Source organism: Barbus barbus, assembly GCF_936440315.1.
Source record: "Barbus barbus genome assembly, chromosome: 21".
Classification (NCBI taxonomy): domain Eukaryota; kingdom Metazoa; phylum Chordata; class Actinopteri; order Cypriniformes; family Cyprinidae; genus Barbus; species Barbus barbus.
In genome coordinates, this window is record NC_136749.1 from 21,737,149 (window position 1) to 21,804,282 (window position 67,134).

A 67,134-nucleotide genomic window follows, 5' to 3' on the forward strand; every position below is an offset into this window, starting at 1 on the left:
TGGCGTTTTGAGGGCCTGAAAACACAAACAAAACAAAAAAAAGCATGTTTTTGAAAATATGATTATTAACTGCATCCCAAATGACGCACTATACACTTATACACTATATGTACTATGTACTCAACCATGTAGTGTATGAATTTTATAAGGTTATTTTGTCATTAATAATCAGATTCTGATAGCCCCTTTCCCTTCGCGATGTAATTAAAGTTGCTGTTGAGTGCATGAAGTGTCCAGCATTCCACACTTCTTTTTTTCGGTTATTTAAGTGCATCATCTGGGTATTTAAAGTGCACTTTTTCTTTTTGGAATTTTCAGTGTGAATATACTACTCGCACTATTTATACTACAAAAGTCATAGAATAAGTACAAAAATACAAAAAGTACAAAATTTGGGGTGCACCAATTCTCAGTGTAAACAATAATGTCATGTGCATGCTTATTATGTGTTCAGTATATACACATGTGTGAGTTTCTTTACAAAGTGACTGCCAAATTCTGGCCTGGCTTGCATAATACATACATAATACTTTTCAAAAACGTTTTTCTGTTTGTAGCACATTGTTGCCATGTAAACACACCCTGAATCTACCCCTTTCTTATAAATGGCTGCAAGCTTTGTAAAAAACTATATTTTTTGACCAGCCCAACATAGCAACAGTGGCTCAACCAATGGTGTGAGCTTGGGACAGTGCTATCGGTTTCGTCTGACCAATGATGGATGGGGAGTGTTCAGAAAACCTGTTTGAAAACAGTCCTTTATTTTGTAATTCTGTTACAGGGCCCTAACGGCAAAGAAATAACACCATTTTACCTTTAAACATTGATCTGTTCCAAAACGTTGTAAGGTGCATTTCACAGAATCCTAGATGGGAAAGCCAACTTTGCTGATTCCCAAGATATCTTGGATGGATCCTACACAGAGAATGCAATCCTAGAAGGTAGTACAAATCCAATATGGCGGACAAGGTGAGAGAAATGTTGATTAGAGTAATCATTCAGTATTAGAATATTTAGTTTAGCTACATGCTAGTATCAAAGTGTATTGAATGGTGTGTCATGAACATGGAAGATATTAATGACATGAGAAATCAGTTTTGAGAAGTAACACTGTAAAATATTTCATCTAGGGTGTATTTGCTTACAGTTTAACTCCATTTCTCTATAATATCTTAATTTTATACAAAACCTTGATGACATCTAGATAGCACAGCCTGAGCAAAACCACTGGGTTTTTTGGAAAGATACATAACACTCCAGCACATTTAATAAAGTACACAGACTTGCAGATCTGATGTAAATAGATTCAGTCTGACTAAATTCTGGACTGGTTGTAATCATGCAGAGAGCACACTGAAACTCCAAAATGTTTCTATAACATGTTGGTTCAGCTAGTATGATGAGAGGGGTTTTCCACACTACAAACTACAGAGGGATTTGTAAGTCACATGACTATGTTATTCTCACTGTATTTGTGTACCGTAGTGTGCACACATACTGAAGGATTTGGTCAACGTATTGCACCCTGTAAGATGCCTTCCTGTTTTTTGAGAATGTGGTAAGATTTACAGTATGTGACATCCCCTCAACTCGGCTCTATATGTCTACTCGTGTCAGTCAGTGAAAACCTCAACATGTGAACTTTCACTATGGCTGTGGTACTCAGAAACAAGGTAATTCTTGACAACTGTTGCATTCATTTTGATTTGCTAGTTTATATTTTCTAGTTTTTTTACTACAAAAATTTCCTGACCAAATATAACTTTAATATGGTTCAAACGAAACATGCCATTTTATCTTAAATATCTTCAAGACTATAAAGGACATATAGTATTTTTATAAAGTTCTGGTCTATGTGCTTTTCAGCCAGCAAGCTTAAAAATAATAGAGCAAAATAAACCAATAATGGTTGTGCTGTCCCCATGTGGTTGATAAAAGTAGTGAACCAGCACTTTACAAAAATAGTAGAAATCAGCTCAAAGTCTTAATGTTTTTGTTCTTTTTGAACAAATAGACAGTGGGGGGCATTTAAAATTCAGAGAGTGTAAAGTAAAAGTTGAGATCTAATTAAAACCCTAATTTGTGAAATTTTACAGGAATAAAGTTTAAGGTATAAATCAATTTTTGTAATAAAATAAAATACAGTACGCTTTCTATCAAACCAGACAACATTAAACTAAAGTCTGAGGGAAAGTCGTGAAGAAAAAAAAACAACTAAGAGAAGAAAAGCTCCATATTTTTAATTGAAGCTTAGAGTGTAACGCTGTCAACGTATGCACTCTACAATATTGTATAAAAGTACAAACAACAAAGACAATGTAAACATCGACACAATACATAAAATACAGGCAGAGTGTATAATAGCAGTACATAGCAGTAGGTGCGGTCATACTAGACTTCCTGTCATATGCATTTGAACACATGAAGAAGTCTTGTGCTTTGCTTTGAACTGCTAATTGGTATGACAAAAAGACATCTGACCAACGGAGGATCTAAATGTCACACATTGACCTTTTGGACCAATGCAATGCAAAGAATAATAACTTTTAACACTGTATTGTCTGCGGTATTGCTGTAAAGTGGAGCAGATAATATAATATTACGAATGCAATGTTATTTGTCAGTTACAATAGATTCAAACAGATGGTAGAGAGTGACATCATATCCTGTTGACCATATTTGTTCTCTAAGTCTAGTGTGACTGCATCTTAATTCCTAAATGTGTTGTGTATAAAGTATGGATGATGAGTAATGGTCTCTGTGGTGTCAGGCCAGAGTGATTTCCAGCATAATGTGGGAGGTCTAGTGTTTATCTGCAGTTAATTGAAGAAAATCAGTCTTGTATAAAAAAGCCATACAAAACACCCTTATTGATGTAGGGTGACAAATATACAATTAAATGTAAGTCGTACAAATCAAGGCCCAAAAACGGCCTTTATACTGTCCACTTCACTGCTTCAGTCAAGTCCGAACATGTGAAATGTTCTGATACGGTACTAAACACAACCGCGAGTGTAATGTGAGAACAACCGCAAGGATATCAGTCATAAAAACTGATTATAACAGTGCTATAATTAATAACAGAATGCATTAAAACCTGGAGGAACAGACTATCGAACAAAATTAAAGGTAAAAGAGATGGGCGGAGCTTGAAAGCTTGCCGACACCTGCTACAGTACTGGGGGACACAAAAATCCCAGCATGCCGTGTATCTTGAAATGTGCTTGGAAGGGGTACAGGTCGAAACCCATTGAAGTGCCATGAAGGTCAACGACCCTGTTTCAGTCTGTCAATGTGGAAGGTGAGTTTAAGGGCAGGACCCAACTTCAGCCCCATGTATTTCATCATAACGTCACTGCGGAGCAGGAGGAGAGCTTTGCCGTCAATTTCCTGCAAAAGAAGAGCATCACCCCGACAAGGCAATGTTTAGTATTTTATTGCACAAACAATAAGACAGAGCATCTTTCATGTGTATAAAGATACTGGACACAAAATCTACATGCCCCCAAATGTTTTCTCGTGACTGTTGGAACTTTGTCAGAGGCTAAGATTCATCTTTAAATTAATGAATCGATCATTGATGCTATGTTATCATGCTATGTCAAACAAAACAAGAGTTCATTCAACAGATTAAATCTTTTACGATCCCTGAAAAGGCTTGGATGGTAAAATAACTATAAAAAATTGCAGTGTGCTTCAAGCTCAAGCCCCCAGCTGTCTTTTTAGGGCATCCTCCAATGTGAAGGGCTTCTGAAAACACTAGAGACAATAATAATAATTCAGTTTCACAATAATTCAATCTCAGAGTTTAGACTTGCACAAATTAAATTAATACCCTATGTTCCTAAAGAATAAAACAACCAAAAAAAAAAAAAAAAAGAACAAAAACCAAAAAAACCGAACTAAAAATAAATCACAGAATAAATTATGTATTTCTGATTCATTTACTTAGCTAAACTGACTGGGGCACACATTCAACTAGGACTTATTACTGCTTGTCAGCAAAACAATAACATACTAGGCATGTTTTAATCAATATTATTAGAGGTCAAGCAATAATGGATTTCAATCATACAATAATCTGTTTAAAGAAAGGCAATAAACAGATTATAATGCTGATACTATCACAATCTATATAATGAATGTGCTAATGTTCTTAGCCTTTTTCACGAAAACCAACAATAAAAACCAGAAAAAATGTATGCATAATGTTGGACATTTGATAATAAACATGCAACATTTTACAAATTAAAAAGCATAAAGTAAACACTGACAATTCATTAGCAGTATCTCATAAGTAATTGCTTGGCGTAAATGCATTGTATTTATTGACTGCTACATTTTCTGGAAACACAATCTAGCAGAAAGCATTGCATTTGACTTTGAACATGCAGTGCTCATATTAACTTAAATGATCACCTTTTTAAGTTGGCTGTATAGCAATTGTTGTTTTTCTGTCCCCTGACTTTTTATGACTTTAAATTTGGTCAAACTTTTATGAAAATGTAAGTGTCCAACATAATTACTGATTTTTTTTATGGACCCTGTATTCCTCACTTACATGTTTGCGGAAGAGGTCTGCGTGGGGTCCAAGCTGAGGGTCAATGTCTCTGATGAACTGCATAACATCCTCCACCGTCCACAGGTTTGGGTCTTGGCCACTGGGTCGAGGGCTTTCCCTTGAGCTCAGAAAACGCTCTGAACCTAGGCGGCAATCAAGACATATCAGTAAAAAATGTTTGTGAGGTTCGTAAATTGTTCATATAAGTGTGTTCATGATTTATATTGAGATTTACAGTGGGGTCGAAAAAACTAAAACGCAAATGAAACATTTCACATATATTATTACAAATAATTTCTTCATTAAAAATGATATTAACAGCATCACAACGTTGAATGAAATTGTCAATGTCACAAATCTGCTTAGGTTTGAGTAGTAACCTGGAAATAATCTTACAAATTTTCAAGGTTTTGTGGATATGACAACTGATCTTCAACGATGGGGTAGTTTGCGTACCTGTTGATCCCAGACGATGTAGTTTCCCTGGTGAGCTGCTACTTTGAGAAAGGGAACGCATTGCCAAGCCATGTCCAGGGGACAAGTGTGTTTTCTCCAACACCTCTGAGCTGCCAATCCCATTCTCCATCAGGAAGGGCTCTGATCAAACACAACGATATAAAAACCCTTACAAAGAGGGCCAAAAGACAGAGGAGTTCACTAATTAAATGCTGTTTTAAAAGTGGAACAGTGTGAAATACCTTCTGAGGAGAGACGGTGGTTTTTAGCTATTTTGTGCGGTACAGAGTTGCTGTTGTAGGCGTCATGTTGGAGGAATCTCTTAGTGGCCCGACTGGGTCCAGAATTCAGACTTTCTGTTAAGTTTCTCCTTTCTACAACACACACGAGGCTCTCTTTTAATTTCTATACAACAGTAAGATCAAAGAATGCAACGGTATACAACGATAAGATCAAAGAAAATATAGCGATGAGCCACAGCAGATGTGTTTGCACGCGTGAGCGCTGACCCGTGTACATCCGGCTGTCATAGTGAAGTCCTCCCACAGGGACGGGCTGACTGCCGAACAATGGGTCGCAGTGCAGGTTATGACAGAGTTTCTCCAGGAAGCGCAGCACATACGTCACACTGTTCACTGCCGGCAGTGTTAGAGTGTGGTGCTGCTGCTCAAAATAGGCTGTAAAAGTCAAATGGGCAAAGTTCAGTGGTCACTGTTAATCTATTATCATTAAACTAAGGGCTGCAAGATTAATTGAAATGATACTGAATTTGCAATATGGCTTAGTGTGATTATCAAATTATAAAGCCTGCAACTGAATTAAATATATATAAGTGCTGTGTGTTTCAGAGTGAATCACGGCACTGTTCCCATAAATAATAGTACTGTAAAATTATTTTATTTTATCTTAAATGGCACATTTTTTACAGTGAAATACTACAATAGGGAAGTTTTATTTTGTAATAATTATTAATTAATTAATAATGAATCACAAAATTGTTGGCCAAACTGTGCAAACCTATAAACAAGCACAGCAAATCAGCATTTCAAAAAATCTATTTGTAATTGCAGGAAAAATGCAATTAGATATTTTCCCCAAATCCCCTAACAAGAAGTCCAGAAGCCTGTGAGGCTCTTACTTAATTTCTTTTAGCTTTGTGGGTCTGTGCATTCTGACCTGATATGAGCTCTCCTCCATGGCCTGGTTTGAGGCAGGAAAAGACTGAGCTCTGGTTATGTGCACAGTCAACACAGGCTTGAACACACTGCTGCAGCACAGAGGAAGCTCTGCCTGGCCCAAAGTGATCTGGCAGTGACTGGATACGGCGTGCATCCAGATGGGGACCCGCTTTCCCGTACTTATTCAGGTACACACATACTGACACACAAACAATTGCAGGGATGTTATAAGCAAAGAGGATACATGACAAGGAATGAAATATTTATTTATTTAGGAATAGATCTGAGACACTTGCAGTACCTGTAGGGGCCTGTAAGGCAGCGCTGGGAATGGTGGCATTGTCCAGCGGAACTGAGCTGGTGTCTGGTTCTGGAGTGCTACTGCTTGGGGAGGTGGGCATAGGGTTGGGTCCCAATCGGGGTTTTCTCTATATACAAATAAACATGGTCATGAGGAATCTGCTTAAATAATGATGCTGCCATATAATTATCACTTTGATTTCTGCTAAAGAGTTGCACCTTGCTGCCAGGTTTGGGGCCTCTCTTTTTTGGGATCTTAATGGGATCTGTTGCGTTCTGCTGCACTTTTGGGGGCCAGTTGGCTGGCAGTTTGCCTCTGGGTTTGCTGATAGGTCTACCAGGACCTCCGATTGTTCCTTCAAGCCACGCTGTCCTCTTGGCCCAGCTTAGCTAGAAGACAACATAAATATGCAAAACAAATTCAAACTCCCATTTAAAGTATTTTGGTAGCAATACCGTACATTAAAAATAGTTCTGTCAATCGATTAAAACAATCAAAACTAATTAATCACATATTTTTTTCTGATATTAATCGCAATTAAATACAACATTAAAGTTTTTATATACTTTTATATTGCAATAATTTTACATTCAATCTTCAAATTATTTTTAAGATTTGTTTAATGGCATCTTTTTTATGACTGAAGGCAAATGCTACTGTTGTCTCTATGAAATAGTTTTTTTTTTTTATATATATATATAATTTATTATTTATATTTTAATATTTAACCATTGACTATGGCCATTCAGCATTACTTTATAATTAAGAGCTATCAGTTTTAATAATTTTTAGACTTTTAAAAATGATTTCTAATTTAAGTGAACTTAAAACAATCTTCACATATACCCATTATGACAAATGCTCTTATTTACCTGTGCCCTTCAGCAAGAAGGAAATATACAGAAATTGAATAAAGTTATCAAACACTAAATTCTAAATTAAACATAGATGAATCCATAGAGCTACAAAAGTTATTGATTTCCTCGTTTTTCCTTTGTTCTTTGATTAACAGACAGTGGCTGGGTTATTAGGTTATTTGGCTGCTATTACTTTAAGAGCTGCCGTTGTTGGACGTGATGTTTGTAGTTTCATTCACGCTTTAATATGAAATGGTACAGGCTGCAGCGCACGCCGCTGTATTTGTGCGTGCAAGTGAAGTGCACGTGCTATGAGCACAGTATAATGGCTGACAGGACAGGAAAATTTGTTTTTACTGACATAAGGCCTGACAACATCTCATCTGACCGCACGCAGTTCACTGATGTTCTGCTGAAGCTCCCTCGTCACCTGTACTGCTTCCACGCTCGTTTTGTCGCTGGGAAGAAGTTGAGTGCGCGTCTGAAAAGTCTCCTGTTTGATGTGGTCGTAAAGATGTTCTTATAATTGCGTTTAAATACATGCAATTCTTGACAAGAAAAAAAAAAAAGAGACAGAAGCAGCAGCTGTGAATGGGGTGGCCAACCTTAACTCCGCCCCTGCTTTAAATATTTTAACAGCATTAAACTGAAAAAATTAATCGCCTGCATTAATGCGCTTATTTTGACAGCACTAATTTAAAAAAATTACCTTACTGTTGAGCCCGCAAAACAGATAAAAACTAATGGATAGGTTACCGTCAACAACCTCCTAAACTTGCATGAAACATTGTGTTTACCCAGCATGCTGTTACTGGTGGATAAGCTAGCCAAGCTAGCCAAGATGAAGTTGATTTATGTCTTTAATTTTAAATATAAACACCATAATGGGTTTTTGTTAGGGGTGGGCAATATGGCCAAAATCACGTTATGAGTATTTTATTTCACAGTAACAATATAGATCATGATATAGTTATTTTTGCTTTAAATAAGGTCCTAATGATATCAATTTTTTTTATCAAGACAAGTAAACAGTCAGCAATTAAATATGAATAAGAAACTTATTCCAAGCAACACAAAAAAACTACAGTAGAACAAATAAATAAGAAATGTTAGAAACAGTATTTTATGAAGTAATCAAATATGTAAAAACATATTCTTCACTGTGAAAATTAAATATACATTTCTCTTAATAAAATTACAAAAGTGATGTAGCTAAGAGCAGTGAGATTTTCTATCTTTTGTTGTTTGACTAACATGAATGACAAACAGCGAGAGTTTTAGACTGCTGTCACTTTAAGAGCCGGTGTATCTAATATAGTGTAACATGCTTTCTTTCTCAGCTTTATGCCTTCACTTAAGACCTAAATTACTGTTTTTACGAGGATACTTGCAAAGATGGGCATTTTCAATACTGTTGCATGCCTTCACATAATGCAAAATGAGTTCTCTTTCGCTTATGATTGTGTTTCAACAGCTTAAAATCACTTGTTCACAGCAATGTTTAGATAGGACAAAAAAAACAAAACGTCTAATGAAATCCTTTTTTTTCCCTTACATCTTCAATGCTGGGTTTTTAGAACGAATGTCAACCGTGAGATGTGAGCGCAATGGTCAAAAGCATCCGTGTAGTGCATGTTTACTTTAAAAAAAAAACAGCAATGGAAAAGCAGTGGAATGCAAAAACGCGTTTTGTTTGAACTTTGCATGACGGAAACCCAGGTATCAAATCCCTAGGAAAGGGCACAATAGAACATCCCTGATGTAACCTAGCCAGAAAATGATTTCTGAGCAATTCAGAGGATTATCAGCCATAATTTAAAAAAAGAATTTTAATGATTGAGCTGATCATATACAATGTATAGAACCGCATGTTCAAGAGGTCAGTATATTTTATTAAAGGGGTAATCGGATGCCCATTTTACGCAAGTTTATATGATTCTTTAGGGTCTTAATGAAAGGTCTGTAACATACTGTGGTTAAAATTTCTCAATGGTAGTGTAAAAAACACCACCTTTACCCTGTCAAAATCAGCTGTCTTCAGCACGCTGTTCTAGTCCATGCTTCTTTAAATCCTAGTGAGCTCTGATGACTCCTCCCCTCTCTTCCGTGGAGTGACGAGCAGACCATAGATATGTGTAGATTCCCTACTCGACCGCTCCAGATACGTTGACACGTCAGCCATCTCACATTCACCATAATAATCAATGAATATTCAAAGATATATAAGCGTATAACACAGTCAATGCGCTCAAAGATTCGCAGACTGTTCCAAAAATGGCGGATGGCTTACGCATCGCGGCCCATAGAAACAGTCGATAATGAGGCATCTAGGTATATATATGGAGCATACTACTAAACGTCAGCCGTGAAACTGGCTAACTAGCAAAGAACTAGCACATTATTAGGAACGGCCGATTTGCAAAGATTCATAAAAACCCTTATACTCACTTCTTCTGTAGATAGAATCACGAATGATTCGCGTGAACATAGGGAAAGGGAAAGTGGAAAGGGAAGTGGTGTGTGGCCAAATATGGTGGGTGACCCATACTCGGAATTTGTTCTCTGCATTTAACGCATCCAAGTGTACACACATTAATGAACATACACCCGGAGCAGTGGGCAGCCAATGCTGAGGCACCCGGGGAGCAGTTAGGGGTTCGGTGCCTTGCTCAAGGGTCTCATCTCAATCGTGCTATTGAGGGAGGAGAGAGTGTTGGTTATTCACTCGACTCGAACCCACGACCTTCGGGTTACAAGTCCAACTCTCTATCCATTGGGCCTTGACCGCCCCCTACATAGACGCATTTATGTAGATCGGGGATCGGTGATTCACTTCAAAGCGAAAGTAACCTTAATCTTCTGTGTCTTAGATGTCAGGAGTAACTGACGACGACTGCTATATTCATTATTACAGCCAACAACTAAACACTTCAATTGCTTAATCTGAGACATCTTGTCTTCCCCTGCACCGGAGGCGGACAGCTCTCAGCTCTCAGCTCACTCAGGGCGGGTCTAAGGTAAGACGGTCTTGTCAAGCAACTCTCGTGGGAGCAGCCTGTAAAGAACTACGTCATTCTGACAGGAACCTCAGAACAGCCTGATTTGAGAAAGGGGATTTTAAAAAAAGGATAAAAAAAAAAAACACAGGGTGGATTTTTATCATTATACGATGGATGTGTACACACACGTTTCTGTTCAAACAACTTGTGAAGTAAATTTAGCATCCGATGACCCCTTTAAGGATTTCTCAGTAAAATTAAGAACCTAATGGCTCCCATGCTATTGATTGTGATGACTCTAAATACAGTTATACCTTGCTCCCTGGTTTGGGGCCTCGTTTCTTCGGGATTTTAATAGATTCCAGTTCCTTTCCAGGCTGGCTTGTCTGGGAACCAAGTATTCCTTTCTGACCCCAGGGCCCAGACAGTTTGGTTTTCTTACGGCCAGGCTTACGTTTCTTCTGGGGTGGGGGTCTGCCTGGTGTAGGTGGCATGCCTGTCCCCTCTATGCCACCCTCTGGTAGGGCACCAAGTGCACCTAGTGCTTTTGGTAACCCGACTGCAAAAAAATTAAAATAAATAAATAAAAATTAGGGAAAGAAAATACAGCTTACACAGGGCAAAAAACCACAACGTGCAGCGACAAACATAGAAGCAGACGACGAGAAAGGCAGGCTTTGTGTGCAGAGCTGACCCATTTTTCTTTGAGCCATCTCAACAAAGAAATGAGATGTGTTACACATTTTTGGTGCTAGTGGCCTACAGAGATGAAAAGAAAATGCGAGAGAGAGAGAGAGAGAGAAAGAGCACAAGAAAAGAGGAAGAGAAGAGAGAGAAGAAAGACAGAGCGAGAAAGAGATCCACAAATGTGAATTAAACTGATTCTCGAGAACAAAAGCTAGAAACAATGAAAAGTCTGTCAACTTTGTACATTTGAATGCACTGAACATTTATACACAATTCCTTGTCAACAACAACAAAAAAATCCTAGAGTGAGCCAAGAAGACCAGAAGAATCAAATTATCAATTTAAAGCAAAAAAACAACAAAAAAAACAGCAAACACAAACAAACACTTCAGAGCTTTACGAACCTGTTAGTGAGGCCATGATTGCAGTTTGTACTCATCCAACTCAGAGAAATGAAGACTGTACGATCTCACTGAACGAGGGTCTGCTCTTGATCTTGCAGTGCGTGTCAATTTGTGGCATCTTACTCTCTCAGTCAATTCACTTCCTTCCTGCCCCTTAGTTTCGATCTGCACTCTAAAGTCTCTGGATAGTGACACAACGACCGTCTTTCTAGTACAGTTAACCCTGAGAGTCTTTCAAGCACAAACACAGTGGAGTTTGCTTTGGCTCTTTCCCTGACTGATACATTCACACATTTTCCCAGTTTCCTTAAAACAAAGACTCACAAATAAAACACCATAACAACTTTCTTACCCTGACTAGCTGTGAAGTTAGGTGTGTTTAAAGGGCCTGACAAGGCTTGCCTTCCTCTGCCAAATGCCTTGCGTTGTCTCTTTAACCCTCTTTTCTCATCCCACTCAAACAGTCACACCAGCTCTTTAATGCGAGGCCTGCTATTGGGCACAGGGTTTGCAGCAGTGCCAGCTGGGTGGATTCCAACTCCTTGTAAACCAAAACTCCAATGTTCTCTCTGATCAAATGCCTTTATTGCTTAAAGGAACAGTTCACCCAAAAACATCATTTACTCACCTTTGTGTCATTCTAAAACTTTTTAGATGATTATTCCTTTTTATTTGTGTTATTACCTCTACATTTTACATTTCTCTACCTAGGCTATTTTTGTCTCTTCATTGTTTTGTTTATTCATTCTCTACTTCTGTCGTTTCACATTTGCATTGTTAAAGTAACATCTTCTATTTCCCAATGAATTAAAGATACCTGGCTAATGTAAGGTTTGATAGATACTCAGTTGCTCTGGTATAAAAAGATCCACTATGAACATACATGTACATAAATTTAAATTGCATAAAGTGCTTTTCCATTATGTCCCAGAGTCAACTTAATAACACACCTCTCATTTACAATTAGTAAAACTCTCTAACTCAAAAGTTTGGGGTAAAAATAAAAAATAAAAAATCCCCTAAGCTGCATTTGTTTGATCAAACAGTAAAAACAGTAACTTTATGAAATATTATTAACAAAAAAACTGTGTTCTATTAAACCTAAATTTATTTACTCAAGCATTACTCAAGTCTTTGATCCTCAGTGTCACATACTCCTTTATAAATCATTCTATGATGCTGATTTACTGCTCAAAATTTGTATTTATTATTATCAATGTTGAAAACAGTTGTGCTGTATTTTTATGTGATTTTGATCTTTCATGAACTTACTGACCCCAAACATTTGAACAGGCCTCTTTATTTCATGTCTTCCATTCTTGTACAGCTTAGCTCCATCATTCCCTGTGCATGAATGCCAATGTAAACTTGTCAGAATGAGAGAATCTGAATTCATACGGAGTAATCCACACCTTTAGTGCCTGGTGGCTGCAGGTTGTCTCCTGTGAGCGAGCACCAGCCGACTGGGAAGATGTCTCTGGAATCGTAGCGGCAGTAGTAATCAAAAGCACCCCGCCAGCCATCGAAGGTGATCAGAACCTCCACACCCCGCAGCGCGCCCACTGTGGCAGGACAGATGAAGTGTGGATTCTTCCTGTCCACTGCCTCCAGCTTCATCCCCACCTGAAAACCGTTTTGCTCCGGGGCAGGTGGTTCTTGCTGTAGGTCCAAAGAGATGAAGGCAAAAGTAAATGAAACATATCAGGCAAAAAGTAAAGAGATGAAAGGCAAACTTATACACTTTGCTTATTTTAGCATCAAATGTCCAGAATATGCTAATTACATTGAACTCGACTTTTAATTATTGTTTGTTTGTGATAGATACCTTGTGAAAGATTCGGGCTGGGGCCATTTCTGCTCCGTTGAGTGTTTTTAATAAGAACATGGGCCATGATGATGCATTCAGACGAAACCCTAGAGAAGAACACAGAACATTCACAGTCAATTATCATTTCAATTTTATCAAAGCACATTTTTACAATAGCAAAGATGTTGCTGATTACCCATGTTGAAAGATGAGACAGTGATTTTACAAAAATATTGTTTTTGTATTATTTTCTCTTTTGTATCATTAAAAGTATGTAAAGTAATATACTATAGCTAAATTTAGGAGATCGCATCATGAAAACACTGTACGCACACAAGCTGTTGAGGTAAAAGTTAAAAAAATATGTTTCATTGTGAATAGAAACCAGTTTTTGAATTTTGAGATTCTAAGATCTGGAATGCAAAACATTTTAAAAAAAAGCAAGACAAACTAATGGTCTATTTTACAACAAAGTTGAGTAATGGGTAGTCTTTCTCACCAAGCGGCGGCTGCAGCATGCCTCCGTTCTTCTCGCAATTCCCAATGGGCTGGATTTCTGAGGAGTCCACCAGACGCCAGAAATCATTCTTGTTGTCGCTACCGTCCAGCCGCAGGCGGAGGCGGGAGCCCGTCAGGCCCACCACAGTAGCGATGCAGGTAGATGTAGTGTTTCTGGGATCCTGAGCCTCCAACTTCATGCCAGCCTTAAACTCATTCACCGGAGGGGTTGTGCTCTGAGAATAAGAATTTGCCATTAGTTAAGGCATTAATAAACAGTTCATAATAATGACATGTTCCACATTTGTATGTGTGCTTGAAAAGACTCACCTGTCTGAAGCAGTGAGAAGGAGCAGCGACTGCTCCTGTCTCTTTTAGGTACTTCTCCCAACTGAAATGCCCTTAAAAATAAAGGCAAACATGTCAGCATCAAATTACTTTTAGGATTCTGTCTTCATCTCAAATTAGCAAGCCCGTGTAATAAGATAATGGTTAACAATGAGATATAATGTACACCTGAGTAGTTATCAAAAATGACTACTGAAACTTATAGGAGATAACTATTTCTTCCCTAACGACTTTCAGATGTACATTACTACAATGCTGAAGGTAACCCTGTTGAGGTATCTGACTCAAAGTAGCTATTTAAGTGTAGTGCGTTTGATACCTTGGTACTGTGATGGGACACGAGAGGGGCGACCACTGCGAGCGTGCTTGATCCGTTTGCCATCTTTCCACTCAATAGCTGCTGGGAGAGGAAAAGATTTCAATATTACTACATTTATTATTAAACCTGAATCATAAGTCAGAATACATCTCGAGAACAGTTAAAACCTAATTTCATTATTAAAATTATGCCGAAATTGGTGAATATCCTCCTAAACGGTTGGTTATGCCTAAAGTGAACATAAATTGTCAGAAGAAAATCAGATGTGATTTTATATCAATATATTAAATCAGTGCATTAGGGTAGCATAATATACCTACTACTGTCTGTGTGCTTGATGTTAAAAGAAAATAAAAACTCACTACTCTTGACTAAATATTACTAATTTATATTAAAATAAATAAGATATTGCATTTATTGCTATTGGTTGTCATTTGTTTATTTTACTGTTTACTTGTTTTTAAAAATATTTCTACTTTATATTACTTAGGCTAGCATATTTTCTGTGGTATTGGAATTCGCATTGTGAAATTTCACTGGTATCTAAAATGTTGGTGTAATAACCATATTTAATATAATACAATACATGTGTCAATAACCCCAAAACAATAACGTTTTTTAATAGAAAGATTTAATTATAGATTAATAGACTTTATATTAATTATAGATTTATAAATTATATTAATGTGTCAGAGAAAATCTCATAATCATAGTAACAATGTGACAGATTTAATATTTACATCTGTTTGGAAAAAAAACACTTTTTAAACTTATTTTAATGTAATACACAAATAAGACTCACCTTTCTGGGGTACAGGTTTCTTCATGATCCAGCTTATTCCAACCTCTCTACAAAAGACAAACACAAAACTGAGATTTTAAAGCCGTTTCTTCCATCAGTGTCTGTTTTAGGTGGTTGTCCTGCTCAGCTGTCACGGGTCTCTCATTCTTTACATGCTGAACCGTTAACCACGACCCCCTGCCAGCTGTATTCCCCAAAGGTCAATAACATGGACATCGATAAGAAAAGGTAATTCTTCTTGCACAAATGTAATACTTCACCATTTTCCTAACTAGAATGACTCAGGGGTCGTTGGGTCAGACGCTTAACAAGCAGCAATGAACCAAAAAGGTCAACAACAAGCGACAGTCGGAACCCATCATATTTAACTGAAGAACATAATTGTAAGAAAACAATAATACCAACACAGACATCCCGCACCGTTTTCCAGCAGTCAATAAAATCTGAACACAAGTTATTCTTCTCGCGAGCATGTGATCGTTTCATACAGCCCTCGTTTATGTCAAAACGCGGAATTAAAGAATAAAACTAACTGTATGTGTAGAGATACCTCAAAAGATGGCTCCCTGTCTCCCAGTTTTCCAGGTCTCTGTTCAAAAGCAGAGCGCCTTTGAGCGCCAAACACAGTCCCTCCCTCTCCATAAATGACAGCGCAGCAGTGGCGGGGATTTGATTCATCCCAGTGATTCGAATCTTTTGAATCAGTTCATTAACAAAAGATTCATTCGAGCGACAGGAAAGCAGCTACGCGCTTGAATATGAGTCAGGTACTACGAGTCGATTCACTGAAACGGACTTAAAAGATTCATTCACAAGCCAAACACCACTACAGCCTCATTTCACTGGGACGCTACAGTCTTCCGACTCGACAACTCTAACAAAAGCGTATTATTTTGTACATTTAAAATCATGTCAAACTCTCCAGGGACGATTTATGTACATATAAATCAATAAACTTTTAAGGACAGAAAGCACCACACTCTCAAATCCACATCAAATATACTGCTATGCTACGTAGCATCATGCCATGTTTCGTATCGCGTTTCGCAACTTCATATTTCTTTACGCTATACTGACTTTAATCATAAGAAACAGACAGCAAAATATACTTATTTGGGTTTCTGCTATTTATAAAGCAACACTTCACCTCCAATGCTTATACAACAAACACTAGCTAAAGGCTAACCTCTAGCAACTCTCTGAGTCACTTTTTATGTTTTTTCCTCTACATTTAACAAAACTAAAGTTATAAAGTGATGCAATAATTGCTAGGCAATTATTACGGACGGTAGGAAGGGGACTGTTTACCTTGCGGAGAAAGGTTTTTGTGTGATTTCTCAAGTGTGAGGGTTAGTGTTTATCCGCCATGTTTTTAGTGCGCGTGTAGTCTTGTGTGTGTCAGTAGAGGGGAGGGGCTGCACGCGACTGCACGAGACGACTAGACTCCTATCAAATAGGTCAAGAAGGCAACTACTAGTTATCTGTAGTGCAAGTTTGTGCAACTAAACGAGTTGTTTCGTTACTTTTATCTGAACAGGTTAACAATAACTAAAAAATAATGCAGAAATCCTGACCAATGAGTTGCATACTAAATAACATAATAAAATTATTAAAACATTATGTAATGTTGCAATAAATAAAGTACAGTGAAGTGCATATCATGTATTTCAGGTCACTTTTCATTTTACATAAAAAACACACTGTATTTATATTTTGTACTCATTTTTTATTACGCTATGATGTATTCAGTTAAATTGTATATTGATTTTATTTATATTGTCCACTACATTTTATTCCAAGGTGTGCATTTCATTTTAAGGTGCATTTGTATTTTGCATGTTACTTCACATCCTTATTCGTTTATTTATTTATGCTTACATTTTATTCATTGTAGTTCTATTTTTTATTATTTATTTTATTGTATATTTATTTAATTTAGTCTGTTAAATGCCTCCATAGTATACATGTGTGAAACAGAGTGCATTGTGATAAAATTAATCTGTCTGATGCACTGAGATCAAAATAACAGATGTTTTCATTTTTATCACTATTTTGCTTTATGTCTGAATATTTTAGGTTATTTTACTTCTTTTTCCAGACCAAGGTGTTTAATTTTAAAATAAGAAAATGAGTTATAAAAATAATAATTATTGCATCTTTAAAACTATGATTATCTAAAAAAAAAAAGATTGAAAAAAAATAAAAGTAGAAAAAACAATTATTTAAAGAATAAAATAAAATAATAGATCTTTTAAACATCACAACAAACATTTTTGCCTCTGCCAAAATTTTATTTCTTGATTTGTTTTTCCCAAAATGTATTTGTCTACCAAGGAGACACAATTTTGTTATGAAATATGATACATGAAAAATAAAAATAGCCTTTTTATACTAATACTTTTAATAGTGACTTATCTTATATTATATACATTTTGTTTGTAAAAAATGTCCATATCACTAAAAAGTCTTTGGTGAAGTTTTATTTATTTATTATTATTATTTTTTATTATTTTATATTTTTTGCAGTGTGTTGCAGGCAGAGGTCGCACAGCTGTGGAGCGCGACACGAGGAGGCGGGGAACCGGAGGAGGGCGCGTCTAAAAGGATCCTCCTCAGAGTCTTACCTGGAAAAAACTACAGGAATACTTTTAACGCCATAGCGAAGGCATGTCCAGGACGCGGTCACAGGATGATTTTTTAATTTGCTAGGCACTATTTTCGACCTGCACCATGTATACGACTGAACGCAGGCGCATGAGCCTGCACGAGACCAAGAGAAAGGATCCCGTGCGAGTTTCAGCTGGAAGTTTATGGCAGGATCCTTTGGCTCTCGAAATCGGCGGCGGGAGTAAAGGCGTAATATCACCGCGGAGTCGGACCAGGGCTTTATCCGTGGTGTATATAGCCCTTGACGACGGGTCTGAGCCTCAAACTGAGGCGAATCTTTCACTGACATGTCTTAAAGAAGCTTGCGCAGACGCGCATGCGGCGCTGAAGGACATTTCTTATGAGCGCATTGCGTTGGGCACCACTGAAATTCTGGACACTTTCTACAACGCAGGCAAGTTGTGGCATGTACATAGCTGGGATTTCAGGAATATTTCCAAAGTGCATTTGTAAGCAGTTTTTATTTGAACTCTGTGTTTAGATGTTGTGGTGGTGGAGATGAAAAACACCATTTGCCAGCCGTCTCTGTTTTATCACCTGGGTGTCAGGGAGAGTTTCAGTATGACCAATAATGTCATCCTGTACTGCAACAAACGAGAAGACGATCTTCAAGTTGTGAAGGTGAGACACAACGCGCATCCTTCAGAAAGTGCAAGGTTGTTTTCGAAAGTCACCATGAAGTACACCGGGGGTAGTTGTCACAATTTTTATTCCATTGAATATTTCTCAGTGTGAGTATATTTTCGAATGCCAGTTTCTGTATAGACGCAAACATTAAAGCCTTAGCAACCAAAAAATAAATAAAATAATAATAAAATTACTTATTGACAACAATGTTGTCATGCTATATGGGATAAGTTGTTATAATGGGATCTTCTATTTAAACAGTACTACTATTATGAAACATGAAATGATTAATAATACAGCATAAACTGGAACATACATAACTATCGAACCATTTTTGGCCAACACAAGGTGCAACGTTTTGTATAAAATTATGTAACTGTAAGCATGTGACTGCTTAATATATATATATATGTGTGTGTATGTGTGTGTGTGTGTGTATGTATGTATATATATATTATATATGTATGTATATATAATATATATATATATATATGTGTGTATGTATACACACACACACACATAAAATATGTATTTTTATTTTTCTGATAACATGATAACCGCAGACAAACATCACTTAATTTTGTAGATTTATTCTTCAAATAAGACAAATAAACAAAAACACTGCTTTGTAAATCAAGCATTTGTATAATTGGACTTATCACTCTAAACATTATCGTTACCAAGTGACCGTCTTTGTGACAACCTGCCCCGGTACAATGTCATATGTGTTCATTTGGTCTTCTGTATTCTTCATTCTAGGAGCAATGTGGGAGCTACACTTTTATCCCCTATATGGTGTCACCACACGGCAAAGTATTTGCCTGTGATGCCACACTGATGAGGGGCATCAAAGATTTCCTCCATTCCAGCTTTAAAATTGAATCCCTGCTGACCCCTCTGGTGGATCGACTGGTCAAGTTGCTGGAAAGTGTTCACATTCATTCTAGGTAGGAATGTGATGTATTTTGTGCATTTGCTTTTCCTGGAAGTCAGTTGGTAGATGCTGCTTTCAAATTGTGTGAATTAACGTTTAGCACACTCTTGCCTTATAGCGAATACCTCCACGAGGCAATCCGCAGAGAGATCCGTCTGGCCCGAGAGCACTTCACCGGACAGGCCCTGAGTCAGGAGCTGGGCCGGATCCAGAAGCGCCTGGACTCGGTGGAGCTTCTGAGTCCAGACATTGTTATGAGCCTCCTGCTATCTTACCGGGACATCCCAGTGAGTTACTAGAGTTACATATACACAACACTAAACTTTCAGTTACAAACACAGCTAATATGAATGATCACACAGATAGCATACTGTGTAGTTATTATATTATGTAAACAAACAGACTCTTTTATTATACATTTGCAGTATTTTTAAATGCATATTTGTGCCAGAATATCTCTGTGTGAGTGTTTTGATTGTTCCTCTGATGCACACCTGAATCTGTTTAATTATTAATGAGATCTAGAAATGAGATCTCACCGTCCTTGATATAATAAATTATATAGTATAGTAAACATTAAGTAATAGCTTCCTGTTCTTGAAGATTTTCATGCTGTGCTTTTTAATTTGAGTATATGCAATTCCTTGTCTATCCAGAGGAATAAGCGAGAATATTTGACAATGGTTGTGTGCCAGCCAAATGTGTGAATAATTCATTGAAATTGAACTCTCTTTCTCAATGTGATTCAAGGACTACGATGCCATAATAAATCTTGTGGAGACCTTGAATAATTTGCCCACGTGCATGGTGACAGCACACCAGAACATCAAGTTTCAGTATATATTTGCACTGAACAGGTACATTTTTTATTTTATTTTTAATAACGTAATGCACAAAAACAAACATTTATTTGAGAAAATATTAATATTGTCCCCTACAAAACATTTTGAAATGTGTTTAAAGGAGGAATCACCCTGGGGATCGTGCCAAGGCTTTAAAGCTCATTCTACCCATCGTGGAATCGGGGGGCACCGTGGCCTCGGATGTGTACTGCCTGTGCGGGCGCATCTACAAGGACATGTTCCTGAGTTCGGGCTTCAAAGATACAAACAGCAGAGATCAAGCTTGTTACTGGTGAGTCATTACATATTACCCTCTCAATCGACATAATCACCACAAGACTGTTGATCTTTATGTCTGTTGCACACATTTATAAACATCCACTTCACTGTATAGTGCTATGGTAGAACAGCATCTGATCTGAAATAATGTAAATAAAATGTAATTAATAATCCAGGGTTTGCAAACGCTTCCAAAAACTGGTCAGTAGTTTTGTCTTACTTTCCAGTACAAATATGCAAACAGAGAATTTTGAACGGGGGTGCTAGATCAATGACAGGGGGAGCTGGGCAATTAATAGTAAATATGATAAAAACAGGTTGTTGTTATTTTTTTTATATGAATAATAAAATCTCTATATAGGCGCATTTCAAATGTTTATGGGGAGTGTGGGAGTATTATCGCGTTTACTGTATGACATGGGGGTGCCTGCGCAATCATTTTTTTTTTCTCCTGTGGAAAGAACTTAAAATACTCATTTTTGGTTATGATTTCTGCCGTCTCATGCAGTCTCCGTGAAAGGAGCATGTCACAACAATGAACAAGCTCACAGACATAAGAAATAAATCTACAGAAAGCTTGAAATGTCTACTATTAAACAAACCAATTTTGGTTTGACTGAGAAAGTACTAGTTTATTAATAAATAATTAATGTCTTCTTTTTCCCCGATGCATTTATAAACATTACTTTAGCTGGTGCTTTACGTGTGTGCTTGAGCGCGGAATAGGCTATAATACGCCTAAATGCCTATATTAAAGGATGGTTTAGTAGGTTATTATACTAATCAATTTAATATAAACGTGCGACTAGTTGACTAGAAAAATCTTTAGACGGGGACAGGCCTACTTGGCACAAGGAACTGATCCATTTTTAAAATAAAATGCTGACATTACGTGCGACTGCAAATCATGCCACGTTGTATTGCATTGCAATAGTTATACATGTGTAATGAGTCAAATGTTTTTTATTTTATTTTATTTTTTATGGGGGTGCTTTGGTTTTTCTTGGGGGTGTTGGACCAAATTTTGTAGATTTATGCTTTAAACAAAAAAAAAAAAAACATAAAAATGTGCAGTGGGGTACGAAAAATAAATTAATTCCCTAATATACAGACAAATACAATTTGATACAGTTTTGCTTCTCATGTGAATTTGTCTGGTTTAAATCATGTTTAGATATTTTCTTTTACTAAAATGAGAGAAAATTATTTATTACTTAATAACATTTTTATGTGCAGATTTTATTACTGTGGTTCAAGCAGAGATGCAATCGTGTATGTTTAAGTGTTTGTGCTAATTTCTCTAATATTCCATTTACAGTAAAGATGTCTTGTGTTTCTATCTTTGTTGTCCTGCAGGTATGGAAAGGCTTTTGAGATTGAACCATCTTTGCACTCCGGAATCAATAATGTTGTGCTTCTGATAGCTGCTGGGCATGAATTCGACACCTCTATTGAACTGCGGAAAATCGGTGTGTTTGTGTGTACCTCATTTAGCTTCACTGCTCTGGTTGTGAGCACTTTAAACTGCGAGATGGGTCATGGTTTGGTCTACATATCTTGTGCAGTAGTGTTTTGTGGGCTATTGCATGGTCTTTTCTGTATAGCAGGCTAGTATATAGAAAATGATATTTAGTGGCCTACTTGTATAATACAGATGCTTCAGGCATTGAGCATGAATGCATGATGACACAAAGTACATGAATAGAGAATGTGAGAAAGTAACAGTTTGAGGTGGTTAAACAGGTGTTGCCTTGCTTTCACACTTTACATGCATGACTCCCGCTCTTCGTTCATTTACCAAACAGATTTTTTATTATTGAATTTTGGATTATTGAGTCATGTTTTTTTTTGTGCATTGTGCAGGTGTCACACTCAGTAGCCTGCTAGGCAGGAAAGGCAGTCTAGAGAAAATGCAGGACTACTGGAATGTGGGTTTTTATCTGGGGGCTGGAATCTTGGCAAATGAGCACAAGAAAGTCATAGTAGCTTCTGAGAAACTCTACAGGCTCAATGCACCAATGTGGTGAGTAAAGGAAGTGAATGTTTATTTAGCTTTATTTAAGGTAGTGTGAAGTTAAGCATTTAAGTCATTACTATTAAAGAATATTATTGGAATGATTTTCATTCTTTAAAAAATATATTAATAAATATATTTTTACTTTTTGTATACATAATATATGAGTGTGTGCTGTGTATATTTATTATGTACAGTGGTCTGAAAAAGTGTTGGCCCCCATCCAGATTTTTTATTTTTTTGCTTGTTTGTCACATTTTAATGTTTCAGATCATCAAACAAATTTAAATATTAATCAAAGATAACACAAGTAAACACAACATGCAGTTTTTGAATGAAGTTTTTTATTATGAAGGGAAAACAAAATCCAAACCCACATGGCCCTGTGTGAAAAAGTGCTTGCCCCCTAAACCTAATAACTGGTTGGGCCACCCTTAGCAGCAACAACTGCAATCAAGCGTTTGTGATAACTTGCAATGAGTCTGTTACAGCGCTGTGGAGGAAATTTGGCCCACTCATCTTGGCAGAATTGTTGTAATTCATGGTTCCATTTGTCACAGCAAGTCTTCCAGGTCCTGAAGCAGCAAAACAGCCCCAGACCATCACACTACCATCACCATATTTTACTGTTGGTATGATGTTCTTTTTCTGAAATGCTGTGTTACTTTTACTCCAGATGTAATGGGACACACACCTTCCAAAAAGTTCAACTTTTGTCTCGTCAGTCCACAGAGTATTTTCTCAAAAGTCTTGGGGATCATCAAGATGTTTTCTGGCAAAACTGAGACGAGCCTTTGTTCTTATTGCTCAGTAGCGGTTTTCGTCTTGGAAATCTGCCATGCAGGCCATTTTTGCCCAGTCTCTTTCTTTTGGTGGAGTCATGAACACTGACCTTAACTGAGGCAAGTGAGGCCTGCAGTTCTTTAGATGTTGTTGTGGGGTCTTTTGTGACCTCTTGGATGAGTCGTCGCTGCGCTCTTGGGGTAATTTTGGTCGGCCGGCCACTCCTGGGAAGGGGGCAAACACTTTTTCACACAGGACCATGTGGGTTTGCATTTTGTTTTCACTTCATTAAAAAAACCTTCATTTAAAAACTGCATGTTGTGTTTACTTGTGTTATCTTTGATTAATATTTAAATTTGTTTGATGATCTGAAACATTAAAGTGTGACAAACATCACAAAAATCACTTTTTCACACCACTGTATATATAAATACACACACATGTATATTTGAGAAAAATATGCTGTTTATATATGAAATACATTTAAATATAATATAAATTATATGAATGTAAATATATACATGTAAATACTTTAAATATTTTCAAAATATATAATGTGTGTGTATTTATACATATACATATATATGCATGTGTGTATATATAATACATATCCTCAGTACACACACACATATTATGTAAACAAACGTTTATTTTGGATGCGATTAATCGTTTGACAGCACTAATTTTTTACATTTCTTTTTACTGAATAAAAACTCAAAACATATAATATAAAAATAAATAATGTGTGGTTCCAAATTAATTTACATTTACATTTAAAGCCCCAAGTTTTATTTTCAAAATCATATTTCCCCTCATTAAAAAAAAAAAGGACTAGGCCTATCAATTTATTATTATTTTTTAAATAATTAATTACACAATATACAGATTAAATCAATAAATTGCATGAGAAACACCCTCAATAAATAGAATTGAAAAGGAATCAGAGCATAGTGACAAAACATGAAGGTGGTACTTCAAGTTTAAATTAGTCATGAATAATTGCAATATCACATTATTTAAAAAATATTCTGAAATTATTAAAACGCACTAACTGACAAACCTAAATAAGATTTCTCCCTAAAAACAGGTATGTTGCATCCATCATGGAGACATATATACTGTACAAGCAGTTTGCCAAACCTCGAGACGTCAGTCATCCTAAACAGGATACTGTGGATTTTTGGATGGAGTTAATGGTGCAGGCATGCAAGCCTACAGTTTCTACAGCGCGCTGCCCAGTAAGGTTGCTTCTTTTCACCCTTCACATCGGTACAACATTACCCTACTGTGCAAGAAACAGCTTGTTTCACTTAGCTTCAACAACAACTAAAGGAAAGGCCAAAAAGGTGGAGACATAAACAGACTCAAAATATATATATTTTTTAGGTTCTGATTCTGGAACCCACTAAAGTCTTCCAACCTAGTATAATAAGCATAAGTGAAGAAGAAGACAGCTGTACAGTGCAGCTGAGACACGTCACTCCACTCGAGGTAAACACCCTTGACTCTTGATGCTTTTTGCACAAGTTGTGCAGACTGCAGTGTGTGTTGTTTCCATGCTATTAAATTATTTATGTGATAGATAGGCATCGTTTAACATGACGGCGGGACCCAATGCTTTATGCTGTACAATTCAACATTGTGTACATGTCTGTGGGAGTGTAATGTGCTTTATTTGGCTTTCCCAGAAAGGTCTTCATGAGTGGACTTTCCCAGCATCTGCGATTCGTGGAGTAAGGTACTGTGCACTTATGGGAATACTGTCATATCCCCCAAAAAAATTCTGTTTTCCATTTCCAAGCTTGCAGCAGTTTATAATCCTACTAGGGCTGCTCTGTTTTGACCACAGCCCAGTGACTTTCTCTGAATAGGCTTTTTTTTAAACTTCCTCACTTGCTGCTTGGCCTGGTTGACGCCTGTTATCCTCTTTCCAGCTTTTAAGCTATAGGTCTCTGTCTGTTCTTTTTCTTTCTGATTTTGTTCCTATTTCCAGCCCTTAGGGCAACAGATGTCTTGTTTAGAGCTGTTGCAAAATAAATGACGCTGGATGTTAATATTTAAGGTCAGATTATAATTTCAGTTATTCAGTTATAAATAGCTCCAGGAAGGGTTTGTATTCCTGGCAGGATTAGTATTTTCACAGATGTGCATTATTTGTTTATCTGAACATGATTCCATTTTCTAAGGCATTTTAACTAAATTAAATTTGTCTGGGTATTTTATAAAGTGTTGTATTTGTCATTAAAATGTTTTAGAGTTGCAATTAGCTGTTCAGTCATGATGTCAATTTGTAGGCTTATTCTGGAAGGTTTATTTGCCATCCTGTGACTATTTAAATATTGCTTAAAAAGTAAATATTTCATTGACATTATTTAAAGAGAGTTTCATATGTTTTATATAACACATTTAATTACATATTCACCTAAAACTATTGAATTTTGAAACCATTGCGGATTACAGCACTACAACAGCTGTCAAGTTCATATCGTTGCAGTTTTAAAATGTCAAAAAATTCACTTTTTAAATAATGTATAAAAAGTGTATTTTTATACATTTTTATTATAATTTTTTTCTTATAAATTCCCAAGGGAAGCTACAGATCTTCTGAGTTTTAGGACTACAAACTGAATCGCTGTATTTTGATCAGGTTCAAATGGTGTAAAATGGCTTGACCCATTATCTTTGATGTTTTATTTTTTGGCTTGTGATTGAGAATCCCTGTTATTCCACTCTTGCAGCATCTCCAAGTTTGACGAGCGGAGCTGCTTTTTGTATGTCCTGTACAATTCAGATGACTTCCAGTTGTACTTTCCCAGCCATCTTCATTGTAAAGGGTGAGCTCCTCCCATCGGCACATTGCTTAAACACGCTGCCAAGGATAACACGAGGGAAGAGTTCCAGTGTCATGATTGTTTTGACAGAGAATGAACTCTTAAAAGATTATGTTCTGTGAATTTGCTTTAAGAATAATCTGAATCTAATCTTCAGAGGTGCTGTGGGCACTATTCACTGAGCCTTTAAAATGCATGTCATATTTTCTCATGTATCCTGTTGTATCAGGTTCAGTAAGTCACGTTTGACCTCATTTTAGGAACTTGTCATTGTTCCAAGGAAATAAGCATTAAGCGATTATGTAATGGCAAAATGATTAAGTGCATTTTAACATCGTAAAGGAAATGCCTTGCTGAAATATCATGTGTCACAATGAAAGAGATTTTTCCATTGAAAATATTCTCAAACCCTATAATTTGTGTGTTGCTTGTCAGGTTCTGTGATCTGGTCAACTCTCTGTTGCATCACACAGAAAGTCCCGTGGAAGATTCCAGTCCAATCAGGGGAGGAGAAGGAGATTTAGAGGTGTGAGAAATCACCATGAATATCATATCATATCACCTCTCATTGTTTGTTCAGGCTAGTAACCATGTTCAGCATTAGTGAAAATGTGCACTTGGTTGGTTGATTAACCAACTGTTTTTATCTTATCCTTGATATACAACCCATAAAATGACTTCCGCTGATGTAGGCTCATGGTAGAATTGGATTATATTATTGAGTTGAATAGTCCTTAGTCCTTGATTAAGCAATTAGTTGATTCATGTCTCATGGCATGGACTGTGCCAGTCAGGATATGTAGTGTCATTCTGCTATTTTCCTGTTTATTACCTTGAAGCTGCTTTGACACAATCTGTACTGTATCTGTAACCGCTATAGAAATAATGGTGACTTGACATTTTATGGTCAAATAGTTTCCTTCAATGTGGATCATTCTGAATGTAGCTTTCCATTGCATACTGTAAATATAGTACCACTATATGACAGACAGTACCATAATGCAACAGTGATTTTCTTTTTTTTTTTACTATCTTTAGTATTGCCATAACTCCACGTTTAAACCTACTTCCTGCTGTCATGTGTTCTTAGTGCCAGTTTAGTACTTGCTGAATATAGCAGTTAAGTGTGAAATGTAATGCTTCTTCCTAGCAAACTCAGTTTTGCTGTTTTTTTTAACAAGCATTGGGCATGCGTGTTCTTTTAAGTTTAATTTTGCTTCATCTTTAATCATTGCTTAATTAAATGTCAAGTATTTCATAAAACATAAACTATCATTCAAAAGTTTGAGGTTGGAATGATTTTTTAAGATTTTTGTCTCTTATAATCGCCAAAGCTAACCTTATTTGATGAAAAATACAGTAAAAACAGCAATATTGTAAAATATTATTGCAATTTTTGTTTTCGATTTGAATATCTTTTAAAATGTAATTGATTCGTGTGATGGTATTACTTTGTGCTGAAACAGTAATACATTTTTTAGGATTCTTTGATGAAAGGAAAGTACAACAGAACCGTATTTATTTGAAACAAATCTTTTGTAGCATTATCAATGTCTTTGCTGTCACTTTTGATCAATTTAATGCATCCTTGATGCATAAAAGTAACAATTTCTTTAAAAAAAAATCTTTCAGTACATTTATGAGAGGAATGAGAATGGAGACAAGGTTGTGCTGGGGAAAGGAACCTACGGAGTGGTGTACGCTGGACGGGATCTTAGCAATCAAGTGCGCATCGCAATCAAAGAGATCCCAGAGAAGGACAGCATGTATGAACTTGTTTTTCCATTGCTTTGATTTTTCTAGTGAAATGCATCATTTAGAATATGTTTCTTATGTAAGTTTGTTTCATTTAATTGAGCTGGATCATGAAGAATCAAATTTATTAAAATTAAAAGAACTTATATTACGTAACAATGTACATTGAAAATATACTATAAGATTCACAACTCTTAAAACATGTCCAGTTTTGCCACATAAAATTACTATATGATAATAATAATTAAATTAATCAAATCTACGAATAATTTCATATATTAACAGTGAACATATATTAATAAATCAAATAAAAAATAATAAAATGATGTATAATATGACCTTTACATTTAACCTTTAATAGAAGATTTACGTTACTTTTGAACTGCGTATACGTTGTTGATCTGCTTCAGTAGAAATCCAGTGTTTGTTTGTTGACCTCTGACCATGTTCAAAGGTCCCCACGTCCCAGTGATGTTTTTCCGCAGGACTGATGCTTGTTTAAACTGACCTCACATGGACAGTTAGCAGATGTAGACCTCTCCATGTGATCCAAGTTTTGTGCTTAACTGTTTTAACCAAATGTGCCCATAAAACCCTTATGATTGTGGTCAGAACTACATAGCTTAGATGATCATAATATTTACTTTTTGTCTACCATTTTGGTCTCTCTCTTTTTTTCTGGGTCTTAGCTACTCTCAGCCGCTCCATGAGGAGATTGCCCTACACAAGAGGCTGAAACACAGGAATATTGTTCAGTATTTGGGATCTGTCAGTGAGGGTGGCTTCATCAAGATCTTCATGGAGGAGGTTCCTGGAGGTGTGGTGTGCTTTGCTGGTTGTTTCCTTTTTTGATTAAAAGGGGAAATGTTGATTTCACTTTAAGTCTATTGAGAAATCCTTGGTTCTAAGGAAGGGTGTGTTGTGTGTAATGTTCATGTGTGGGAAGATCTCCAACTGAGAGCATAATTGAAATTTGCTATAGCGAACAGCACAGACCAGTTCAGAGAATTCACCTCAGAGTAATTTATGGGTCAGTGACGTAACACTTATTGATGTGTTTGGTGCTACACCTCCTATATGAAGACTATACATAGACTATCCTGAGTCATGAAAAAAAGTTGAGCAGTTTGTAGTGAAGTAGTTCCTTTTAAATTATTATTAATATTTGACCAGCTTTAGTTTGCCAGTGTCAGAAGACTGGAAATTATATCACTGTAGATCTTTGTGGCAAGATCTGTATACCCCTTAAAAATTACACACAAAAAAAATCTACTTTTACATGTTCGGTTTGTCAGATGGTAAAACCCAGAAGAAGAAAAAAACTAAAAGTATTCATAATTAAAAATTATAATTCATTATAAATACTGTAAGATATGCACACTCGCATTGACTCTAGAGAAATAAATATTGAACCACTGTTCAGAAGGTTTGGGGTTAAGATTTTTTTTTTTACGTTTTGTCTTATTCTCTGCATGTTATTGCATTAAAATACACTAAAACGTAATATTATGAAATATTATTACTATTTAAAAAATTTTTTTTCTAGTGTATAGTATATGTAGTGTATATATATATATATATATATATATATATATATATATTTTTTTTTTTTTATGTGATTTATTCCTGTGATCGCAGAACGTAATTTTCAGCGTTCATCACGTGATCCTTCAGAAATTATTCCAATATGCTGAATTAGTGTTCATGAAACATTTTTATTATTATTATGGATGTTGAAATCAAAATTGACAATATTTATTTTGTTAGTGAACATTGCTAGTTATAAGGTGAACAATTAAGCAGTGCAAGTTAATACACTGAAAAAAAAATTGTCTTGGTAATCTTTAATCAAAATCTGATAATTTGCATTCCTTCTCTGAAGAATATGCTTAAACACACCCCTCCAACAGTTAGTTTGCTGCGAGTGAGAGATGAGAGGAGGAGTGCAAAAATAAAACCCCGCCCTCTATTCAGTGTTCCATTTCAATTGGAAATACATCACCACCAACAACTGTGCTGCTTCAAATTTTTGTGGAAACTGTGATACATTTTTCTCAGGATTCTTTTTTTAAAATGAATAGAACCATTAAAAGAACAATATTTATTTGAATTTTTGTAATGTTATAAATGTTTTACCAGCCCTTTTTGATTAATTTAATATGTCCTTGCTGAATAAAAGTATATTTCTTTTAAAGAAAAAAATATTTCTTAGCTCAGATTTTAGAACTGTAGTGTATTGACATTTTTAATTTTAAGTAACTTAACCTTAGATTGTTGAAAATAGAGCATTAAATCAACATAAATACAATTATTACATTTTAAGAATGTCTGTGTTTTTGATGTCATAAATCATGATCTCCTATTATTTATCTATTGTATTCATTATGGTAATTTTTTATATATTTTACTAACATTTTATATTTATTTATGTGTATCTGAATACACAGTGTATGCTTTTAAAATGTATTCACTTGTTTTTTCTTCCTTCATAGGAAGTTTGTCTTCTCTCTTACGATCAAAGTGGGGGCCTCTTAAAGATAATGAGGCAACCGTTGTCTTCTATACCAAACAGATTCTTGAAGGGCTGAAATATCTCCACGATAATCAGATCGTACATAGAGATATTAAGGTATAAATAGATGACAGTGCTGCCGTTGCTTTCAGACTGTCTTTATGAAAATTTCAGCTGCAATTTTCATTATCACATGCCATTACTTTTCATCTCACCAGGGTGATAATGTTCTGATAAATACATACAGCGGACTGCTTAAGATATCGGATTTTGGCACTTCTAAAAGACTAGCAGGAATCAATCCATGCACAGAGACGTTCACAGGTGAGTCTCCTAGCACATACTTCTCACATTACATTATGTACTTTTGTATGTTTGCTTTTCAAACTCCTCCTGATTCATTCGTCAACAGGCACTCTGCAGTACATGGCTCCAGAAATCATCGACCAAGGTCCTCGTGGCTACGGCAAACCAGCTGATATCTGGTCTTTGGGTTGCACCATCATAGAAATGGCCACAGGGAAGCCACCCTTTCATGAGCTGGGAAGTCCTCAAGCGGCCATGTTTAAGGTGCTGCAGGTTTTTGAAGCAGGAATTTGAGTGTTATTTTAAGCTGATGGTTATATAACCATGCTAAATGAACTGTGAAGTTTATTTACATTCCATTCTCACATTCCCAATTGACTTCATGCTCAATGCATATTTAATAGAGTCACAGTTAGGCCAGACAAATAACTAGTATGCAAGAGGAAGACAGTTTATGCTAATGTCTGCTATAGCGCCCATAGTGGAAAAGACTGATGCTGCAAAACGGCTGCTGTTATGAATTACTTTCTGGCACATTTTTGTAGCTAGGAGTGTTTGCATACTTGCTTAAGTTTCAAGCCTAAATGTTAATATCTCTTACAAATAATCTCATCAGGTTTACTAACTGTCCCCCTGCAGGTGGGCATGTTTAAGATCCATCCCACTGTGCCGGAGTGCATGTCAGAGGAAGCTAAAGGCTTCATCGTGTGCTGCTTTGAACCCAACCCAGACAAGAGAGCCACAGCTTCAGAGCTCCTGAAGAACAGCTTTCTGAAGGCCAGTCCAAGGAAAAGGGCAAAGCCTCAGTCTGAAAACACTCTGAAAGAACCTGTCGGTGAGCTTGTAGAACCGCGTCTATAAATCTCTGACACTTTAAAACCAACAGGTTTCTTCAGCTTTGACTGCTTTTGGCCTTTTGGAAATAAACACTTCTTTTCACACTCACTTTTTTTGGTCTACTTATGCCCAGCAATATTTATTCGTATGACTGAAGAAATCCATTTTTGTTTAATTACAGTATTTATTCATTTATTCATAGTATTATTTATTTATAATTCTATTATTAATTATTTCATAAGTTATTCATTCATAATTAAATTACTTAATTATTTTATAAGTACATGATTTTATTTATTTTTAATTATTATTTATTTGTATGTTTTATTAGGGCCCAAGCCAGTAAGGCGCAGGGCCCTATTGTTCCCCTAAGGATTATTATTTTTAGGGCCCAAGCCAGTAAGGCGCAGGGCCCTATTGTTCTTCTAAGGATTATTATTTTTTTTTTTATTATTTTTTATTTCGACTATCCGGGTACTTTTGGGGGCCTTAACGTGCCCGAAAACTCTTGAAAATTGGCACGCACATTGGAACCTGCGGCCATTAGGACGCGGCTGAGGCTGGGACCCGGGCGGGGCACAGGGGCTCTACGGCGCCCCCTGGAAAATTGTCAGAAAGCTTGATGTATAGCTCACACATACTTGCACGTATTCATATGAAACTCGGTACACATATAGAACTCATTGAGCCGAACAACTTCCGTGCAGCATTTCATAGGCTCCGCCCAACAGGAAGTCGGCTATTCAGGGCTGTTTAAAAAGCGCATGTTCTGGAATTTGATATACTCCTCTGAGGATTTCCATACGATTGCCACCAAACTTGGTGAACATGATCTCAAGACATTGGGGATGCTAAATTGCGAAGATATTTTTGATATGTCGAAAGGTTTGCCCGTGGCGAGGCGATGAAGTTATGGCGAAAAATGAGACCCAGGAAATGCCTAATAACGTCCACATACATTGTATGATGTAGATCAAACTCCAGTGATTTGTTCGTTGTATGATGCCGATCGGATAGATGTGACTATTATGACTGAAAGTTATAGCGCCACCAACTGGCTGCAGGAAGTGTGTCGTTTTCAAAATGCTTTGAATTCAGCATCTTATTTTTACTCGATTTGCTTCAAACTTCACCAGAATAATGTCAAAACACGGCCGATGTAAAACTGTGAAGGGAATATTGATATCTAAAATTATGTTGCCATGGCAACGTGTCAAAGTTGAAAATTCGTTTCTGGTGATTTTGAGGCAGATAACATGTTTAGAATGTCATGAAACTCAACACACATATGAGTATTAATGATAGTTAGACACTGGAAAAAGCTCATAAACGGGCGTGGAAGAGGCACTCTATAGCGCCACCTTTTGTCAAAAATGAGGGGGTTAGTTTTAGCTACAGACCCCAAACTCGGTACATAAATTGTTTTAATTAATCCGGACAACTTTCTAATTTACAGTCATTAGCTACGACCAACAGGAAGTCGGCTATATTTATTTTAATGTGGGTTTTTTTTTAAAACGGGCTGTAAACAAATTAATACTCCTCCAAGCAGAAACACGGAAATCACACCAAACATTTTTTATCATGATGCCAAAATACTGAAGATGCTAAATTGCGGACGGATTTAGGATATCTTGAACGATGATTTAATGGCAATTTATTAAAGTTACAGTAAAAAAGATAAAAATTTTTTTTTTTATCTTTTAAGAGCAGCTTCCAAACACTTCATAAAAAATTACATACACAGAACAATACAGTCTGAGGATATGTGATTAATTTCATGAATTTACAATACACTATGCAGAGGAGAAAATTAAAAAACTATCAGAGCTGCTTTTGAGTTAGAGCTCCCTGTCAGCCTGCAGCTGAGTGAGGGGTGGGGGTGGGGTGTGAGTGACTGTGTGAGTGACTGTGTGGATTGAGGCAGTGGGTGAGAGAGAGAAAGAGAGAGAGGGTCTGTTTTTTAAAATCTTTAAAAAATGCTTATAAATCATTAAAGATTTTGATAACACTTTATAATAAGGTCTCAATTCTTAACATTAGGAAATGCATTAATTAACGTGAACTAACAATGAAAAATATATTTTTACAGCATGTTAATTCTTCCATGATAGTATGAACTAACAAAGAACAATTTTTTTAAAGCATTTATTAATCTTTTTAATGTTAGAAAAATAGTCATGTTCAAAAGATAAACTTTAAAATTTAATAATATATAAACACATTTTGGATTAATATTGATCAACATTAAATGGTATATAATTATTAATGATTATATATATATATAATGATAGCTACAGACACCAAACTCGGTACATAAATTGTTCTTATTAATCCGGACAACTTTCTAATTTACAGTCATTAGCTACGACCAACAGGAAGTCGGCTATATTTATTTTAATGTGTTTTTTTTTTTTTTTAAACGGGCTGTAAACAAATTCATACTCCTCCAAGCAGAAACCAAAAATTCACACCAAACATTTTTTCACATGCCTCCAAGATACTGAAGATGCTACATTGCGGACCGATTTAGGATATCTTGAATGGTGATTTAATGGCAATTTATTAAAGTTACAGTAAAAAAGAACACTTTTTTTTTTTTTTTTATCTTTTAAGAGCAGCTTCCAAACACTTCATAAAAAATTACATACACAGAACAATACAGTCTGAGGATATGTGATTAATTCATGAATTTACAAGACACTATGCAGAGGAGAACATTTTTAAACTTATCAGAGTTCTCCTGTCTCTGTGCTTCTAATGTGTGCGGTGGGTGACTGGGTGGGTGACTGACTGTGTGAGTTCAGTGAGTGTGGAGGGAGAGAGAGAGAGAGAGAGAGAGAGAGAGAGGGTCTGTTTAAACTTCTCAATAAAATCCTTAAAAAATGCTTATAAAGCATTAAAGGTTTTGATAACACTTTATAATGAAGTCTCATTTGTTAACAGTAGGGAATGCATTAATTAACATGAACTAACAATGAAAGATATATTTTTTACAGCATGTTAATTCTTCATTGATAGTATGAACTTACAACGAACTAACAATGAACAAAATATTTTTAATATTAGAAAAATAGTCATGCTCAAAAGTTAAAACTTTCAAATTTAATAATATATTAACACATTTTGGAATTAATATTGATCAACATTAAATGGTATATAATTATTGTTGATGTTAACTAACAACAGTTAAATAATGTTGTTTTTTAACATTGGTTAATTCACAAATAACATTAAATATTAACAATATATTTTTTACTTTATTCATTTGTGTTAGTAAATTATTCATGTTAGTTAATGGAAAAATAAATAATTAAAAAATGCTTATAAATCATTAAAAGCTTTGGTAACTATAATAATTTCTCATTTGTTAACATTAGTAAATGCATTAACTAACATCAACTACCAATGAAAAATATATTTTCACAGAATTCCAAGTTTTATATGTTGTTCTGTGTGTGTGTGTTTCACAGAGTTGATGGTTTGGATTAACCCTTTAATTGCCGTATCCCTTAAATCCAAACTGCCAGAGGGTTACTGTGATGCGCGTGCTCGCTGGGCACCGTTTTATCGATGCCACCGGGGTGGCGTATGCTGACGGCTTGGGCCCGTCATCGCTGCTTGCAGCTATATTTAGGGCCCAAGCCAGTAAGGCGCAGGGCCCTATTGTTCTTCTAAGGATTATTATTTTTTTTATTTTTTTTTTTTTTTTTTTATTTCAATCATCCGGGCACTTTTGGGGGCCTTAACGTGCCCGAAAACTCTCGAAAATCGGCACGCACATTGGAACCTGCGGCCATTAGGACGCCGCTGAGGCTGGGACCCGGGCGTGGCACAGGGGCTCTACGGCGCCCCCTGGAAAATTGTCAGAAAACTTGATGTATAGCTCACACATACTTGCACGTATTCATATGAAACTCGGTACACATATAGAACTCATTGAGCTGAACAACTTTCACGCTGCATGTCTTAGGCTCCGCCCAACAGGAAGTCGGCTATTCAGGGCTGTTTAAAAAGCGCATGCTCTGGAATTTGATATACTCCTCTGAGGATTTCCATACGATTGCCACCAAACTAGGTGAACATGATCTCAAGACATTGGGGACGCTAAATTGCGAAGATATTTTTGATATGTCGAACGGTTTGTCCGTGGCGAGGCGATGAAGTTATGGCGAAAAATGAGACCCAGGAAATGCCTAATAACGTCCACATACATTGTATGATGTAGATCAAACTTCAGTGATTTGTTCGTTGTATGATGCCGATCGGATAGATGTGACTATTATGACTGAAAGTTATAGCGCCACCAACTGGCTGCAGGAAGTGTGTCGTTTTCAAAATGATTTGAATTCAGCATCTTATTTTTACTCGATTTGCTTCAAACTTCACCAGAATAATGTCAAAACACGGCCGATGTAAAACTGTGAAGGGAATATTGATATCTAAAATTATGTTGCCATGGCAACGTGTCAAAGTTGAAAATTCGTTTCTGGTGATTTTGAGGCAGATAACATGTTTAGAATGTCATGAAACTCAACACACATATGAGTATTAATGATAGTTAGACACTGGAAAAAGCTCATAAACGGGCGTGGAAGAGACACTCTATAGCGCCACCTTTTATCAAAAATGGGGGGGTTAGTTTTAGCTACAGACACCAAACTCGGTACATAAATTGTTCTTATTAATCCGGACAACTTTCTAATTTACAGTCATTAGCTACGACCAACAGGACGTCGGCTATATTTATTTTAATGTGGGTTTTTTTTTAAAACGGGCTGTAAACAAATTCATACTCCTCAAAGCAGAAACACGTAAATCACACCAAACATTTTTTCTCATGATGCCAAAATACTGAAGATGCTAAATTGCGGACGGATTTAGGATATCTTGAACGATGATTTAATGGCAATTTATTAAAGTTACAGTAAAAAAGAGATTTTTTTTTTTTTTTTTATCTTTTAAGAGCAGCTTCCAAACACTTCATAAAAAATTACATACACAGAACAATACAGTCTGACGATATGTGATTAATTTCATGAATTTACAATACACTATGCAGAGGAGAAAATTTAAAAACTATCAGACAGTTGTTACAATGCTTCTATGAGTGAGAGTTCCCTGTCAGCCTGCAGCTGAGTGAGGGGGTGGGGTGTGAGTGACTGTGTGGATTGAGGAGCTGGGTGAGAGAGAGAAAGAGAGAGAGGGTCTGTTTTTTTTAAATCTTTAAAAAATGCTTATAAAGCATTAAAGGTTTTGATAACACTTTATAATTAAGTCTCATTTGTTAACAGTAGGGAATGCATTAATTAACATGAACTAACAATGAAAAATATAATTTTTTACAGCATGTTAATTCTTCATTGATAGTATGAACTTACAATGAACTAACAATGAACAAAATATTTTTAATGTTAGAAAAATAGTCATGTTCAAAAGAGAAACTTTAAAATTTAATAATATATTAACACATTTTGGAATTAATATTGATCAACATTAAATGGAATATAATTATTAATGATTATATATATATATATATAATGATAGCTACAGACACCAAACTTGGTACATAAATTGTTCACATTAAGCCGGACAACTTTCTAATTTACAGACATTAGCTACGACCAACAGGAAGTCGGCTTTTTTTTTCAAAACGGGCTGTAAACAAATTCATACACCTCCAAGCAGAAACCACAAATTCACACCAAACACAGAACAAGACAGTCTGAGGATATGTGATTAATTCCATGAATTTACAGTACACTATGGCGAGAAGAAAATTTTAAAACTTATCAGAGATATCCTGTCACTGTGCTTCTAATGTGTGCGGTAGGTGACTGGGTGAGTGACTGACTGTGTGAGTTCAGTGAGTGTGGAGGGGGAGAGAGAGAGAGAGAGAGAGAGAGAGAGAGAGAAAGAGAGAGAGAGAGAGAGAGAGAGAGAGAGAGAGAGAGAGAGAGAGAGAGTCTGTTTAAACTTCTCAATAAAATCCTTAAAAAATGCTTAAAGCATTAAAGGTTTTGATAACACTTTATAATTGAGTCTCATTTGTTAACAGTAGGGAATGCATTAATTAACATGAACTAACAATGAAAAATATAATTTTTAAAGCATGTTAATTCTTCATTGATAGTATGAACTTACAATGAACTAACAATGAACAAAATATTTTTAATATTAGAAAAATAGTCATGTTCAAAAGATAAAACTTTAAAATTTAATATATTAACACATTTTGGAATTGATTTTAAACATTAAAACATTGATTTCAACATTAAATGGTATATATTTATTAATGATGTAAATTAACAACAGTTAAATAATGTTGTTTTTTAACATTGGTTAATTCACAAATAACATTAAATATTAACAATATATTTTTTACTTTATTCATTTGTGTTAGAAAAAATTATTCATTTTAGTTAATGGAAAAATAAATCATTAAAAAATGCTTATAAATCATTAAAACCTTTGGTAACTATAATAATTTCTCATTTGTTAGCATTAGTAAATGCATTAACTAACATCAACTACCAATGAAAAATATATTTTCACAGAATTTAAAGTTTTATATGTTGTTCTGTGTGTGTGTGTTTCACAGAGTTGATGGTTTGGATTAACCCTTTAATTGCCGTATCCCTTAAAACCAAACTGCCAGAGGGTTACTGTGATGCTTGTGCTCGCTGGGCACCGTTTTATCGATGCCACCGGGGTGGCGTATGCTGACGGCTTGGGCCCGTCATCGCTGCTCGCAGCTATATTTATTTTTATTTTATTTTTTTTTATTTTTTTTTTCAATCATCCGGGCACTTTTGGGGGCCTTAACGTGCCCGAAAACTCTCGAAAATCGGCACGCACATTGGAACCTGCGGCCATTAGGACGCCGCTGAGGCTGGGACCCGGGCGTGGCACAGGGGCTCTACGGCGCCCCCTGGAAAATTGTCAGAAAACACGATGTATAGCTCACACATACTTGCACGTATTCATATGAAACTCGGTACACATATAGAACTCATTGAGCCGAACAACTTCCGCGCAGCATGTCTTAGGCTCCGCCCAACAGGAAGTCGGCTATTCAGGGCTGTTTAAAAAGCGCATGCTCTGGAATTTGATATACTCCTCTGAGGATTTCCATACGATTGCCACCAAACTAGGTGAACATGATCTCAAGACATTGGGGACGCTAAATTGCGAAGATATTTTTGATATGTCGAACGGTTTGCCCGTGGCGAGGCGATGAAGTTATGGCGAAAAATGAGACCCAGGAAATGCCTAATAACGTCCACATACATTGTATGATGTAGATCAAACTCCAGTGGTTTGTTCGTTGTATGATGCCGATCGGATAGATGTGACTATTATGACTGAAAGTTATAGCGCCACCAACTGGCTGCAGGAAGTGTGTCGTTTTCAAAATGCTTTGAATTCAGCATCTTATTTTTACTCGATTTGCTTCAAACTTCACCAGAATAATGTCAAAACACGGCCGATGTAAAACTGTGAAGGGAATATTGATATCTAAAATTATGTTGCCATGGCAACGTGTCAAAGTTGAAAATTCGTTTCTGGTGATTTTGAGGCAGATAACATGTTTAGAATGTCATGAAACTCAACACACATATGAGTATTAATGATAGTTAGACACTGGAAAAAGCTCATAAATGGGCGTGGAAGAGGCACTCTATAGCGCCACCTTTTGTCAAAAATGAGGGGGTTAGTTTTAGCTACAGACTCCAAACTCGGTACATAAATTGTTCTAATTAATCCGGACAACTTTCTAATTTACAGTCATTAGCTACGACCAACAGGAAGTCGGCTATATTTATTTTAATGTGGGTTTTTTTTAAAAACGGGCTGTAAACAAATTAATACTCCTCCAAGCAGAAACACGGAAATCACACCAAACATTTTTTATCATGATGCCAAAATACTGAAGATGCTAAATTGCGGACGGATTTAGGATATCTTGAACGATGATTTAATGGCAATTTATTAAAGTTACAGTAAAAAAGATAAATTTTTTTTTTTTTATCTTTTAAGAGCAGCTTCCAAACACTTCATAAAAAATTACATACACAGAACAATACAGTCTGAGGATATGTGATTAATTTCATGAATTTACAATACACTATGCAGAGGAGAAAATTAAAAAACTATCAGAGCTGCTTTTGAGTTAGAGCTCCCTGTCAGCCTGCAGCTGAGTGAGGGGTGGGGGTGGGGTGTGAGTGACTGTGTGAGTGACTGTGTGGATTGAGGCAGTGGGTGAGAGAGAGAAAGAGAGAGAGGGTCTGTTTTTTAAAATCTTTAAAAAATGCTTATAAATCATTAAAGATTTTGATAACACTTTATAATAAGGTCTCAATTCTTAACATTAGGAAATGCATTAATTAACGTGAACTAACAATGAAAAATATATTTTTACAGCATGTTAATTCTTCCATGATAGTATGAACTAACAAAGAACAATTTTTTTAAAGCATTTATTAATCTTTTTAATGTTAGAAAAATAGTCATGTTCAAAAGATAAACTTTAAAATTTAATAATATATAAACACATTTTGGATTAATATTGATCAACATTAAATGGTATATAATTATTAATGATTATATATATATAATGATAGCTACAGACACCAAACTCGGTACATAAATTGTTCTTATTAATCCGGACAACTTTCTAATTTACAGTCATTAGCTACGACCAACAGGAAATCGGCAATTTTTTTTTAATGTGTTTTTTTTTTTTTTTAAACGGGCTGTAAACAAATTCATACTCCTTCAAGCAGAAACCAAAAATTCACACCAAACATTTTTTCACATGCTTCCAAGATACTGAAGATGCTTCATTGCGGACCGATTTAGGATATCTTGAACGGTGATTTAATGGCAATTTATTAAAGTTACAGTAAAAAAGAACACTTTTTTTTTTTTTATCTTTAAAGAGCAGCTTCCAAACACTTCATAAAAAATTACATACACAGAACAAGACCGTCTGAGGATATGTGATTAATTTCATGAATTTACAATACACTATGGAGAGCAGAAAATTAAAACTATCAGAGATCTGCTGTCACTGCGCTCCTAATGTGTGCGGTGGGTGACTGACTGTGTGAGTTCAGTGAGTGTGGAGGGGGAGAGAGAGAGAGAGAGAGAGAAAGAGAGAGAGAGAGAGAGAGAGAGAGGGTCTGTTTAAACTTCTCAATAAAATCCTTAAAAAATGCTTATAAAGCATTAAAGGTTTTGATAACACTTTATAATTAAGTCTCATTTGTTAACAGTAGGGAATGCATTAATTAACATGAACTAACAATGAAAAATATATTTTTTACAGCATGTTAATTCTTCATTGATAGTATGAACTTACAATGAACTAACAATGAACAAAATATTTTTAATATTAGAAAAATAGTCATGTTCAAAAGATAAAACTTTAAAATGTAATAATATATTAACACATTTTGGAATTGATTTTGATCAACATTAAATGGTATATATTTATTAATGATGTTAACTAACAACAGTTAAATAATGTTGTTTTTTAACATTGGTGAATGCACAAATAACATTAAATATTAACAATATATTTTTTACTTTATTCATTTGTGTTAGAAAAAATTATTCATGTTAGTTAATGGAAAAATAAATAATTAAAACCTTTGGTAACTATAATAATTTCTCATTTGTTAGCATTAGTAAATGCATTAACTAACATCAACTACCAATGAAAAATATATTTTCACAGAATTTAAAGTTTTATATGTTGTTCTGTGTGTGTGTGTTTCACAGAGTTGATGGTTTGGATTAACCCTTTAATTGCCGTATCCCTTAAAACCAAACTGCCAGAGGGTTACTGTGATGCGCGTGCTCGCTGGGCACCGTTTTATCGATGCCACCGGGGTGGCGTATGCTGACGGCTTGGGCCCGTCATCGCTGCTCGCAGCTATATTTTTTTTTTTTTTTTTTTTTTTTTTTTTTTTTTTTTTTTTATTATTTTTTATTTCGACTATCCGGGTACTTTTGGGGGCCTTAACGTGCCCGAAAACTCTTGAAAATCGGCACACACATTGGAACCTGCGGCCATTAGGACGCCGCTGAGGCTGGGACCCGGGCGTGGCACAGGGGCTCTACGGCGCCCCCTGGAAAATTGTCAGAAAACTTGATGTATAGCTCACACATACTTGCACGTATTCATATGAAACTCGGTACACATATAGAACTCATTGAGCTGAACAACTTCCGCACAGCATGTCTTAGGCTCCGCCCAACAGGAAGTCAGCTATTCAGGGCTGTTTAAAAAGCGCATGCTCTGGAATTTGATATACTCCTCTGAGGATTTCCATACGATTGCCACCAAACTAGGTGAACATGATCTCAAGACATTGGGGACGCTAAATTGCGAAGATATTTTTGATATGTCGAACGGTTTGCCCGTGGCGAGGCGATAAAGTTATGGCGAAAAATGAGACCCAGGAAATGCCTAATAACGTCCACATACATTGTATGATGTAGATCAAACTTCAGTGATTTGTTCGTTGTATGATGCCGATCGGATAGATGTGACTATTATGACTGAAAGTTATAGCGCCACCAACTGGCTGCAGGAAGTGTGTCGTTTTCAAAATGCTTTGAATTCAGCATCTTCTTTTTACTCGATTTGCTTCAAACTTCACCAGAATAATGTCAAAACACGGCCGATGTAAAACTGTGAAGGGAAGATTGATATCTAAAATTATGTTGCCATGGCAACGTGTCAAAGTTGAAAATTCGTTTCTGGTGATTTTGAGGCAGATAACATGTTTAGAATGTCATGAAACTCAACACACATATCAGTATTAATGATAGTTAGACACTGGAAAAAGCTCATAAACGGGCGTGGAAGAGACACTCTATAGCGCCACCTTTTGTCAAAAATGAGGGGGTTAGTTTTAGCTACAGACACCAAACTCGGTACATAAATTGTTCTAATTAATCCGGACAACTTTCTAATTTACAGTCATTAGCTACGACCAACAGGAAGTCGGCTATATTTATTTTAATGTGGGTTTTTTTTAAAAACGGGCTGTAAACAAATTAATACTCCTCCAAGCAGAAACACGGAAATCACACCAAACATTTTTTATCATGATGCCAAAATACTGAAGATGCTAAATTGCGGACGGATTTAGGATATCTTGAACGATGATTTAATGGCAATTTATTAAAGTTACAGTAAAAAAGATAATTTTTTTTTTTTTTATCTTTTAAGAGCAGCTTCCAAACACTTCATAAAAAATTACATACACAGAACAATACAGTCTGAGGATATGTGATTAATTTCATGAATTTACAATACACTATGCTTAGGAGAAAATTTAAAAACTATCAGAGAGCTCTTAGACTGCTGAGTGAGAGCTCCCTGCCAGCCTGCATCTGAGTGAGGGGTGGGGTGGGGTGGGGTGTGAGTGACTGTGTGAGTGACTGTGTGGATTGAGGAGCTGGGTGAGAGAGAGAAAGAGAGAGAGGGTCTGTTTTTTAAAATCTTTAAAAAATGCTTATAAATCATTAAATAAGGTCTCAATTCTTAACATTAGGAAATGCATTAATTAACGTGAACTAACAATGAAAAATATATTTTTACAGCATGTTAATTCTTCCATGATAGTATGAACTAACAAAGAACAATTTTTTTAAAGCATTTATTAATCTTTTTAATGTTAGAAAAATAGTCATGTTCAAAAGATAAACTTTCAAATGTAATAATATATTAACACATTTTGGAATTAATATTGATCAACATTAAATGGTATATAATTATTAATGTTTATATATATATATATAATGATAGCTACAGACACCAAACTCGGTACATAAATTGTTCTTATTAATCCGGACAACTTTCTAATTTACAGTCATTAGCTACGACCAACAGGAAGTCGGCTATATTTATTTTAATGTGGGTTTTTTTTAAAAACGGGCTGTAAACAAATTAATACTCCTCCAATCAGAAACACGGAAATCACACCAAACATTTTTTATCATGATGCCAAAATACTGAAGATGCTAAATTGCGGACGGATTTAGGATATCTTGAACGATGATTTAATGGCAATTTATTAAAGTTACAGTAAAAAAGAGAAAACTTTTTTTTATTATCTTTTAAGAGCAGCTTCCAAACACTTCATAAAAAATTACATACACAGAACAATACAGTCTGAGGATATGTGATTAATTTCATGAATTTACAATACACTATGCTTAGGAGAAAATGTTAAAACTATCAGAGAGTTGATATACTGCTTCTGAGTGAGAGCTCCCTGCCAGCCTGCATCTGAGTGAGGGGTGGGGTGGGGTGGGCTGTGAGTGACTGTGTGAGTGACTGTGTGGATTGAGGCAGTGGGTGAGAGAGAGAAAGAGAGAGAGAGGGTCTGTTTTTTAAAATCTTAAAAAAATGCTTATAAATCATTAAAGATTTTTATAACACTTTATAATAAGGTCTCATTTCTTAACATTAGGAAATGCATTAATTAACGTGAACTAACAATGAAAAATATATTTTTACAGTATGTTAATTCTTCCATGATAGTATGAACTAACAAAGAACTATTTTTTTAAAGCATTTATTAATCTTTTTAATGTTAGAAAAATAGTCATGTTCAAAAGATAAACTTTAAAATTTAATAATATATTAACACATTTTGGAATTAATATTGATCAACATTAAATGGTATATAATTATTAATGTTTATATATATATATATATATATATATATATATATATATATATATATATATATATATATATATATAATGATAGCTACAGACACCAAACTCGGTACATAAATTGTTCTTATTAAGCCGGACAACTTTCTAATTTACAGTCATTAGCTACGACCAACAGGAAATCGGCTATATTTATTTTAATGTGGGTTTTTTTTTAAACAGGCTGTAAACAAATTAATACTCCTTCAAGCAGAAACACGGAAATCACACCAAACATTTTTTCTCATGATGCCAAAATACTGATGATGCTAAATTGCGGACGGATTTAGGATATCTTGAACGATGATTTAATGGAAATTTATTAAAGTTACAGTAAACAAGAAAAAACATTTTTTTTTTATCTTTTAAGAGCAGCTTCCAAACACTTCATAAAAAATTACATACACAGAACAATACAGTCTGAGGTTATGGGATTAATTTCATGAATTTACAATACACTATGCGGAGGAGAAAATTTAAAAACTATCAGAGCTGCTTTTGAGTGAGAGCTCCCTGCCAGCCTGCCTCTGAGTGAGAGCTCCCTGTCACTGCTGCTGAGTGAGGGGTGGGGGTGGGCTGTGAGTGACTGTGTGAGTGACTGTGTGGATTGTGGATTGAGGCAGTGGGTGAGAGAGAGAAAGAGAGAGAGGGTCTGTTTTTTAAAATCTTAAAAAAATGCTTATAAATCATTAAAGATTTTGATAACACTTTATAATAAGGTCTCATTTCTTAACATTAGGAAATGCATTAATTAACGTGAACTAACAATGAAAAATATATTTTTACAGCATGTTAATTCTTCCATGATAGTATGAAATAACAAAGAGCAATTTTTTTTAAAGCATTTATTAATCTTTTTAATGTTAGAAAAATAGTCATGTTCAAAAGATAAACTTTAAAATTTAATAATATATTAACACATTTTGGAATTAATATTGATCAACATTAAATGGTATATAATTATTAATTTGTATATATATATATATATATATATGATAGCTACAGACACCAAACTCGGTATATAAATTGTTCTTATTAATCCGGACAACTTTCTAATTTACAGTCATTAGCTACGACCAACAGGAAGTCGGCTATATTTATTTTAATGTGTGTTTTTTTTTTTTAAACGGGCTGTAAACAAATTCATACTCCTCCAATCAGAAACACGGAAATCACACCAAACATTTTTTGTCATGATGCCAAAATACTGATGATGCTAAATTGCGGACGGATTTAGGATATCTTGAACGATGATTTAATGGCAATTTATTAAAGTTACAGTAAAAAAGAACACTTTTTTTTTTTATCTTTTAAGAGCAGCTTCCAAACACTTCATAAAAAATTACATACACAGAACAAGACAGTCTGAGGATATGTGATTATTTCATGAATTTACAATACACTATGGCGAAAAGAAAATTTTCAAACTTATCAGAGTTCTCCTGTCTCTGTGCTTCTAATGTGTGCGGTGGGTGACTGGGTGGGTGACTGACTGTGTGAGTTTAGTGAGTGTGGAGGGGGAGGGGGAGAGAAAGAGAGAGAGAGAGAGGGTCTGTTTAAACTTCTCAATAAAATCCTTAAAAAATGCTTATAAAGCATTAAAGGTTTTGATAACACTTTATAATAAGGTCTCATTTCTTAACATTAGGAAATGCATTAATTAACGTGAACTAACAATGAAAAATATATTTTTACAGCATGTTAATTCTTCCAGGATAGTATGAACTAACAAAGAACAATTTTTTTTTAAAGCATTTATTAATCTTTTTAATGTTAGAAAAATAGTCATGTTCAAAAGATAAACTTTAAAATTTAATAATATATTAACACATTTTGGAATTAATATTGAACAACATTAAATGGTATATAATTATTAATGTTTATATATATATATATATATAATGATAGCTACAGACACCAAACTCGGTACATAAATTGTTCTTATTAATCCGGACAACTTTCTAATTTACAGTCATTAGCTACGACCAACAGGAAGTCGGCTATATTTATTTTAATGTGGGTTTTTTTTAAACAGGCTGTAAACAAATTCATACTCCTTCAAGCAGAAACACAGAAATCACACCAAACATTTTTTCTCATGATGCCAAAATACTGAAGATGCTAAATTGTGGACGGATTTAGGATATCTTGAACGATGATTTAATGGCAATTTATTAAAGTTACAGAAAAAAGAGAACTTTTTTTTTTTTTATCTTTTAAGAGCAGCTTCCAAACACTTCATAAAAAATTACATACACAGAACAATACAGTCTGAGGATATGTGATTAATTTCATGAATTTACAATACACTATGGAGAGGAGAAAATTTAAAACTTATCAGAGTTCTCCTGTCACTGCTTCTAATGTGTGCGGTGGGTGACTGGGTGAGTGACTGACTGTGTGAGTTCAGTGAGTGTGGAGGGGGAGAGAGAGAGAGAGAGAGGGTCTGTTTAAACTTCTCAATAAAATCCTTAAAAAATGCTTATAAAGCATTAAAGGTTTTGATAACACTTTATAATTAAGTCTCATTTGTTAACAGTAGGGAATGCATTAATTAACATGAACTAACAATGAAAAATATATATTTTACAGCATGTTAATTCTTCATTGATAGTATGAACTTACAACGAACTAACAATGAACAAAATATTTTTAATATTAGAAAAATAGTCATGTTCAAAAGATAAAACTTTAAAATGTAATAATATATTAACACATTTTGGAATTGATTTTGATCAACATTAAATGGTATATATTTATTAATGATGTAAATTAACAACAGTTAAATAATGTTGTTTTTTAACATTGGTTAATTCACAAATAACATTAAATATTAACAATATATTTTTTACTTTATTCATTTGTGTTAGAAAAAAATATTCATGTTAGTTAATGGAAAAATAAATCATTAAAACCTTTGGTAACTATAATAATTTCTCATTTGTTAGCATTAGTAAATGCATTAACTAACATCAACTACCAATGAAAAATATATTTTCACAGAATTTAAAGTTTTATATGTTGTTCTGTGTGTGTGTGTGTTTCACAGAGTTGATGGTTTGGATTAACCCTTTAATTGCCGTATCCCTTAAAACCAAACTGCCAGAGGGTTACTGTAATGCTTGTGCTCGCTGGGCACCGTTTTATCGATGCCACCGGGGTGGCGTATGCTGACGGCTTGGGCCCGTCATCGCTGCTCGCAGCTATATTTTGTTTTATTTCAATTTATTTTATTTTATTCATTCATTTATAATTATAAATGAATATAATTATAAATTATAATTATATTTTTAAATTAAGTTATTTATTTTTAAAGGGTTAGTTCACCCAAAAATGAAAATTCTGTCATTAATTACTCACCCTCATGTTGTACCAAAACCTTTGTTCATCTTCGGAATCACAAATTAAGATATTTTTGATTAAATCCGAGAACATTGTGTTGTGGTCTATGGAGTGTCTGAAAGCTTTTAGATTTAACCAAAAAATATCTTAATTTGTGTTCCGAAGAAGAACGAAGGTCTTACGGGTTTGGAACGACATGAGGGTGAGTAATTAATGACAGAAACTATCCCTTTAAGTGTAATTATTATCTTTTTCTTTGTTTTTCTGAAAAAAGAATATTTGTCTTCCAAGCATTTGAAAAATGAGGATGTGATAAAAGTTTCCCAGGCAGTTGTTATATGATCTTCATATAGCCAAAAGAAAAAAAAAAGTGGATAAAATCCCCAAAATAACCCCTGAAAATGAACCCCAGGACATGAGACTGCCAAAGCTGAATGTGATCAATTTGAAGAAACACCCACTTATGAATTAGGACTTATACGTTAAAGTAATTTGATATTAATTACTGGAAATTTGCATATTTTGAGTTTATATGGTCATTATTTTGTAGACTTTCATAGGAGCATGTCTGCACCTATTGCATTACGTGTGGAGAAGACAGATGCTGAACACAATGAATTGTTCTCCTCTTTTGATCTGAGAAGGACCAAGCCTGCCTTCAAAGGAAATGACATGGCTGAAAGTCCACCCAGCTCCAGCAGCTTTTTGACGTGAGTCCATGCATCAGATCCCAAATTCTGTGAATTGTATATTAAGAAACATTCTTCCAGCACCTGAAATGTCTTATTTGCCTTCATGCTGTATGTATTTTTCTGTTGATAGAGTGCCAGATGAGCCTCAAGCAGATATTACCACAAGCCCAGCAGGTTCTGGAGAGAATCTAGGTCTGTTCATGCTGAGAAAGGACAGCGAGCGGAGGGATACGCTGCATAGGATCCTTACGGAGTACATCAGCAGTGTAGTTCAAAACATTCAGGAAACGCTGCCGCAGGTATACATTCACACACTACTGTGTCACCGGATGTGTTTGATGTGGAATGCTGTCACACCACCAGTGCCCTTTCATAAATGCTTGAATGATTCTGAATTGAGGCATGTGTGAAGATTTGCTTTTTGTTCCATCTCACAGGCAGAGGAGCCGTGCATCACCTCAGATCACATCAGTGAGCTGATTGGCTGCCTCCGAGAGAACATCCGCTCTCCAGACAAAAGGCACCTGACTAACCGCCTCCTTACTTTGCGCTTCAGCCTGCTGAACTCGCCTGTGCCTCTCAGCAGCCTGCAGGCGGTGCTCTTTAGCTTCCAGGATGCAGTATGTTCTTTGCTTTCAGTTTGCGTTCATTTCAGTAAGCCTTAATCAAACTAAGGACAAATTAACAACATTTGCAATTACTAAAAATACTATTATTATTATTACTACTATAACACATACTGAGTATTAGGGATTTGTTAAAAAATCTGTTTTTAAAAAGGTTTAAAAAATAAGAAATCCTTTTTTTTAAATGTTAAACTTATTTATTCTTTACTTTTCGGCATTTTACTTCTGCTCTTTATACTTGTATCTATTTGTAATTAAAAAGTAAAAAAATTGCATACATATATTTGTGCATTTATTTATTTACTCATAAATCTTACCTTCATAACATTGAATGTATATGCGACTCTTGTGTTTGTAGGTCAAAAAGGTCCTGAGGAAACAACAAATAAAACCTCACTGGATGTTTGCTTTGGACAACTTGCTGAGGCAGACTGTACAAGATGCTATCACGATTTTGCTCCCAGGTGCATAAAGGACACCATTTCAATTAAAACAGTGATCCCATATGCTTTTTTGCATCCATGAATCTTCTGTTACCTTCATATCTTCATTGCCGTCCCTCAAAATCCCTTTTCAGAGCTCAGGCTTCAACTACAGTCATCATTTGAAAATGAGGAAAGTTCTCCAGAAACCGAGCAGCCCACAGAGGCTGATTCTGAAACAACAGTCACCCTCATCACGAAGAACAAGGAGGAATGGGGTGTCAGTCAAAATTCTGAAGAGGGTCACACCAAATGCAACAATCTGTCCAGTGAACTCATCTCCAGCCACTCTTCACTTGCAAAGGAGTTATCAGAACTTCGACTCGAGTCCAGGAGGTATTGAAACCTTTGCTCTCTCTCTTGCTGTCAAACCTCAAAATACTTACATAATGTACACTACCATTCAAAATTTGCGGTCAGAACATTTGTAATTATTTATTTAATTAAAATAATACTTTAATTCAGCAAGGATGCATTAAATTGATCAAAAGTGAAAGTAAAGGCATTTATGATGAATTTTCTTTCTATTCATTATCAGAATCCTGAAAATGTATCAGGGTTTCCACAAAAAAATATTGATAGTATGTGACGTGAGTAAGTAATAAAAATTATTTCTGAAGGATTATATGACACTGAAGACTGGAGGAATGGCTGCTGAAAAGTAAAATATCATTTTAAAAATATAAAAAATTGGAAACTCTTTTAATTTGTAAAAAATATCTCATAATATTACTATTACATTGCTGAATTTGTGCATGATGTAACCACAACTATAGACACAATTATCTAAGTACTTCTGTTATCAGAGCTCATGCATTTTTTTTTTAATTAGCCACAAGAGGGCGATGAATAAAAACTATACTGATTTCATGCGGTTGGGAATTGCATTCCAGGTTGCTAATTCAGCTGAATGAAAAGGAGAAAGAATTCCAGGAGCTTCTGAGGAACTCACTTCAGACCAAACAAAGGCACATCAACGCCCTGGAGGTCAGGGCTGCGTCTACAGCAACAGGTTGCTTGTGTTTTTTCAACTATAACTTTTGAAATAAGCACTGTATTTACCACTGAAAAATAGTTTTTAAACTTCTTTCTCCATACTAGAGAAAGTTCTTGCCTGAGGCAGTCAAAAGGTGTGGCCATGCAGCAATATGTGTCACATTTATTCACATGCCACTGCTTGTCTTTAGTTCTGGGAGGAGATTTGAGACTCATAAAGAACACGCCCTGTAATTGCTTATAACTGTTACCCAACTTCAGCCAACCCAATTTTATGCCTTACCCTCGGGGCTTGCGTTTTTTTCCAACATGTACTTCTATAGATATAATCCCTGTTCTGGAAGTGTTTAGTGACCAGTTTTTTAGCATATGACAGTAACATTACTGTAAATATGCTAATTATGCGACATAGTAACAGTGTATGTAGCCATTGTGTGATATGTTTATTCTTCCCACAGGTAATAAACCTTCCCCCCATAATTCTCACAATGCTGCTATGGTGCGCTGGTTAAGAGGTGTTCCAGTGGATGAGAAAACCATCGAAATAGTGAGTGAAAATATGGAAAAAGAAGTTACTTTTGACCACAAGCTTTGATTTGCTAATTCATATTCATAGACTTCTAATAGTGAAAGCTTGCTTAAAAACCTAAAATATTGAAGTTGATTAGTGATTGCCTGTTCTTTGATTTCTTTAAGCTTGTTTTTCATGAGTTCACATTGGACAGTCTCCTCCATCTCGCCTGTCGAGATGATCTGCAGTACTGTGGCATCAGGTAAGTCCTTTAGACATCTGCACTGAACAGGAATAATCTGCCAAGGTGTAGGAGATATAGTTAAAATTCTATATTTTATTAAAGAAATCATATTACACTGCTGTTCACTGCTGTTTAGGGTCTGTAAATTTTGTTTTATGATTTTGAAAGTAGCTCTTATGCTCTCCAAGGCTACATTTATTTTATCAAAAATACAGTATGCTTATTATTTATTTATTATAGTTGGAAAGGTCAAAAGAACAGCAGTTATTTAAAAAAAATTGTAACAAAATAAATGTCCTTACTGTCACTTTTGATCAGTTTAATGCCTTACTAAATAAAATTGCTAGACAAACATGGTGATTACAGTCTTTTGAACATTTCTGTATAATGTGAAGTAAATCCGTGTTCATGCATTTGTTACTCAGAGGCGGGATGCTGTGTCGTTTGTGGGCTGCCATCTCCAAGCAGAGGAAGTCTCATCTCAGTCCAGTGAAAGAGGACAGTGAAGATACCCTTCTCTAACAGACATGAATGGCTCTCTCTTGACCAGTTTTTACATGCTATGAGCTCAGTGAGTTTGCAGTTTATAGAGTCTGTGCCTTTTTTGGCACTATTATTGTATTTCTATGCCTGGCACACAAAAGAAACACTACTGTTCAAAAGTTTGGGGTTGGCAAGATCTTTTAATATTATGTTTTTGAAAGAAGGATCCTATACTCTTTCAGACTGCATTTATTTAGTAGTCATTACTTCATACTTTAGTGTCACATGATCCTTCAGAAATCATTCTAATATGCTGATTTGATGCTCAAGAGAGCAACAGCTGATGAAAATTATTATATGTTGTGCTGCTTAATATTTTTGTGGCAACATTATTATTTGAAGAAGAATTTATTTGAAATATAAATGTTTTGTAACACTATAAATGTCTACATTATAAACTGTCACTCTATGAATTGAATGTGTGCTTGCTTTTAACGTGTTATTAAAAAAAAAAAACTTAATGAGCCCAAACGTTTGAATGGTAGTGTACAATCTCAGAATAGTTTGAGAACATTCAGTCTCTTAGATGTTACCTTTTAGGAAGAGATTCAATATATTTTTTATGGATATAAAGTTCTATAATATTTATGCTAGCATCATATATGTTATTGTGCAGGGTATTAAGTTGTATATACTGTACAGGGTACAAAAATACTATATTTGTATTTATGAATTGTTCGTTCTTACTAAATATTACCTACCCTTACAGAAGAAAGCAATTCTGACAGCTAAACTAGAAAAAAGTAAACTAAAATGTAGTAATTTATTTGAGAAATAAAGATTTTAATTGTAATGTACAAGTGAAAGGAGATGGTTACTGGTCTACATTTCTTGTTCATTTTGAATGGTCCTATTCTATAACAAATGCAATTATTAAACACAAATATTTCAAGTAATCCTTCAATTCATGTGAGATAGTAAAAGCTGCAAGATAACAATTAGTAAATGTTGTTAAAAATATTTGAATATGAAGTATACTATGTTGCACCGGACAAGACATGTCAAAAATGTATTTGATGTCAGCTATTGTATTTTTGTAAGGCAGAGGAATAATATTAGTAATGATCTTGTCATAAAAAAAATGACAGTATGCAAACCCAGCCACACAGTGATAGACTGAGGACAACTGCTAAACATCTGAGTGACCTTATTAGCAATTCACTTTGTTCTTGATGCATTTTTAATGAAGCCAGATTTTTGACGAGCTTTCTAAATAGACAAGCTTTCTTGCATCCACATTATTCATCTGGGCAAATGTGCATTTCATTTTAGTTGTATAACAGGGGTGCAAACCTGTCACCTTTTGGCGAAATAGGTCATTCACGTGAATTGTGTAGATCTGTAAAAAAAACATTTGAAGGGGGGGTGGGGGGGGGGGTCATGGTTGTCAGCATTGAAAGGTATAATTGCTGCTTTTTGCAGTGCAAATTTTGTTTGTGATGAAAATAACAGTATGTTTTCATCAGTTTAACTACGGATAGCTGCATTTCTTAGATTTCTGCTCATTCCAAATCGGATATAGATGAAGTAGCACTGTGATTACATTTGTTTGAATGCATTATTGAGAGAGCGATTGCATGTGAATAAGTGTTGTACCTGTTTAAATCATGCTTTCACTTGAAAATATTCAGTATGTAGAAGGAACAAACAAATTCCTTGAGAACTATAACTTCCCGTTCATGTCCATTGCCGTCCTTTCATTTTGATTTGAGCGTTCCTTCTCTATCATGCAAGCTAAATGTTTAACATGCGAATTCTTGCTAAATATGCAGTTATATATTATTGGCATGTTACTCGTGATGAGGCGATGGTGGACCGCTACTGGAGCGAGTGAAAACCACAACACTCCGACTTTTAAAAAAATCCGCTCCTCCCTCCAGTAAAAATCACCCCACTATACTCCGCGCTCTACTCACACACTCTGATGCCGCTGAACGTCTTTCAACATGAAAGTGAAAGTAAAAAATGACGGCGTTTTCAGCATTTGTCGACGCATGTCGGCGCATAATCAGAGACGACTAGAAACGAATCTCCTACTTAATATGCGGTATAGTTTTATTTATTTCCTTAATGTTTCTCATGTGGCCCGAACATATTGAAAACAACGAGAAAGGTATTTCGTGTTGAACAAGTTGTTTTTGAAAGTCGGCGCTTAAAATAAGCTGCCCTTAAGTTTCATTGATGTGTTAACAGTTTTATTTAGGCCTATAATTGTAGGCTATAATAGACCTGTATTTAAAAAAAATTTTTTTTTAAACATTTTCAATGAGGAGTAGCCTAAGCTAATAGTCAAATCTTTTATTATCCTCACAGCGCGTCAGTTACGCGGCGATGCGCGAAATTTTTTGCCTTATTGCGGAGCAAATTAATAATAAAAGTAACCTAATAATAATAGCCAGAATGTAAAAGGACATTCATTGAAAATGCCAAATACTCTTAATAATGACAATATTTAATGCTTTTGACAATATCTCTGGCTATCGTCGATAAATGATCATCGTCTTTCAACGCACCTCATCGTCTTATCGTCTGGTATATGTAGAGGTTGCTGCAGAGGTGCAGAATCTGAATACTTTTTGAACATGGAAATATGTAATTTTATGAGAGCACAGTCCAAAACCTTCACACACTCAAGCATTAGTAACACCATTTTCCAGTGTGAAATCTCACTGACGTTATTCACATTCCTCAGAGATGTGTTTCAGTCCTTACCGACAATACAAAGTGTGTGTCGAGTGTGTGTTTGGTAGATGGGTGGTTCACAGTCATGTTTGGAACAAGTGATGCCATGCACTGAAGCTGATCTAACCGTTCCAGCCACGCTTCCTTATGTTTCTGAACTGTTTATGTTGCTTTAGCAACAGCTATTACATCATCCTCTGACCGCTGCCTCCAGGTTGAGGATCAGTTTACCACACGGAAATTTCCTCCTTTTCCCTGATATGTGTGTGGCTGTTTGCACTTTTTTTGGTGCGGTCAACCACTTCGATGATCAAGCAGGAACATGAAGTTTTTAATCACCCAATTCATCATAAAGGATATGAACTAATTAGTGGGATGGGCTTCTTTAGTCATTCAATGAGCCATACCTAGCATTTTTCAATAAAAGGCTGGAATAAATTACACAGCTTTTCAAATCTGGACAGATTTTACACACAATACGCTTGCAGACTTTGTAAGTGGTTCTTTATTAAAACTGGGCATCGTACACTAAACAACTGAGGATCACACATTATGCTCTCAGAAAAAAAGATACAAAAGCTGTCACTGAGACGATACACTTTCAAAAGGTAAAAAGGTGTTCCTGTAGAAAGGATACCACCCCAGCTTTTGAAAGTGTATCGTCTCAGTGACAGCTTTTGTATCTTTTTTTTCTGAGATGCAAGTAACACATGACAAATGAAAACAAAACGTGTTCTAAAATCAGTTCAAAATAGGCATCAAACATGTTCAATATCATTCGACTGGATGGATTCAAAGGTCAGAGATTCAACTCTGACTGCCCAAAACCTAAACTAGCTACGACTCATCCAGACTGCAAATCAGAGCAAAAATCTGTACAGAAGTCGTGTATTCCAGCCTTGGCATGACAAATGAGCAGGAAGTTGTTGACACATTTGTTGTTGGAATATATAATTGTACAGATTTTAAATAATTTTGAACCTAATTCAAAAGTTTTTGTTGTCCGTCATTTTACTTTAAATCCCATTACAGTAAACAACACCAGTTGAATTTCAGTTTGCCTTCTATTGATTATACATCAATTGCTTTTTAATGACTTAGCAAGAGTAATGACTAGCAGAGCATAGCTTGCCCTTGAAATCTGGTTGTAGTCCAGGGCTCTCCACAGCTAGTGGTGCTTTTCAGCAGGTGGAGCAGATGTCACTGCTTTGGTCAGAGATTTTGAGGTTAACTGAACAGGATTTGCCTTTCATAGCTGTATATTTCTTCTTCCTTCCTGTTCTTTTTTTCTGTGGATGTTATTGAGCTCATTCTGTCCTTCTTTTGCTGTCAAGACCTCTCTATCTGTCTCCTTGTGAAGGCTGGTGGTGTATATGATCCATTAAATGGGGAATTCTGTACAGGGATTATGGCTTTCGGACTAACTTCATTCTGTTAGCAGGAGGATGTTCTTTTTTGTCAATGAGATTTTTCACTATTTCGAATAAAGCTGTCTTATCTCTGCTCTACAGCAGAAAGTTTTCTGGAACCACCCTGTGGTCCACATTATGTGAAGAAATGACATTTGGTGAATGGATAATAACTGTTAGATACTCATATGACATGGAATTATGCAATGAGTTCTGGCAAAAAAAAAAGATTCAGAGAGATTTTTTACTGAAGGAGAGAAGAGAGAGTTACAGGGGTTGGAGAAAATCATGTAAACACTTGAGGAATAGGCAATATTTATTTAGTAACTCGTTTTACGACCTTTGTGTTTAATACAGCTTCCAAACTTCATACAACTTTTGAATAGTCTCCAGAGGAATGTCGCCAACATCTGCCAATTGCTTGTTGGAGATGGAGGAGAAAACACTCATTCTTCTCTGCAAAACTGCCCACAGTAGTTGGATTATATTCAAGTAAGGGGATTTGAGAAGACAAGGGCAGATCTTGAAGTTCATCTTGGTGTTCAATCTGTCCAGGTTTTATGATCATGACCATCATTTTTGCATTTTAGCATTGTGTCAATAAGTTCTGTGTGGCCGGTTCTTGTGGAAATGGAAACTTCAAAGAGAATATTGATGTTTTCTGTCACTTTTGCTGCAGTATTTTTGTGTTGTATACAAACTTTCTTAGTGTTTGTTGGTCCTATCATTCATTTTCGGGGTTTTGCTCACTGTTCTTTTTCACTCCTGAAGTTGTGCCATGCTTTACGTATGCAGTCATAATCGTAAAGACTGTTGTTCCAGAGAATGGTTTTGATATGTTTTCAGCTCAAGCATACTGAATAACTACCATCCGAATAGTACAGGTTTAGCTTGGCACCACAGCTGTATCTACTGCACCTGCAGTGCATGGAAGGTGCTCACTGCATAAAGGTTTCTCTTAAGGCGGCTACAATTAAATTATTTTTTTAAAAATGCTTTCATTCAAATGTACCAATGGGCTATATTTCAACAGTGAAGGACATTTTAAAGAGGAATTTAAGCTTTTAAACTGGTCCAGTATAGGGTCATAGTGGGTCATTCACCCACTCCGTCCCTTTTTCATTCTCTCTTTATCTTCCCGGTAAGTACAATGTTTGTCATGCTAATGAAACTAAAGATAATGTCTTTGAATGGTGGAGTAGGGGGTGGAGGCCACATGAAGGTGTAGACAGGCAAAAGGGGGCTGGGGTTTCTGCAGTGCAAGGTGCAATCCATGGCTTTTGAAAGGGGTCCAGAGGTGAAGTATGAGGGTGAACGTCTTTTGCATATTCATATTTGTGTGTGCATGGCTCTTTTACCTATGGGTAACAACAATGTGCAATTGTAACATTTATTTTTTATTTTTGGTTAATTCCGTTGCTATTGCAGAAAGTGTAAGATCATGAAACAGGTAAAATGAACCCCTATACTGTAAGAAAAAAAAAGTGTCTTAACGTCTTTGCATAAAATTAACAGTAGATTTTGACTTACGTTTACACACATTTCCTTCAACTTTAAAACAACAAAACACACTGCAATGCCGTATTTCAAAATACAGGTAAAATATATGCAGAAAATCTATATTGAAAGTTCCTTTGTATTAACCTGGTACATTGGGCCGTGTTTTTATGAACTTTTCTTAAATTATACCTGGGGCAAGTGTTTTCACAGAATGTGGAAAATGCGCCGCTTATTTTTATCAGGTGTCATGTTACATGTGGTAACGTTAAATTTATTTCCTTTGCTAATTTTACATAACTTAGTTAAGTAGATTTTACTTAATTCCATATTTAAATTTTACTTTAAAAATATGCGTGCAAAAACTTGCAAAATAAAAATGAAGTAAATTTAACTTCTTGTTTTTTTTTCAGTGCAGCAACTCCAGTAACAGTAACTATTATTCTACTGTTTTTAGTGAGTTAAGTAGCCTGAGTGGACATAGCTTTAAATGCAACTCTGATAAGAAATCTCAGAAAGATAAAACACCCGAGATTCACAATAATCATTTGTTTCATTCTCACCCCAACAATTGGGACCTAATCTGCTAAAACTGTAATGACATCTGATCTGCTGCCTCAATCATATAATACAAAGAAACAAAAGGATCCTGTAAATTATATGACTCAAGGGAAAGCAACAGTTAAAAATGTACAACAACAACAATAGAACAATTTTCAGATTGTTGACAAGAGCTTTTATGTGGTGCAGCTCATCTTGACCTTGAAATTTTGCTTACATATCCAATTGGAATAGTTTATAGGTTATTTGGTTGACTTGAATCTCTAAATTTCATTTCAGCTATAAAAGCAAACACAGGTGTTTGTTGCAAAAATGGTATTTATGTTTGTTGTCGCCTCATCATTACATTCCACCCAACAAGTGACCTCGTTTTGTGAGGTATTTACCTTAACCCTCTGGTTGTGTTCGGACTCCGGTCACGCCTTTTGTGTTACCGGTCAAAAATGACCGGACTCCAAACAATTGCTTATAAATCTGTCATTATGCTATATTATCACCAAATATTGCATTCAATCTTTTTGTCAACTTGTTTTCTTTCATTTAGGACTGGTTTTGTGTTTCTATTTGCTTCTGTTTAATCGTAGGCCTCATTTATCCGAGAGTAGGTACCTCATTTTTTGAGTGAAAAAAGCATTTTTTATGAATAATTTTCACAATATTAAACAAAAAATTATAAAAATTTGCACTGTTTCTCACACTAGTGTACTTTAATGTTTAATCAGGAAGTTTGCTTTTAAATGCTTTTATTTTGTACAAAATTGCAAAAAGTCACACTCGTGGTGTTCCCGGTCAAAAATGACCGGACTCCGAACAACTGCTTATAAATCTGTCATTATGCTATATTATCACCAAATATTGGATTCATTATTTTTGTCAACTTGTTTTCTTTCATTTAGGACTGGTTTTGTGTTTCTATTTGCTTCTGATTAATCGTAGGCCTCATTTATCTGAAAGTAGGTACCTCATTTTTTGAGTGAAAAAAATATTTTTTTATGAATAATTTTCACAATATGAGAGAAAAAATAACGAAAATTTGCACTGTTTCTCACACTAGTGTGCGTTAATGTTTAATCAAGAAGTTTGCTTTTAAATGCTTTTATTTTGTACAAAATTGCAAAAAGTCACACTCGTGGTGTTCCCGGTCAAAAATGACCGGACTCCAAACAACTGCTTATAAATCTGTCATTATGCTATATTATCACCAAATATTGGATTCAATCTTTTTGTCAACTTGTTTTCTTTCATTTAGGACTGGTTTTGTGTTTCTATTTGCATCTGATTAATCGTAGGCCTCATTTATCTGAAAGTAGGTACCTCATTTTTTGAGTGAAAAAATAATTTTTTATGAATAATTTTCACAATATGAGAGAAAAAATTATGAAAATTTGCACTGTTTCTCACACTAGTGTACTTTAATGTTTAATCAAGAAGTTTGCTTTTAAATGCTTTTATTTTGTACAAAATTGCACAAAGTAACACTTGTCAAAAATGGCCGGCCATTGAAAGTGAATGGGGAAGAATGAAAGAAACAACTAGTGTTCAGGAGCATGTTGTGCTTGCAAACATAAATGCCTTGGACCAGTGCGTGCATGTATACTCATGCTATCACACACACACACACACACACACACACACACACACACACACACACATCTATGCATACAAACTATTGTATTACACTTATTTCATCCTACCCTGAACTGTATGCAATATGCTTTTATGAATCTCATATTATAACTCTCTCTCTCTCACACACACACACACACACAATGCACACAAATGCTCAAACTGCCTTGTCTTTGGCCTGCATTGACTTTTTTTCCATCCCTCGACCAGAACGTTACATCAACTTCAGCTGGGTCCTCAAAATCAGAAGATTGCTTCTTTTCAGTTGTTGCAAGGTTTTCAGCTTGTCCAGTGATATTTTTATCTTCCAATATATCTTGCAATGCATCGTCACTGTAAAATTCTTCTTCAGTTGTCTTTTCCTCGTGTAAATGACAAGCAAGGCACTGTGAGGCATTTGTATGCTCTAGCATTTAATTGTAAACTTTCGTTTACTCTGAGAGAACATGAAAGCCTCTAAACATATTGTCATAATGTTTTGTCTAGTACGGAACCGCTTAGAGCTCATGGTGGTGGAAAGATTTCGGGGTGGGTGAAAAAAAATCGGGGTGGGAGGAAAAAAATATTTTTCAAATCTTTTGCGTTCCCTCACAAAACTTTGCGTTCTCTCGCAAAGATGTTTGCGTTCCCTCGCAAAACTTTGCGTACATATTTGCAAGAGAACGCAAAGTTTTGCGAGAGAAAGCAAACATCTTTGCGAGAGAACGCAAACATCTTTGCTAGAGAACACAAAGTTTTGCGAGAGAACGCAAACATCTTTGCGAGAGAACACAAAGTTTTGCGAGAGAACGCAAACATCTTTGAGAGAGAACGCAAACATCTTTGAGAGAGAACGCAAACATCTTTGAGAGAGAACGCAAACATCTTTGCGAGAGAACACAAAGTTTTGCGAGAGAACGCAAACATCTTTGAGAGAGAACGCAAACATCTTTGCGAGAGAACACAAAGTTTTGCGAGAGAACGCAAACATCTTTGCGAGAGAACACAAAGTTTTGCGAGAGAACGCAAACATCTTTGCGAGAGAACACAAAGTTTTGCGAGAGAACGCAAACATCTTTGCGAGAGAACACAAAGTTTTGCGAGAGAACACAAAGTTTTGCGAGAGAACGCAAACATCTTTGAGAGAGAACGCAAACATCTTTGAGAGAGAACGCAAACATCTTTGCGAGAGAACGCAAACATCTTTGCGAGAGAACGCAAACATCTTTGCGAGAGAACACAAAGTTTTGCGAGAGAACGCAAACATCTTTGCGAGAGAACGCAAAGTTTTGCGAGAGAACGCAAACATCTTTGCGAGAGAACGCAAACATCTTTGCGAGAGAACGCAAACATCTTTGCGAGAGAACGCAATGTTTTGCGAGGGAACGCAAACATCTTTGCGAGAGAACGCAAAAGATTTGAAAAATATTTTTTCCTCCCACTCCGAATTTTTTTCACCCACCCCGAAATCTTTCCACCACCATGAGCTCTAAGGGGCTCCGTAGTCTAGAATATGTGGTGAAAGAAAAGATTATTTTTGAGGTCAATGCAGGCTAAAGACAAGGCAGTCTGAGCGTGTGTGTGTGAGAGAGAGAGATCCTTTTTTATTCATAAAAGGATATTGCATGCAGTTCAGGGTAGGATGAAATAGGTGTAATAAAATAGTTTGTATGCATGGATGGATGGATGGGTGTGTGTGTGTGTGTGCGCGTGCGTGTGTGCGCATGTGTGTGTGTGATAGCTTGAGTATAAATGCATCCACACATGCAAAGGTCCAAGGTCTTTGTTTGCAAGCACAACATGCTCCTGAACACTAGTTGTTTCTTTCATTCTTCCCCATTCACTTTCAATGGCTGGCCATTTTTGACAAGTGTTACTTTGTGCAATTTTGTACAAAATAAAAGCATTTAAAAGCAAACTTCTTGATTAAACATTAAAGTACACTAGTGTGAGAAACAGTGCATATTTTCATAATTTTTTCTCTCATATTGTGAAAATTATTCATAAAAAATGCTTTTTTCACTCAAAAAATTAGGTGCCTACTTTCAGATAAATGAGGCCTACGATTAATCAGAAGCAAATAGAAACACAAAACCAGTCCTAAATGAAAGAAAACAAGTTGACAAAAAGATTGAATCCAATATTTGGTGATAATATAGCATATTGACAGATTTATAAGCAGTTGTTTGGAGTCCGGTCATTTTTGACCGGGAACACCACGAGTGTGACTTTTTGCAATTTTGTACAAAATAAAAGCATTTAAAAGCAAACTTCCTGATTAAACATTAAAGTACACTAGTGTGAGAAACAGTGCAAATTTTTATAATTTTTTGTTTAATATTGTGAAAATTATTCATAAAAAATAATTTTTTCACTCAAAAAATTAGGTGCCTACTCTCAGATAAATGAGGCTTACGATTAATCAGAAGCAAATAGAAACACAAAACCAGTCCTAAATGAAAGAAAACAAGTTGACAAAAAGAATGAATCCAATATTTAGTGATAATATAGCATAATGACAGATTTATAAGCAGTTGTTCGGAGTCCGGTCATTTTTGACCGGGAACACAACGAGTGTGACTAGGTGAAATAAAACCCACAAAAAATTACGAAAATTCTAAAAAAATTTATGAGAAATACTTGTACCCTATGTGCGCAAAGTCAGTAAGTTTGAGTCCAATGCGATAACGTTAACTAGTATTTTCAGGAAAAAGAAAAAAAAATTCTTGTCAATTTGACCCGAACACAACCAGAGGGTTAATATCATTATACTTAATAGAAAACCCCTTTGTGATAATCATAACTCTGTAATGTTTAAATAAGATTAATAGAAACAACTGTGTGGTTGTCTTTGCCCACATTTTACAAAGAAAATTTCCCAACCTTGTTTAAATTTGCAAAACACATTCCCATTGTGACATTGCTTAATATTGGTTTACATTACGTTACTTATAATATCTAATGTCATGCAACATTGCACTAGAACTGTGGCTGACTGGAGATAATTATTTCAGAGAAATGACACAGTATGCTGACTAACTGGTTTCTCGTTCGGCTGTGCATTATGATCTCTAATAAACAAAGTAGCCTGATTCATTTGACACCACATTGTTTTATTTATGATCTGTCAACCCCATCCCGTTGCTTCCCACAAGGCAGGACAGACTTTGGCAGAAATGTTTCAAACAATGAACACATGAGACTTCCCAGGCTTCTTCTCGATTCTCTCACTAACTCTATTCTAAAGTTGGCTGATAACACGTTCCTCACATAGAAACACACTTACGAAAGACTGAAGGTCTATCTGGGTGCATTCTGGGCATTCCTGTTATTGTGATTTCATTAAGGGGCCACTGATGACCCTGACCATGCAGATGCTGACCCTTGGGTTCTGCAGGACAATAGACAGGCTTCTCGAGACTGACTCTATTGAACCTGAGCCTCGCCAAGCATATAAAACTAAAGTTTTAATCCCAGTGTCCAAAATGAGTAGCAATGGAACAAACTGCTAGAAGTCAAATAGCAATTGAACTGTTTTGTTTAGATACTTCAGTAATTTTATCTTATTTTTTTATGAGGCATGAGAACAAATGTGCATTGAAATATATCTTGTTTTCAGCTCAGTTTGAATCTGAACTGCTAATCACATGCGACACGAGTGACTCTGGGTGTGGAGCATTATCCACAGAAACACGTGAAACAGAAACATGTAAAGAACATGATTCATCGGTTTATTAAAGATAACTTATATCACACTTTCCTCTCTTGACAATGAAAATAGTTAAACCAGGTTTCTCAGCCTTCTCACTTGGTCTAATTTCGCATTCTAATTTTGATCTGATCATATTAGAGCTCTATTGTGTCCTGTTTACTCCGCGGTTGGATGTCCCTCACACTTCAGCCTCTATTCAGCTATCAAATTCAACAAAGCCATTAGAAAATATTGCCCAGAATGTGTTAAAGTTTGTGTACGCCCATAGAGACATAAATATTCTGTGTGTGTGTTCACATCTTTAGTTCACAGTGCCTTTTTTGAGAAAAGTATAGGGTTGTTTTGTTCTTATACTCCATAATGAAATGTTGTTTCCATTTACATTACCAGTGTAATCACAAAACTGTCCTCAAAAAAAGCAAATGCTCACTATTTTATACTATATTCTGCTTTGTCACACCTCATTCATTCTTTATTTTCCACTTATAAAGAAGCTTTTGAGTGAGTATTTTTTTTAGCATCATGCTTAAACGGTGCAAGTGAAGAGCATGAGGTCACTGAATAGAGGGATTTGTGAATGCATTAGCAGATTTGTGGTTAACTTTTGTATCTTTTCATTTTAATATTTACATCTAAAGCTTTGCAGGATGACATTTACATTACATTTACATTTATTCATTTAGCTGACGCTTTTATCCAAAGCGACATACAATTGCTATATATGTCAGAGGTCGCACGCCTCTGGAGCAACTAGGGGTTAAGTGTCTTGCTCAGGGACACATTGGTGTCTCACAGTGGATTCGAACCCGGGTCTCTCACACCAAAGGCATGTGTCTTATCCACTGCGCCATCACCACCCCGTGTCAGTTTGAGTCAGTTTCAGAATGAGGTCTGTTCAAGCTGTAATCATTGGCAATAGTATCAGGCATAGATTTAGAGATGATGCTTTCCATATAACTAGAACAGGGTTGTGTCCCATTTAAAATTAAATTGAGAATTCTGTTTAAATTCCAATTCAGTTCCAGAGGCTGAATGGAGATAGCAGTTTAATTTTGAATGTGAGGAAGCAGAATTAAAGTTCTTTTAAATTCACAAGACTAATAAATGTTGGCTACCTCTGTTTGAAAATTAAAAAAATTGGCATTTAAAACTTTATAGGCCCATAGATAGATAGTTTATTGGGGTTCCTGTCTCCAAGTTTCTAACTCCCCCAAACCACTCTGTCCAGTTGCAGTGACAGGTGGCTCTTGGGGGGGGTTGTGTTAATACAGGCCAACAGCTGCACAAAGGAGCCCCACTGGTCTTTTCGGGGGACGGGATGTCCCCTGTCAAGCGTGCCATTTGCACCCCCCGATTTTATTCCTACAGCAACCCCCCTCTTCCCTATAGTGTCCAATCTTATCCTCTCTTGAGCAGATGCCAGCTGCGCTCTACAGGTGGCAAGTAATTCATAAGATTCAGCAAACCACCTTTTTCCCGTTATCATTGTTTTGCCACTCAGGATATATTAGGTCACATTGAACTAAACATTAAAGAGTTTGTTTGAATGAGAAACTGATTTCTTCTTCAATATGACTGTGACATTATGTTATGATATTTCACTATATGTTCTCTAATCTACACCATGATAACAACAAAAACTTGAATAAAAATATAATGTATTACAGACACCAATTTCTTTATTTATGTGTTTCCTTTTGAAACAGTAAGTTTGGACTGGATTTTAAAGGTGTAAATGATTATTTGCTAGGGTGAAATCAGCTAAAATGGGCTATTAGGTAAAATGGGCCAAATAAGGTTGTAGCAGCATATCTCTTTAAATTATCTTTTACAGAAAATCACAATTACTGATCTTGCATGGTTGCTTCAACACTTGTTGACATGTAACAATGATTTGTATTGGTCTGAGTTTTTTAGGCGGGCAGGCAGAGTGTTACATGAAGCTTGTCAGAGAACTTGTAAGGTAATTGACCCTGACATAGAAAATTTCATTAATCACTAATAAGGGTATTAAGCAATTATAAGTAAGCTTACCGACAAAGCAAAGTTTTATAAACAATGTTTTGACATGCTCTTTCAAATAAAAAAAGTTTAATTTATAACAGAAACTTTGATGTTTGTGAAAAAGGTCATTTTAGGTAGAAATGGCTGGTTAAGCTAAAGTGGGCCACAATTGTCAGCTAAAATGGGCTACACACACACACACACTTTTACACAGAAACTGATGGTGAAAATAGGTTTATAGGCCTAGATATGTATCCATACAAAATCTTAACAGTCTTTAAAAAAATACAAGCATACACACATACATGCACACAAAAGACACCTATACAACATGATCAGTTCATTTTTAATTTCATTGTTTAATTAAATATTCATTCAACTTATTTAATGAAATACATCTTGGAGTGTCTATTTACACTAAGTGCAAATAGCCTGCATTGTTTGCAGAAGCTATTTACACTGACTCCGCCCACCAGCATGTGATCGAACTACTCAACATTACAAAAGACGATTTTGAATCGTTGGCTCTAGTCGTGCGAAGGGTTAAGTTTGTGTTATACTTCTTTTGACGCGATCGACACGTTTTCGAATCCACCTTTTGGCAAACTTTTTTTCTTCCTTTTCAAATTTCAAATCACTGCAAAAGCATTTATTTCTAATATAAATGAAGGAAATAATCAAAAAGTTGAAAATAAAAATGTACAAGTTATTATTGCATACTGTTTAATAATGTATTACAATACTGAGGTGCAGACCTAGTATAAATAGCAGAAAATCCTGCTATTTTAACATGTAAATAGAATCTATAGCTATTTGCAGTGTAAATAGCATATCACTAAAAAATACTGCTATTTGTACTTGGTGTAATAGCATCTATCGTTAAGAAAATATGCTATTTTCACTAAATAATAGAGTAAATAGCATCTCATCAGCAATAGATGATATTTACACTTAGTGCAAGTAGCCGCTGCCAATAAATTTATGGTGTTGCTATGGCACACTAAAGACAATAGTGTCAATTTACTGTTAAAAATAAAATTATTTAAGATGAAATTACCTGTCTTGTTCTCTTCTTATATTGGCCCATTTTAACTGAACAGCTGGTGATACTTTATGTTAGGTGGCCTTAACTACTATTTACTTACATCAAAAAATATGTACAATGTACTTATTGTGTTCATATTGTATTGCAAAACACTTTTGCTGCTCTTGAGGTGGGATATGGGTAAGGTTAGGACAGATTAAAGGGATAGTTCACCCAAAAATGAAAATTCTGTCATCATTTACTCACCCTCAAGTAGGTCCAAACCTGTATGAATCTCTTTGTTCTGCTGAACACAAAGGAAGATATTCTGAAGAATGTGGGAAACAGAGCAGTTCTGGGGCACCATTGACTGCCATAGTATTTTTTTCCTACTATGGAAGTCAATGGTGCCCCAAAACAGCCTGGTTACAAACTTTCTTCAAAATATCTCCCTTTGTGTTTGGCAGAACAAAGAAATTCATACAGCTTTGGAACTACTTGAGGGTGAGTAAATGATGACAGAATTTTCATTTTTGGGTGAACTATACCTTTAAGTGGTATGGGTAGGTTTAAGGGTGGGTAAAGGTTTAAGGGATGGGTCAACAGTGTAATTATAAATGTAATTACAGAAACTAATTACAGATGTAATTACATATAGGTATTTAAAAATATATAAATACAATGTAAGAACATGTATGTACACAATAAGTGCATTTTATCAAATGATTAATTTAAATGTAAGCACATCGTAGTTAAGGCCACTTAATATAAAGTGGGACCACAGCTAGCCCATTTTGTCTGAATGTTGTGCCGTGGCTCAAGAAGGTACCTGCTGATTCTCTAACGAAGAGACCCATGCTAA

At 35.6% G+C, this 67,134-nt stretch overlaps 2 protein-coding genes across 5 annotated transcripts; one reads left to right on the forward strand and one right to left on the reverse strand.

The window, feature by feature from the left end:
- Window positions 1–2,216: 2,216 nt before the first annotated feature.
- On the reverse strand, window positions 2,217–16,620 carry LOC306887648 (polycomb protein SCMH1-like). Of its 4 annotated transcripts, none has more exons than XM_079445571.1 (16): window positions 16,526–16,620; window positions 15,218–15,264; window positions 14,416–14,496; window positions 14,079–14,149; window positions 13,750–13,984; window positions 13,269–13,357; window positions 12,856–13,102; window positions 10,667–10,911; window positions 6,715–6,885; window positions 6,497–6,623; window positions 6,194–6,394; window positions 5,527–5,694; window positions 5,260–5,391; window positions 5,018–5,158; window positions 4,562–4,704; window positions 2,217–3,390 (listed from the first exon to the last, which is right to left on the reverse strand). In XM_079445571.1, exons 2-16 carry the CDS (start codon window positions 15,240–15,242, stop codon window positions 3,268–3,270), a joined length of 2,199 nt encoding a protein of 732 aa, XP_079301697.1. In that variant the 5' UTR covers window positions 15,243–15,264; window positions 16,526–16,620; the 3' UTR covers window positions 2,217–3,267. The 4 variants fall into 4 exon arrangements, with proteins under 4 accessions (XP_079301697.1, XP_079301696.1, XP_079301699.1 ...); XM_079445570.1 differs by having other exon boundaries at window positions 14,416–14,493; window positions 15,768–16,614; XM_079445573.1 differs by having other exon boundaries at window positions 14,416–14,493; window positions 16,526–16,581.
- A 1,142-nt stretch (window positions 16,621–17,762) lies between these two features.
- Window positions 17,763–52,581, forward strand: LOC306887376 (mitogen-activated protein kinase kinase kinase 5-like). Its single transcript, XM_079445051.1, has 28 exons — window positions 17,763–18,278; window positions 18,366–18,505; window positions 19,271–19,458; window positions 19,564–19,732; window positions 20,196–20,302; window positions 20,409–20,579; window positions 21,923–22,035; window positions 22,430–22,589; window positions 24,451–24,601; window positions 24,750–24,854; window positions 25,052–25,101; window positions 26,102–26,197; window positions 26,630–26,720; window positions 27,827–27,960; window positions 28,639–28,766; window positions 30,442–30,578; window positions 30,680–30,785; window positions 30,874–31,031; window positions 31,407–31,602; window positions 48,235–48,394; window positions 48,507–48,675; window positions 48,814–48,996; window positions 49,361–49,466; window positions 49,580–49,820; window positions 50,378–50,496; window positions 50,939–51,027; window positions 51,177–51,253; window positions 51,661–52,581. Exons 1-28 carry the CDS (start codon window positions 17,948–17,950, stop codon window positions 51,755–51,757), a joined length of 3,972 nt encoding a protein of 1,323 aa, XP_079301177.1. The 5' UTR covers window positions 17,763–17,947; the 3' UTR covers window positions 51,758–52,581.
- Window positions 52,582–67,134: the final 14,553 nt, after the last annotated feature.

Excerpts from the sequence above, each read along its gene's own strand:
- LOC306887376 (XM_079445051.1), top strand. The coding sequence starts at position 17,948 with ATGTATACGACTGAACGCAGGCGCATGAGCCTGCACGAGACCAAGAGA. Across the intron at positions 19,733-20,195 it reads TATCTTACCGGGACATCCCA|GACTACGATGCCATAATAAA; the intron begins GTGAGTTACTAG and ends ATGTGATTCAAG. Across the intron at positions 20,303-20,408 it reads TATATATTTGCACTGAACAG|GAGGAATCACCCTGGGGATC; the intron begins GTACATTTTTTA and ends ATGTGTTTAAAG.
- LOC306887648 (XM_079445570.1), bottom strand. The coding sequence starts at position 15,895 with ATGAATCAAATCCCCGCCACTGCTGCGCTGTCATTTATGGAGAGGGAG. Across the intron at positions 14,150-14,415 it reads TGTCCCATCACAGTACCAAG|GGCATTTCAGTTGGGAGAAG; the intron begins GTATCAAACGCA and ends TTTATTTTTAAG. Across the intron at positions 6,395-6,496 it reads TGCCTTACAGGCCCCTACAG|TATGTGTGTACCTGAATAAG; the intron begins GTACTGCAAGTG and ends TTTGTGTGTCAG.